We start from the raw sequence: 72,089 nt of genomic DNA on the forward strand, positions 1-72,089 counted from the left end.
TCAAGGCACTTCAATGAAAACTGTTCAGACATCACTTCCTTCCTGCATGAGATGAAGTAATAGTTAAAAGCACATGCCATTTTTGGTCTGGGACATTGATGGGGATTCCTGGACAGGCCCCCAGAGGAGCTCCCATCTGCTTTCAAAATTACATCATTAGCCTACCAAAACTAGTGCCAGTCCTAAACCCCACATTAGAATTTAAAATCCTTAAAACTCATAGTCTTGTTGTTATTGGGATAAGATGTTCTAGGTTCTGAGCTACTGTGTCTGAAACACCTCACAAGATTAGAAGCCACAGATTTAGGAAAGCCATTCCCCAACAGAACGTTGTCATCATTGTTCTTTGTTTCTGAATGAGAGAGTCTATTTCACATATACGAGAAGCCTGGTGCAACAAGGCCTAACCCAAGTAATTTTGGCAAGTCAACGTACTTGACTAGAAAACAAGACATTCTGTCCAGTGTTTGTGTGATTCCTATAAATGTCAATGGATGTTCTTTTCAGAGAAATGTCCAGGAAATGGATCAAGCCATCTTCAAATTTGTTGACTGTAAAACATGTCAGATTTATTTGGTTTGTCCATCAACAGCATATCTTCAAAATAACGTCCATAAAACTACTCATTTATAAGGCCACTGTCAAGCATTTTACGAACAATATCATTTTTGAGTTCTTTCATGATAAAAAAAAACAACAACAACGGCCTAATGAAGAACCCAACAAAATGCCATCAATTTGGTTGTCGAGTGCTCTCTTAATTAATTTGGTGTTAATCAATTTATTGTCATTAACTCCAAAGAAACCAATCTGAACAACTGTCAGGGCTTGCTGTCAGGGCTTGCAAACTCCAGTTCCTCTTAGAGTGAAAACAAGGTGTTTTCCTTCCACATCTACATGGGAGAGTATCATAACTTATGTGGGTGGTGGTGGTGTATCGAGTTGTGTTTGACAAACCCTTTTCATTTTTTTTGTTACTACATAGAGCAATATAAAGGAACTGTTTTTTAACTGTTTAATAGCAAACCACTTTATTTTTAAAAAGTGCCTGTTATTTTTAGTTAAAGTTAATTTGGCTAACAATTCCTTTCTATTTAAATGTATGTTGCTTGAAAACTGTGATCTGTAATCTGTAATCTGTGATCTGTAATCTGTAATTTTGGAAAGTCAAGCCCCACTGTTTGTTATTAATATTGTATCAAAAGGATAACACCATTCTTATCATGGTTATTCTATTGATTCCATTTCATCATTACTTAAGGTGGTTCTACAGTTATTGTGGGCACACTACCCCATGTCAAAGTTTGCAACATAAATTTTGGGGCTTTGAAGTGTTGGCTAAGAAATTTTGGGAAATATTTTGTGTTTCACTCGGTGATAATGTTACTTAATTCCATTTACTGGGGAAAATATTTTTATTCTTACTGGTGTTTGACTGGACCCCATTTTTTGGACAACAACACTACCAGTAAAAAAAATTTTGCTGGCATACTTTTACTCAATTTCTGGAACCAGCTTATTCTGACTTAATACAAACCATGCCCAAGTTTTGGGGAAATCATTTGAGCAGAAGTTCAGAAGTATTAACTTAAAGGTCAAAGACATGTAAACTCAACTCTAACATTCCAAAACAAGCCATGAACCCAAATTTTGTGAGAAGCTTGCCCCAAAGCTTGTTAAATAAAAGTGGCTAGTCAATTAGTGATCGTGCGAACCATAAAAAGTATTAATTCCTAGTTCTTAAAATACTATAAAATGCTTGATAACCTCATTGAATTTTCAAAGATGCATTTTGCAACAGTATTTGGAAATAACTTTTGTGTCAAAGTCTTTCCACACAAATTGTACGGTATGGCAACATTTTGGCTATAAGTTTTACTGTTGTGACTCAAAAAGAAATGGGGCACTGTTGTCAGGATTGTAAGCTACTCCCCGACTGATCTCTGGTGAGGAAGAGAAGCAGTTTTATTAATCTATGATTACAAATACAAAATAACCACTACAGGTACAGGCTGAGCCATCTTTTTGCCATTCCTTAATATATAGTTAAAAAGACAATTGAAGGGGTGAGTGCAAAACCATGCTAAGTGACGATTTGGGTGAAAAAAAAAAATTTTCGCGAAAGGGCTTGAATTTTTGCATGTGGTCTTCAATGTAATAGAAAAACGCGGCCCTGTATTTTTGTCGCTGGATTTTGCTTCGTTTTCGAGTTATAACGTATGCAAAAATACTTGGCTTTTCCCAGCCATGTCTTTAGGAGTTTATTTGTTGAACAGCAAACAGGCAGACTGTTTATAGTGTATGAAGTCAAAATCAAATCTCACAGCATATATAGAGCGGAAATCTGGGAACAGATTGTTTACATCGGCTATTGTGACGTGAGCACAACACGTGAATCGATCGAGCGGCAAACGAAATACCATCGAACTAAAAAGAGATGTGCCGCATTAGAGCTCTGTCAACTAATATCTTAAGCATTGTGTTAAAGTACCTTGTGTGCCTGCCTGGTGGTTGAGAGGCATCATAAAGCCTCGATAAACCCGTAAGTCATCAGCACGTTTTAAAGAATCAAAATGTGTTCTGAAACTTCGAAGGTAGCTGATATACCGTAATCGTGTTATCGGCGTTCGAAGTCAGATCGAGCCAGGCAGCAAAGTCCAAGAGCAGTTCTTGCCCAAGAAAAATACCCTCTCGTGAGTTGTGGCCCATTTGCCAAGCGTTGCTAGTGTCAAAGTTTGGAAAGCGAGAACTGGTTTTTGAGTGATAAAATTTGTCTTGTATCGACCGCCATGTTTTCCCGCGCACGAGGTGTAAAGACCCTTCCCGGCATGCATTGCGATCACGTTCTGCTCGCGTTTCTCGAACTGGTAACTAGACTGTTTCGGCTTTTTTCATTTAAAGATAATAATGGCCAACAAGTAGCGATCGATTGTAACATAGATCTGTGATCCAGGTTGCTTTGATTTTATTTCATATCGGCATGATTTGTAGTGTTTTGAACTTCTGGAATCAGCGGACATGCAGATGTATGGAGACCCGTACGTTGCGCAGAAGGGTTAATTTGTTAAACTGTTAGGCGGTGCGTGACATAAAGCTACGATCGCGTTTGTCGAAAAATATGTATTATCTCGTGATTTTTAGCCATTTAAGACGTTGCTGTATTTGGAAAAGTGCTTATTTGATGTTTATTTGTTCAGTGCAGATAGTCATTGTCCCAGATAACCAGAGTAAGTTCCAGATGTTAACACTATTTTCCGGCCGCCATATTTTACCTATTTAAACCTGAAATCAACATTTTTGAGCTTATACGTTGCGTGAAATTAACATTTTGCTGTTTTCTAAGTGAAATCAACATCCTTGCCGTCACGCGTTAACGTGAAATCAGCATTTTGACCTATTTAGAGCTGAAATCGACATTTTTGAGCTTATACGCTGCGTGAAATCAACATTTTGCTGTTTTCTAAGTGAAATCAACATCCTTGCCGTCAAGCGCTACCGTGAAATCAGCATTTTGACCTATTTAGAGCTGAAATCAACATTTTTGAGCTTATACGCTGCGTGAAATTAACATTTTGCTGTTTTCTAAGTGAAATCAACATCCTTGCCGTCACGCGTTAACGTGAAATCAGCATTTTGACCTATTTAGAGCTGAAATCGACATTTTTGAGCTTATACGCTGCGTGAAATCAACATTTTGCTGTTTTCTAAGTGAAATCAACATCCTTGCCGTCAAGCGCTACCGTGAAATCAGCATTTTGACCTATTTAGAGCTGAAATCAACATTTTTGAGCTTATACGCTGCGTGAAATTAACATTTTGCTGTTTTCTAAGTGAAATCAACATCCTTGCCGTCACGCGTTAACGTGAAATCAGCATTTTTACCTATTTAGACCTGAAATCGACATTTTTGAGCTTTTACGTTGCGTGAAATTGACATTTTGCTGCTCTCTAAGAGAAATCAACATCCTTGCCGTCGCGCGTTAACACGAGTCAACGTTTTAACCACTTTTGACCTGAAATCAATAAATTTGAGCTTATATAAGTTGCGTGAAATTGACATTTTGCTGGTTTCTAAGTAAAATCAAAGTCCTTGCGGTCGCGGCGGGCCGATCCTTTGTTATAATAAATCGAGGCGAGACTTCGACTTATAACAAAGGCTTGGCTTGGCTATTATAACAAAGGGTCGGCTCTGTTTATCATAACAAAGGTCCGGCTTCGTTTATTTGAAGACCTCGGCGGGAAAAGGGCGCTAGGTATCTTAATCAAAAGTGAACTTTGTCGAAAACGCTCCAAATTTCCCATACAGTTTTGTGTAGGTATGTTTAACAATGTCCCGTAGTTTTTCCGCTAAGCTTCGCTTCGTTTTCGAGATATTGCGTATGCAGAAAAACCACTCGGTTTTCCTAGCGGCGTCTTTATAAACGAAGCAAAAACCAGCGACAAAAATACAGGACCACGTTTTTCTATAACATTGAAGACCGCATGCAAAAATTCAAGCCCTTTCGCGAAATTTTTTTTTTCACCCAAATCGTCACTTAGCATGGTTTTGCACTCACCCCTTCAATTATTAATAATAACAATAATAATAAATAAAAATAGCAATAAAAACAACAACGATGACAACAAAAATAATAACAATAATATTAATGATAATGATGTGCTTCTGGGCATGAATTATGTTTTCATTCATGACAGTTGGTTCATTGTATTTGACCAGTAAAAGTGCTTCACTGGGTCTATTTGTTAGAAAAGTGGAGTCTCATCAAAATGTGTGGGCACAGTTCATGGATGTTTAAAATCTTGTGAGGGTTGTGCTCTATGACTGATTAATCACCCAATGAATCACTGTTGCAACACCAAAACAAGAAGGCAAGTTTATAAAAAAGCTGAGCATTTCTGCAAGTTGAAATTTTCTCGTGAGTGCTAATGGGCAACAAAAGTCTACCAGGTAGGCAACTAAAAAGACACACGGGGAACCAACAAAAACAGAACTACTTGCCCAAAGGGCAAATTAGCAAGAAAGTTAGTGTCGAACACTGCATTAATAGCCGTCAAGCTCATTCTAAGAGCTTTGCAGAATCCAAAAGTTTTCTTTACTCTGCCTCCTCGACTCCTCAACCTCTCTTAATTCATTTATGTTTGTTGTGCCCCAAACCATTGCAGGAAAGAAAGTGAGTGCTTTGCAGGTTGTAAGTATACATGTAGAATACAGTAGGGGCAATTGTACATGTATGGTTTACCAGTTTTGTCATTTAAGTTAAGGTTGTCATTTGCTAACACAGAAAGCTCAACTTCCTACAAGCTGTCTTGTTCACAGCTTCTGGGGTTTTAAATAAGAGTCACAACAAAGAATAGAAAAAATATGTGACAAATGCTTGAGTAACTACATATGATATGCAAATATCTTCTTTGTAACATGCAGCAAAGATTGCTTGTATCACTGCCATACATCTATACCTTAACCTATAATATACCACAGAACCTCCCAAACTACCGGTAAGTTGAGACTTTTATTTTATATCAATTTTAAAAACAAAATTATTTTGTTCTAGTGGGGATAATGGGTTGTTGACTAGTTTAATGGATACACAAGAATAATAAGCTGTGCATTAACGTGGTACTGTACAATCACTTCTTCCTTAAGATTTTGAAACTCCATCTACTAAACACCCCCTGCGCTAAATTTTAAGCCTTCATAGCAGGGATGAAAAGGAATTAAAAACTAGAAACTGGCTAATTTATCCAGGTGCGAAGAAGATGTGTTTTGAAAAATAGTTGGCCTTCTCTAACACATAATAGTTGGCTTTCTCTAATACATAAAAGTTGGCTTCCTCTAACACATTTGGTTTGCAATTTTCTTCTTAGTATTGCTGGAGTACTTAGTGTACAAGAAAAAACTCATAAGCTAACCAGATATTGAAGTATAATATGAGGACACAAGCCCTAAAATTCTTGAGAAAGTGCTGCCATTACAGTTAAGACCCAATTACGTACAGGTAACAAAAAAATGAATTATTTTGGCAAGACACAACTCTAAAAGAGTTATCAATGCATGGCAACTGATACATATCATGGTAAGGGCTGATGCTCACCATCCCTAGTTCCTTCTCTACTACGACTTTCTTCAGTTTGTGCATGTTTTCCCTCATCCAACCGATGATGATCATCCATTACTGCAAAAACAGAAATTCAAAGCATTATTGTTAAACACAAAATCACACAAATGCAATTATATTTTAAGTTACACTGACTGTTTTAAAATAACATACATGTACAGCCTTGTAGATTAAAAGCTGTTCCTCAGTAAAGGGAAATTTAAAAGAAAACAAAATTCAATCAGAAACAACTGCAAGAGTATGACTATCTTATCAAGACCTAGGTTTTTAAAGTCTATTTCAACTGACAATGAAACCAAAACAGAACAGACTGAATCTCTAGTGGCAAAGTTTAGCTGGTGAGAACTACATCTTATTATATGGCTAGCTCCGCAAGCGGGCAAGATGAATCAAATCCTGCGCTGTGATTGGCTACCTGAGTGGGCAAGATGGAGCTATCTTGCCCGCTCGGGACTACCTGCCGTGTCCCGCAAGAAAAATTTCCCCGAAAGCCATATAATAAATCCTTTATTGACCAAGCTTGTTCGTTCAAGATGGCTGGATATTGGCCTCATTCTTTTTTTGCGAGTTTATGGACCTCGACTCCGTCTCGGTCCATAAACTCACAAAAATGAACTTGGCCAATATCCAGCCATCTTGACCTCACACTTGGTCAATAACCCATATATATTTACTTTACAAATAAAGAAGCCCCGACTGTGCTCTGTTCTGTTGTAAAGCACGCAGGAAGCGGTAGAGCACGAAAGAAGTGTAGATAAACAAACCGTTTTCTCCTTCTTTAATTGTTTTTACATTAAAAGAACAAAAAAAAACCAAGTATCCAAAAACATGAATAAATTCTCCAGAAGATAACAAGAATGGCAATGTTCCTCACACAAGAGCTGGCACAAAGAGATAATGGCAATGCCACCTAATGAAGACATGACAAGGTATTGGCATGTATCCCTATTTAAACAATAGAGAGTTTCTGTCGAGGAACTATCGGTTGATAGTTGCCCCATGGAAATTTGATGTTCTTAAAACAAATATGCTAGTTTTAAGAACATCAAATTTCCAAGGGACAACTATCAACCGATAGTTCCCAGACATAAACACTCTATTGTCTTTATCGTTCACCACTAAATTTTCTTCCATGTGCCAGTTCAAAATTCATATTGAATTATTTTCAACTTTTTTAGATCAAAGCCATGGAAGGTCGTTGAAGCCAAATGTAAAATTTGAAAAAGAAAACAGACAAAAACCCACTTAATATATTTCAATTGTTTACTTTCTGTAAGCCCGCTTCTTTACAGAAACATTTACGCGGATGAGTACTATCCATCCAGGTATTTTCCTCAGACAGGCACTATGGGCTGATAGCGTCTCTCCACAGATGAACACTATTGCGTCACGTGATCCATTTAAACCAATAAGAATCGGAGAAAATTCAGTGGTGAACTATAATATGTATTAATTGGACCAGCCGAATAGAAAAGGAAACCTAGGCAAGCACTTCTTGAAGCAGCCTCACATGATGACTATACACACTGCGTGTCTACAAAACACTGCTTCGTAACAAACAGCTTAAAGGTAGCAAGTCAACAACAGAGGAAAAGAAGAACAGAAGGACAAACAACCCTGACCTTAACTGGTGATTCCTTAGCACTATATTGCGAATGCTTCAAGCGCAGAATTTTACACTTATTCAATAGCATCAAAAACAAAATCATTACTCATGGATTGTATGTTATTTGGATTATTTTCGATTCTTTTGCATAAGTTGTTTATTATGTTGTTCCTTATGCTCAAAAATTCATGTATGTCTATCAAAGTTCATCAAAAAACTGTACCTTCCAGCCACCGCAAAATGTAATGCGGAGTGATAAAATAAATGAATAGTACTATTTAAAAGACCTGGCAAAATAGGGTAAGACTGGTACATCATATCTCTTTTGCAAGCATGGTGACCTATTTTAATTTATTTTTAGAGACTGTGCTTGGTAGGAAACATTCAGGGAAATGTATTGTGCATTTGTTTTCATGATTGTGCCCAGGAGATTACTTTTAAGCTTACTTTAACATCGGTAGAAATCATTCCCAATACTGATAGAAGCAAAGAAATACCAGACAAAATAAAGGCTCGAAAGTTCAAACTGTCACAAGAATGGTAAACTCGATTTCTTGACATCCTGAACTAAACTCAAATTTCTTGAACTGTAACCAATTTTAATCCTTGCAATCCTGCACATTATTTCGAAACTACTGTTTTTGCTTTGCTCTATAGCATTTTTATCCAACTAAGCTGTATATTTGGTGGCATTTGGCGATACAAGGTGGTAATAAGCTGAGTGAAAATTTGCTCTGTCTGCACGACAGCGTTTCTTTATGCCCGTGACGGAGGCAGATCTTAATTGCAAAATTCAAAACACAACAGTGTGGACTATACAAACTAGTGCCAGCTTAGTTCGTGCCGCTTGAAAGCAACACGATCAACAAAACTTAGATTGCTGATGAACATGTCGAAATGGCTTCGTAGACTTGAGCCATATAAATTGCTCACTCCATTTCTACAAACAACATAATACAATACACTACACTTCACAAAGCTTCTTACCAACAATATTAGGCTTCAAAGGCAGCTGTAAATGTGTTTCGGAACATGCAGAAAGATCCGGCAAAACACCCTCACGGTAAAAGTCACAATCGATAGGTTTCGAGCTTTCAACTGGCAAACACCGTCCCGTCCCCCAGTAAAATAATCTCAGAGGACACGATCACAACGTATTTTCATTGGAAGAAACAACAACACATACAATTGGTCAAAAGGTGTTAGACACATGCCATTAGGGACAGCGCGTCTCCCAACCCCAAAATGCATCGGGAACGAAAGAATATCGAGATCGAAATGTATTGTGGGCCAAAATATAATCAGATAGTGGGAGCCTGGTCTCTAACACTTGAAACGCCTGGTTGATTTCAGCTTTAAAACGCAGTTAGCGACCACCAGCCCACGTTTTCTCGAAATATTTCTGAAAGGAAACACAAATTATCCCTCGAACGTCTCAGTCAGAGAAATTTTTGCTCATCAGATCGGTTGTGCACCACGGTATTTATTATCTTGCAATTCATTGACCTATTTGTTACTAGTAAACGAACCTTAGCTTGTGTTGTGTATGTAGAAATTATATGTAGTTTCTTTAATTTGATTAACAATAATCATAACGGCTTGTCGTGTATTTAATGCAGTAATACAGAATTTCATACCGTAATCCCATTATAATTCCACACACATACCAACATTGAAAGCCTGAAAATATATAATATAATATATAATAATATTTATCTGTTTTTTTTGTTTCTGCATGTAATGTTTGTTTCAGATTTGTTGCTTAAAAGCAGTAAAAACTCTAGAACAATATGAAATAACTATATGACAATATTGAAATGACAGTAGATGTCAGACATGTACTCAGAGTCCAATTTTCCTTAGAATGTTACTCGAGCCATGTATGGCAAAAAAATATTAAATTAATAGTAAACTTGTTGCAAAATCAATATAGTTCGCACTGTGCTGTTCAGTACTTACATGTACATGTACATACATATATCTGTGGTGGGGATCAAGTTGATAAAAATCCTACGGAAATGAGCTGATTGATCAAATATTTATGCAAAGCACGATGCCCAGTATTGTGATAGCTCACTGAAATTAAATGTGTGAAACGCAAGACTAGTTTCACCTCATGCCAATAATGATTTCACATGCTTATCCCTGTTCTATTTTACAGAACATCAAAAACATGGTCTAATATTATTATTAATACAAGCTGCTGGAATAGTCTTGAATGACTGCTCTGTCCTTTTTTTGCTAATAACAAAATGATTTCAGTTGAAAGAGACCTGGCATGTTCCATATGGGTCGTCCAGAAACAGTTAGAATCAGCTTTTAAAATTTCACTAGTCTGACCTGTAATGATTTCATATATTTTCTAGTGTGAAAATGTTTCCTGCACTAAATGCTCTAAATAATGACATCATCTTCTCTACTTAGCACAGTATCAAACAAACAATTTTGCCAAGGGACCTGCAGATCCAGGTTTTCATTATCCCTGGTGATCTTTTTCATTTTGATCAAAGTAAATTATGATGATGTTCTTCACAATGAGGAAGCTCAAGACCTGTGGATAACATAAGCCAATATCATAAGCCAATATGGCAGTAGCCTGCTAGAAGGCTAGTTTCAGGTTGCACAGTTATCTCTAGCTGTTCAAATCGTCATGAAAACATGTACAGCCTGCTACTGATCATATCACAAGGGCCATTTTAGAGATGAAAACTTAGGTCAAAAGGTTTCTAAAAGCACTCTTCTATCTTTGTACTACACTAACCACATGTCCTGCATTTTTCATGGGGCAGTGCATTTGGTTCATGTTAGAAGGAGTATTCCTTTCCAACATTGTTGTCTTTCTGTTGTTAAAGGATTTTGTGTTTGCAAACATGTGTTGTAAATATCAGAATAGTACTGGAAATGGGTCATGAAATAGGGTTTTACACATAATGCTCAAATTTGTTGTCATTATGCAAATGCTTGATGATCAAAAAATCTCACTATATATTATGCTCAAAAGACATTGGCCAGTTTTTGTCACTGTTATTCCCGCGTAATGCTAGATTCTTTTGCCTCGCTACTATGCTCAAAATAATGCCAGCACAATGTGTAAAACCATATAATGACCACTAATGGGGGTGAGGGAAAGATGGAGTGGTCATCAGTGGAAGTTGTGGCACTTCCACAATAAACAAACTAAAAATTTGTTTAACACTGACAAGAATATGGCTTCGTCTCTGCTCATGGGCGACACAAAATATAACCAGTATTGGGTCAGGTGTTGCAAGAAGATTGATTCTCTGATCACTGGACCCGTTAACCATCAGAAAAGAGGGCTGTGCAAGGCTACCACAGCTGCGTTCACCAGAGTAATAACACCACATGTATCAGTGCAACTTTGCAGGGAATAGTTACGGCATCGCCAGTCACATTCATGACCCTGCCAATTAGTTGCACTGGGAGAGTGGGCAAGCACCAAATGACTCTTTTTGTGCGCTCCAACTTGTGGAACGTACCGTGCAAAATCATTGACGACATCAATGATGTCTGGGGGAGGTTGCCAAGCCAGCATCTTACAGTATATGATCTTCATGAAAGGTCGCAGCTCAACATCTACCAGTACCCAATGATTACCACCATTTTGAGGGTTGCCAATGAACGTTTTGCCATATCTTTGTCCCACATTCAGAGTGAAAACCAGCCTTTTTAATGGTCCAGGGTTAAGTAACTTAGCTTTCCTCATCATCTCATTGTAGATATTAACAACGACATTGGGCATAGTAGCATGGTATTGTTTTGCATGTCATTAAGCTGTTTTAAAACCCATGTGACATGATCAGTATAGACCCAGCCTTGCATTCCCGATGCAGCAAGACAGGCAAGCTCATCTGCAGTCAATCCTGTTAATTAGTAACAACATGATATACTTTTCATCAGGCTTTATTAAATATTTTCTAAGGGAGTGGGGTAATAGACCTAAAAAAGTGGAGTTGGAGTAGGCTGCTAGCGGACAAAGATGTATATAAGATTATAAAGTTCTAAGCGTCACTGGTTTCTAATTCAACAAAACTGTGATACTGTATTGGAGATGGCATCCCCCAAACCCCCCCCCCCCCCAACCCCCTTTCCACCCTTCGACACCATGTCTAAAACCCTAATCGCATTTTTTCAGCTACAAAATAAGGATATCCCATTTTCTATTTTACATCATTTTACTTTTTCGGGCCCGTGCACACATTTTCGTTTTGTTTATCTTCAAAATTACATAAACTTTATTGCATATTTTAGCCGGTTCCAGTACTAGTTCAGGATATACCTGGAAAAATAAGCCTACACATCACGACATCACTCCACATGAAGTCATTTCTTAATTTTTCTTTTAAAAAAACTTACCATAACTTGGTAGCATATCGTCAGTAGGATTGTCCCAGATCATGGCTTTGAATTTGTCGATCGATTTCTCGCCGAGTTTTGGGCTGGCGAAAAGCTTTCGAAAACCACCTCATCTCAGTATTGTAAGCACTGGGTTTGCCCTGTCGACGGCTCAACTTTTCAAGGATCATTCTATACATAAATATTGAACAATGCTTGGAGCAATTCAAGTGAAAAATTTTATTCAGGATTTACCTTACCCGCTAAAAATGATAAAATTAACCAGGCCTACTAATGTTAGAGACCAGGTTCCCGCTGTCTTGTTATATTTTGGTCCATAATACATTTCGACCTCGATATTCTTTCATTTCCAAAGCATTTTGGGGTTGGGAGACGCGCTGTCCCTAATGGCATGTGTGTTAGACATTGTCTGCCACGCAGGACGAAAGTGCAACGCTACATCGATATTCTTTCGTTCCCGATGCATTCTGGGGTTGGGAGACGTGCCGTTATGGCAAGCCGTTTGTAGCAAAATTTAATCCTTGCAATATATGTTTAATCCTTTAAATAACGGTTTTATTTAAAGATAGAAAAAGGCATTCAATCCAATGGTAAATAAAATTTTTGGTTCAATTCAATCTTTTAATTTTCACGATTCAATCCAATACCTGGAATATTGATTCAATCCAATACCTAAAATATTGATTCAATCTAATACCTAAAATATTGATTCAATCCAATACCTGAAATATTGATTCAATCCAATACCTGGAATATTGATTCAATCCAATACGTAAAATATTGATTCAATCCAATACCTGGAATATTGATTCAATCCAATACCTCGAATATTGGTGTAATCCAATACCTGAAATATTGATTCAATCCAATACCTGAAATATTGATTCAATCCAATACCTCAAATATTGATGCAATCTTCCTGGGCCGAGCGCGGCCAACAGGAACGAGAGTAACTAAGCACTAGAGAGCACTGAAAACATGGCGGGCGAAGGAGAACTAGATTTAGAAGTTGAGTTTCCTAAGTTTCTTGCAGACATCTTGGATAAAACGGAAATAATTTTTGAGAATTTTGACTCAGAAGTTGCAGAAGCGCATGCCGAAGTTCTTGATCAAACCATTAGTCTGCTTAGGTAAATGAGACGTTGCTACAACCGAGACACAAGGGACACGGAAAATTTAGATTCTATTACTGCCGCTTTTGTAGATGTAAGTTAACCAATTTTTATGAGACAAACATATTTGTTTATTAAAAGCTGTGTGTGCTAGCTTTTTGTGGCAAATAACATAAACTGTGGCAAATTTTGCTACCACATTGGTCTTTGGTATTGTGCATATTTCTGCTGTCCAATCATTACTGGCACACTAAACTTTGAACTGTAAACAAAATTTTTGCTGTGCCGTGTGCACAGTCAAACATGTTTCTCACAAAAACTGCTTGTGTAAACCTGGCTTTAAGTTATTTTTGAAATAAGAACCTTTACATTTTACAAGACAGCAATCATTGAACATTGGGATGTGTTTTAAGTTTTTCAATGTTGTTGTCTCATGTTTTGCATTATTTAACCCACATGTGGTACTTCTTTCCTAAAAACGATGTTTTTCTTGATATTCTATTACAAACATGGCACCAATTTGTTGTGAATATTATCGGGTACCCAGGGCTCAAGGCTAACACTACTGCCAACTAGCCACACATTTCAGTTTTGAATAGTAGATTTTGCACTTTCACTAGCCATTGTGACAATCATGATGGAATGGAGTACTGGTCTACTGGATGAAGACAAAATTGAGAATTATCCTGACAAAGTAAAACTGAAGAGAATAGAAACTAATGAAAACAGGGAAACTATGAGTGAATTTCATGGAAATAATTGCCTTAATAAGCATATGATAAATATTTAACTATTAAAGGGAGATAAAAGAAAATGGCAACACTGATAAAAGTACATCAGAGATTGAACATAAGCATATTGAAGAAAAACAGGATTCGTGTTTGTGGGAGTGAAATTTTCTTAGTGATTATTATTAACATTTTAGATGCAACAAGAAATGTCCAAGATTGACCACTCTTATAAAAAAGTCAGTGAAGCTGTGTATGAAAAAGGCTGGCTGGTGCAAGGTTAGTTTTGGCTAGTGACATGAGTCCTGTTAGTAGCCATTATGCCAGTGCAACAAGAGGTTAGTCTTGTCTCCTGGGTACTTTTGAAAATAAGATAACAAATTAACCTTGCCACATTTTAACATCTGTTTTGATAAGCACCTGAAAAATCTACAAGGCAGAGTAGTGCACATGGCAGTTATCAAATGCCCTGATTTCTCTTCAGTTTAGTTGTGTTGCTAGAAGTTAGGCATTCTGTAATTCAAGCAGTTTCTGAGTTTTGTATATCAATGAAAAGGAAGATGAGAAAATAATTTACTTGATACAGGGTGAGGTTTTCTGTTGTGAATTGAGTTGCCAAAATACTTTAAGGGCCATAATCTCCTTTACCCAGCCCACACACATGTAGTATTATACAATTGTCAGTTGCCCAAGTTTAACTGTCACTAGTTCTAGAGCCTCTTGGAAGATGTCTACTCCCATTTGACTTGATTATCTTAAGGGATCTACCCTTTCCAATACAAATGACTGCAATGAATCATGTTGTCCCAGGTCAATTTCTTCAACTATAACATTGTTATCACTGTCCAATGGAGTTGGACCATCAGGATCATCACCATAGTATTCAAAATCATATGACTTTCCATTTGAAAGGGGGTTTTCAGGCTGCATCATATGATTAAGCCACATTTGGTATGGCAACCAGTTTTTTTTTCTGTTCTTACATTTTGGTGGTTGAAAGCTTCAGTGAACTGGCAAAGAGCAAGGTTTATCCTTGGTTGAAAAACTAAGTGTAAGGTGGAAAGATGCACTGAATTATCAGTGTCCAGGATGCCTGACAATTCCATACTACAAAAAGTGTAAAAGTACAAGTGGGAAGCACAACGGAAACATCCCTCCACAATCTTTCAATTCGTTGGTTGTGTTGATGGCCCTGCAGTGAAGCTGCCCCTCTTCTCTCTTCTAACCTGCTCCATTGTATCGCACACACCAACGTTTTCAGCACCATGATCTACTCGTACTCTCGAAGGCCAAAATTCTCCGTCTCTCTTAACGGCATCCAGAAAGAATTCAAGAACTGTTTCTGCTTTATTGCTGGCACTACATTTCAAAAACATTATTCTCCGTGAAAATCCGTCTATACAGCCGAATTAATATTTTCCATCGGATCAGAGAGTGATGTCCATCCAGATGCCAAAGCGAATTTACGCACCCCATCTCAAGACAGTATTTTGGGGATCTAATTTTGCTAACCTTTCTCTTATTCTTCTCCGTTGAACCCGTAACCCAATGGACTTAAAGAAACCTGCAATGAAATTATATCCATACTCTTGAATGATTTCGGTTCCTTATCAGGTAAGTTGTTGAAACCCCTCATATCTTCTCAGCCATACTCTGTCAATCTTCTGTGAATTGTCCATCTCCAAACTCCAATCATCTTTGTTATCGTTGTCCAGATGAATCCTAGTCCTCAAAGTTCCTCGAGCACCTCAACAGGAATTTTAAGAAATGGTCTTCCATGATTCCAACTTCTGAGTCAAAGTTCTCAAAAATTATTTCCGTTTTATCCAAGATGTCTGCAAGAAACTTAGGAAACTCAACTTCTAACTCTAGTTCTCCTTCGCCCGCCATGTTTTCAGTGCTCTCTAGTGCTTAGTTACTCTCGTTCCTGTTGGCCGCGCTCGGCCCAGGAAGATTGCATCAATATTTGAGGTATTGGATTGAATCAATATTTCAGGTATTGGATTGAATCAATATTTCAGGTATTGGATTGCACCAATATTCGAGGTATTGGACTGAATCAATATTCCAGGTATTGGATTGAATCAATATTTTACGTATTGGATAGAATCAATATTCCAGGTATTGGATTGAATCAATATTTTAGGTATTGGATTGAATCAATATTTTAGGTATTGGATTGAATCAATATTCCAGGTATTGGATTGAATCGTGAAAATTAAAAGATTGAATTGAACCAAAAATTTTATTTACCATTGGATTGAATGCCTTTTTCTATCTTTAAATAAAACCGTTATTTAAAGGATTAAACATATATTGCAAGGATTTAATTTTGCTACAAACGGCTTGCCATACGCCGTGCCTCGCTGTGCCTAATTAGGGACTTTCATACCGGGAAGCCTGGGTACTAGTCTCGCGGTTTGTAGGGACAACAACAAATATGGCGGCAGTGTGACAAGAAAGAATGGTGAAGTGGTTTTGTTGTTCAGCATTCTGTACCAACAATTTACTAACGCGAAATCCTTAAGGGGAATCGACCAAGTTTTATCGTTTGCCCTGTGACCCTGAGGTTCAAGCTGCCTACACCAGGATTCTTCAAACGACGGGTATAACCTGGCATTCTAGCCATATTTGTGCGGAACATTGGAGCCGTGGATATAGAGTGAACGCGAGTGCTGATTTTCCTGACATCCCTGCCCCAGCCTCTCAATTAGAGACACTGGGAAAAAACGCTTAAACAGGCGAAAGCTCAACTAGAGAGAAAAGCAACAAAGCCTGCCAAACGAAAAGTAAGTAGTCTCGAAAGGAAACTTTTTCTGGCCAAGCGGTGTTGTGTCGTTTCGGGATCTAAAAAAAGAGAAGCTCCGACAGAAAGAGATCAGCCAACTGCTAGAAGGTCAAGGAAGTTATCTAAACGACAGTTATCTACTCGTTTGGGTGCGTTGGAAGAAGATAAGCAGCTATTGACCGAGCAGCTGACTAATGCTCAAGACATGGTTAAAAAACTGAGGACTAAAAATCTCAGTTTAAAAATTAAATTGCGAAACATTGAACAAACCCAGCAAAATACTAATAAACAAAATGAGGAACTGAAGATTGCTGTAAAAAGGCTACAACAAGAGCAATTTAGCTACTCCAATCTCATTAAGAAGCCAAATACATTTAAGTACGTGTGGATTATCTGTTGAACAGTTCAAAATGATAAATTACTGAGTATTGCTAATCTGTGCACCCTGCGTAACAGACGGTTACATTGACCCGTAAGACTTTTTTATCATAACCTTCACGTAAACTACTCGCTTGTTGACAAGAGTTTTGACATTGACAATTTTTCTACTTGTAAACATTTGTAATGCTTTCTTCTGCTGACCAGCACTACCTTCCCGTTTCATGGAAACATACTGAGTAAACATTTTATTGTTGATTTTGGGCAAATCGTCGTTGGCTGCCCTCCACTTGGCTGTGGCAGGTGGAATATCCGCGGAATCAAGACTACAGGGAAATACATAAGCTTTTTCTGACTTTGCCTCAAGTTTCTGGATTAGTCCTGGATATCTTGATAATCGATTTATCTTCATTGTTAGTTCTTGTTTTGAACCAGATGTAGAGGCTCCGATATCTGCCAACCACTTCACGCAATTTTCCTTGTCAAACTCTGTACTTTTCTCCATATTTCTTGAATTTCTTTCTGCATGGCCAACAACTTGAAAGCGGGTATGTGTATTTTCTTAACCTTTACATAGGGTTTTCTACCTCCAAAGACGAATTTCTGATGAAAAGTTTTTAAAACTATGACAATTCATGAAGGACCGCCATATTTACAATTTTTCCCGCGAAAATTGTCCCTACAAGCCACGAAACTAGTACCCAGGCTTCCCGGTATGAAAGTCCCAAATGGGGTGTTATGCAGATGTGACAATCACCCTATCAAATTGAGGGGTTTAAGGGGACCGTTCACCATACAAAACTTCCGCCAAATATACACTTCTTTGATAATAGGGTAATATTTTGGCATTTTCTCTTTCAATACTTTGTTTTTTATCAGTGTTAATATTTAAGCATAAAAATCAAACAAACTGGAGTTTGGTAATCACACATTTGATTGAGTATGACTGTTGACTATTCGGTAATCAAACGTTCGATTTTGTTCGATTGTCAAATGTTTGGTAATCAAACATTCAATTTTGTTTGATTGACCAAATTTTGGTGCGAATTTTGATTATGTTCAACTACCAAACCCAATCAAACAATTGGTGTTTGATTACCGAGCAATTGATTAGATATGTCGGGAATACCATATAAATATTAGCAAAATGCATTATTCAAATTCTCCTCAATTCTCGTCTGTTGATCATCTAATAATTTTAAGCACGGCCTGAATCATTCAAAAATTCATACAGCTCATCAATTTTGTGATTTTCAATATCTTTTTCAGCAATCGAACACGGTTGAACCCGCATTAAGCAGACACCTTTGGGAAATGAGCTGTTCATATAATTAGCTTCACATAAAAATGTTCGTGCAAAAATCTATTTAATGTAGATCGTTTCTTCGGTAAGATATTGAGTACTTTTTTCAGAAATGTAAAGAAAAATGAGAAATATAGCTAATAAAAGTTAAAATTAATCATTCCTTAACGAAATTGTTTCACCTTCAGATCAGATGTGACTCAAAGTTTGCCACGACTGCAAAAGCTTTATACATTGACCAGCGGATTTGATCACAAAAAAAGTTTACAGGAATCGATGGATGGAAGGAAGGAAGGATGGAGTGAAGCTCGCATCCATACCTACAACTTGGATTTTCCAAGTTAAAAACCAGAATGCACAAGAAACTTCAACCCTTTGTCATGTATTTTCAACCGTCATTACCAAAATTTGAAAAGCATAATCATGAACAAATTGAATACAAAACCAGCCATTACTTAGAGAGATATTCAAGGAGCCACCCTTGATCTGTTATAGAAAAGGAAAGTTGCTTGAAGATGTGCTTGTAAAGGCAAAACTTTGAAGGCTCACAATGGCCACACAGCATGAGTCACACCAATGATCTGTCAACTCATTTTAATCAACCCCACCAGCACAATGATCGCCACCAGGCTTATTTCCAATCTTATTTGCATAACCTGTACACTACTTAAAGGCTTAACTGGGTTATTTCCTCTCGATTTATATCTAATTTTCTAATATTTTCAGACCATTATGTGATGTCAATTTCACAATAAACCTTGCACAAACAAGGGAGTTTATTGGTAGATTTTATCACCTATTTCATGGTTATTTAAACAAAAACTAACATTTTTTATGTATCAACATTGCCCAAATCCATTTGCAATAAAACGACAGCGAAAGAGCGTTGCTCTCTCTCCAAAGTCACTTTTTTGCTATAAATGTCCTTCTAGCGACTTGCAATGTTTGCCCCCTGACAATTCAGGTCCTTCTGCAAACATGGGTATACAATTACTGACAACTCCCACTAAAAGTTGACCAATGAGCTATTGACTGGCTGCTCATTTGCATAGCCTAAGTAACAAAATTAATAGATTCCATTGCTGTGTGTCTGTTCTACAATGGATCACAGATGGCATCAGAAAAAAGTTGCACACAAGGCAATAGCCAAGTGTGTCACTGAAGTTCGTACCACATTTTGACATCTGTGGTCTATTACTGAACAGACGCATTACAACATGGAATCTACCGGTATTTGTTTTATACAACAAAAAACATCTTTCAACATAACTTGAAAGAAGGGAAATTGTCCACTTCAACAACACAAAAATAGCAATATGACCTAATCTACTGTCTATACAAAACGAAGCAAACTTGTTGGTTTCTTTGCGTAGCAAAGAATTGTGATTGGTCGAGGGAAATCACGCCACTGTCAAACTTGAATTGAGCATCCCTTGTGGTGGAATAAAAATCTTACGGCAGAAGTAGACTTGAACTGTGAAATCTAGGAATACAAAATACTGGAAAAGTCCATAGCCAGTCAGTTTTTGTCATCAGATGAAAAACCTAGACATTGCAAGAGTTGAAAGAGACACTTGGAAAGCTTGCAGTTAGGATCAACATCGACACGTCATAGGCCATTCAATTCAAGCTTTGAATGAAAGGAGCATGACAGTGAACATCTGTGTCCTCTGTAGTTGGTGATTGTCAAGTGCATTCAAGATAGTGTCTAGGACACTTTCTAGCTTTGATACAGACAGCCGTGAGCTGTAGTGAGCCATATTTTTCTCACTGCACTGTGCCCTGAAACAAACTGGAACATTTATGTCGGAAAGCAAAGTTATGTGTTTATTTTAAGAAGTACTGTTCAGTTGTGTTTTTTTCCCAACACCAATCTGAGTAAACAATTCAAAATTACTCTCAAACATTTTATATATTGGGTTTGTTAAATTCAAGGCAAAACAATGGTTTCTTACATTCAAAGTTCTGTTTGACACTGACTGTACCAAAGTGTTAAAAAACGTTTATAGCTAGTTACACAGACATTTCAACCAAACAACTTATGTCTTTGTTGGTTTAAAAAGCCAATGGAAATGACTGGCTATCCAACGGCTCACAGTTCAACCCGTGCTACACCAGCAAAATGCAACAAGCAAACACTGTGCAACATAACAAATCACGCGAGTGACTCGTAAATATCTGGAATGTCAATATGTTCATTGCCCGCATTTTGGTGTCTGTGAGAATGACAGGCCTCAGGAAAAAGTCTCTTATGGTAATCACAAGCCTTGTCCACAACAGTGGTAAGACTAAGGTCCATGTCATGGCCAACTGACAACCTAGTGCAACCTTGTAGTTACTGTCTCCAACTCAAACCACCCCATTGCGTTCTTTTATTCGTGTTGCTAAGGCTCTATTTGTCCATAAAAGACAAACTCACAGTCAAGGCAAATGATTTTGAAAACTACACCTCTTGACTGTAACGTAGAGGGTTTGTTCTTGAGCTGTCCCTGGCTGCAATTTTAGTATTCTTGGTTCAATGGTTTCTTACCTTGAAATAATTTCAAGACCAATTTTGCATTTGATTTAGTCTCGCTGTACTGCCAATTGAGACTGCTTGAGTATTTATTCCACATCATTTTCTAAAAAAGAAACTTGTTTTTCTTTCTTCTTCCTGCTTCTCATACCTGTTGACAGCCTCAACTCAACAAGACTTTTTTTACCTAACCTTCCCCCAGTCTCGTAAAATATTATCAAATTCTCAAAACTTTGCCCCATTTTAAAAAACAGACGGAAAATAATTGTTAAATTGATGTCATCTGTGCATCTGACCTTAGCCTGGAAGCAGGCTCATCTTTGAGTCACACGTATGAGCGGTAGAGAGCAAAGCAATCCAGCGGGAAGGAGTCTGGTGAAGAGGTGCCAAGAAAGTGAGCCTGCCCTGATCTCTGTAATTTTTTCATTTCTGCTTTGTCTGAGCGAAGTGAAATACCATCAGTCGAAAAGCAGGAAAGGCGAGAAAACTGTCAATCTATTATGTTTGATGAGAAGCAATTCAATTTACTGCAGTAATTTACCGCACAATAAAAAAACAAGTCATCCACATCTGGAGGCAGAGGAAGAGTCAAGTGCACGTATTACTGATGTTTCAGCAAAGTTCTAGTCTATTTCTGGTTAAATTTCAACTAAAGAGGGAGCAGGAAATAGCAGTGGAAAGTCAAGACGTACTTGTCGTGTTGCCGACTGCATATGGGAAGAGTTAAATATTACAAACATATGTGATCGCAAGCGGGCAACAAAACAACATGAAGGCGTTTGCCCATTTACCAGCATCGTCAAAGACCAGATTGCCAAAGCAAGGTCAGTTGGAATTAAGTGTGTGTCCTTAGTAGACATAAACTTTGACAGTTTTTCTTTGGCAAAACTTTATCAACAACGGATATCGTGCCTACATGTTGTTATGAAAAAGATTTGCAATTTCCCCGAGAAATCTGAGCTGCCAAAGTTTATACTTCTGGTAAAAATGTAATTGACTTATTCTTTTCTGCGGTTTCCAGAGTGGAAATAAAAAATCTGCAGAGATGAGAGCAGGCTCACTTTCTCGTCTCGCAGCTTTGCCATTCTATTTCTTTTCTACAGTTTCCAGAGTGGAAATAAAAATTTGCAGAGATCAGAGCAGGCTCACTTTCTCATCTCGCGGCTTCACCACTCGATTTCATGCTTGTGCTCCAACGTGAGCCTGCTTGCATGCTAATCTGACCTCTAATAGATCATGGGTGAGAACCAATGAAAATGCGAGAATTAATTGAATTATTTTACTATCATTGCCTCTAGTACAACTCGTTAGCAATCTACAATGCACTTTTACCCTTGAGTGTGCAGTGCATTCCATTTTCTATTCTTTGTTTCTCGCCTCCGACCCCTGTCACAAAAAAAAAAATGCAAGCCCTGCAAACTAAAACCTTAATTAACGCTATACTAGTGTACTAAAAACAGCTGTAAAAGCTTAGCTTAATCCAGCCATTACCCCCTGAACTTGCTTCAGTTCACTAAGAAACACGCTCAATCTCTCTGAAGTCATCACAAATGATACTGGTAGACTTGTGCCGCAACTGGTATCTACTTCATTGAACCTTAGAAGAACTTCTGGCTCCGTTGTTTCACGTAACTCGCTGGATCCTAAAACGAAGTCCACCCTCCACTCTAGGCCGGCCAGCTGTTTCAACTTCAAACTTTGTTGTGAGAAAGAATCTTGCAACCTGATTAAATTCTCAGCATACGTTTTACACACTGAAACGGAATGTTCTTTTGGTAAGCCAAGTTGCTGAAGTTCGTTAGATAATGCATCACCATCCACGCTGTACTTGGCAGCACTAGAGAGTATCAACGATAGTGCCGCGACAGAAGCTTTCACGTCTGCTAATTCATACTTTGCATCAGATGTCAGCTTCTCCACTTTTGAATAGTCTATACTTTCTTCAAGCAAATCTTTAATAACCTGACCGCAAAGAAGCCTCATCTTCACAGAGGTTATTTTTGAAAGTGTGCTTATTTCTGCAAGTACCCAATCTGGGCAATCCAAATCGCCACAAAAACGAAATTTCATGTTTCCCCTATTGAGGTTCACACGGTTTTGGGCGGATCGAAGGGATACCTCGCCTGGTTCTTGTTTCTTTCTCAGGTGACAATCTCGTCCCCAGGGTCTTCTCCTCGATGATTTTCAAAATGGCGGCGGTGAATTTTGAAAAGTGGAGAAGGCCCTGGGGATGAGGTTGTGCTTAGAGCAGTGAAGTACGGAAAAATCGTATAGCAATGTACAATGGTCACTGAAAATTTATTGGCGACAGTTTTATCCGTGTTCAGTGCTATTGCAGCTGTCATCCTAGTGATTTTTTTTGGTAAGTTTGATCGCGGTTGTGACTTTGAGTTTGTTTATAGGTGTAGTCAACCGTCTTGGCAGTCTGAAAGTTTCCTACTTTCGAGTCAGGATGTTGTCCATGTTTTCAAGCCCATGCACAATCCCTAGTTGGGCATTTAGAAAACTTTTCCCGCCCTTGGGTAGGGTATTTGCTATAACAGGTCATCCCGGGTGGTGTGTACATTGTCAAAGGCAATTTTTGGGCCCAGATGTAATTTGTTATGAATTTTACGTGTCCAGTAAATAACAGGGCTTAAAATAATTTTCGAACCGTGGCCGGTCATGTTGACCGGCCAAAGTAATTTTAGCTCGGTCACGTCTCTTTTCTGACCGGCCAAGATATTTTTAAAAAAATTAAATAACTTGGGCCTAATTAAACCCACAAATATAATTTGTTTGTTCCAGTCGTTGCTACATATAGACCGATTAAAATTTGGCCTAATACAAAGAAGAGCTTAAAACTTAACGAAAGATAGCCTTGACAGGGCTCAGCAGCTCAATGAAGTGGCACGCTGTCACTGGAATTCAACATGATGTGACCGGTCAACATGACCGGCATTTGAAGTTTTTGGCTGGTCAAGTCACTATTCTGGCTGGACGTTGTCCGTTGACCGGCCGTTAATTTGAGCTCTGAGATAATCATGATTTCTGTATAATAATCATGTTTATTGTATGGCTGGACTGGTCCACAAGGAGAATTCTGATTGGTTCCCTCAGCGATCTGAATTTTGCAATATGGACTGCTAAGATAGACCACTCACAAAAGCAACACAAGTGAGCGGTTGTGAGTGTGCTAATGTGACATGTGAAGCCGCAAGAAGCTTGGGCGTCGGAAGATGAGCAAAAAGAAAGACTGCAATGGTTTCATACAGTATTTCTGAAGCTCAGCACTCTGGTGACAGAGTAATTCTATTTGTCGGTCTAATGAAGTTATGATGCACATCTCTCATGAACCTTTATAAGTGTCATGCAGTGCACACCAAACTCTGTTGTAAAGAGAGAGACATTTGCACATTTCCCATTCTCTTTTGATGTTAATCTCTTGACCTTTTTTTAAGTTTTATGCTACACATTTGTTTTTGAAGCACTGTGATATTAGGAGGACTTTAAAGTAGAACAGAGCTATTTGACCAAATAGGATGAAAATTTTTACTGGTCATAGGTCTGGTTTTAGCTGTTATCTGTCACACTTTGTAGAATATGACACCTCTGTAAGAACTTCATCTGTAATTTGCCATGTGCTCTAAGTGTAGCTTGCTATAGCTCATTTCTATTACTGTAACAACATGCTGAATGTTTTAAACTCTCCATTTGCCCTGTAATGATAAATTTTGGTTTCTGGCATTTTGGCGATACCAGGTCCAATTCAGAGATTTTGCAAGGTTCCTTAACGGTGCTTTTCAAATATATTGAAAATCGTAGACGCCTGGATAATGACAAGGACCAGATACTGACAGCTAGCTGGAATTTCAATTTTTCGCCCTGAGAAATACAAACTTCTTCATTGTTGAACCATACATGACATCTTACCAGATACAGCTCAGTTGATTCACAGAACAATTAGACAGAGTGTCTCTCATATTCAATCAAAGTGCTCTATGAGCAAACCAGTGGATTTCCTATAGCTAGTGAATGTGTAGTTCCATTTTTTAAACACAAAAATAGTCCCCCCACCCTCAAGAATTTCCTTAAGTATTTTGTACACCCTCCATACCCTCCAGAAAAATTCCTTTTTGCAAGAAAGTGAGTTAAAGTTAAAGAAAACACTCTAAACACAAGGCCTTCTACTTTGCACAACACTGCTGTTTATTCTCGATCGCTCGTGACATCTGAAGATACAGACTGAGAAAACATACAGCAATTTAATTAAATGTGCTTTAAAAGAAAATAGGCAAGATGGTAACTTGTCACATCACCTTCCCATATGACTAAGTCCTGTGGTACAATTTCCATTGAAGGAGTGATAAGTTGAGTGTGGATGAAACTGACACCATACTTTCTTTTATCGTGATCATTACACAATCGCTCACACACCCACGGGGAGATATATGAGATAAATGAGAACAAGAAATTCTCGAGCTTCTGAAATGTGTGGTTCCAGAAAATATCTATACCCACCCCACAGAGGGTCGCAGAAATCCCAAGGGGTCTGAAAGAGCTAAATCTTTGATTGGGACGGGGGTACACAAAGAGTTTTTTATATATCATACAATGTACTTTCCCAATTGATTCACATAATTTAACCAACAGTAATGTTCCATCTGTTGAAAGAAATGTAAGATTCTTTGCCATATATTTCCATTATTGTTCCGACTTTGAACAACAGAGATGCAAGTACTCCTGAGCAGCATGTTGGTGGAGCAAAGTACCGAAGAAGAGGTGCAGCAATACATCTATAATGAGGTTGACAATATGTTGTACATTTTATACTTAGAAGATTGTGCTGTATTTAGCTTAAACACAGCTGGTGCTTTTTCCAGCATTATTCATGCAATCAGGTGGGATTCTTACTCTGAATATTTAATTTGCTACTCATACAAAATTATTCCCGTTTCCGATTGGCCATAACTAGGTTATCACATATTTTCGTTGTTATCCATGTAGTTCATAGTTTGCTAAAGTTAGCAAAGTCGATTCAGTGCCATTTGTTTTGAATTATATGTAACCAAGGACAATGAGGAGCTGTGCATAAATTAAAACTTTGACTGGTTTATTTGAAAGAACATAAACTTTCAGTACTTTCTTGGATTCTTCAATGAAAACTTCTTTGAATGAAGAAAAGGTCAGCTGTTACGCCATTTGGATGTTGAGTACTTCTATTTATGTCAGTTAGTTCGAACATTTCAACATGACATGAAGGGACGGGTCTGCCTAATTTTATGTCTAGAATTTTCCAAGGTCATTTTAAGGAAAATTAAATCCCACCTGGTAATATTTCATAACCCAGCAGTTTTGATCCTGACTTAGTAAATATCCCCAAAAGTAATGTACAATAAATTAACAAACATTGTGTGGCAAATCAAGGTTTACCAATTGTTTGCCTCAGTTAAAGGGCCTTTGTCACCATAAAGCGCATGTGCATTCTTGATTGACACCAATTTCTTTAACGAAAAGAAATCGTAATACTAACACATGCGAGCCATGAATTTGCCCCAGGTGAGCTTGGAGTTTCACGTGCTTTTTGAAAATCTCTTTATCTGTCGGCTTTTGGAGGAATATTTATCATGTTTATGTTGTGTGAAGGCTGTGTCCGTTGAATACAAGCACATACACTTTAGTTTCTTTCAACTTGCATTCTCTTTTTTTTTCTTTTTTCTTTTTTCTTTGCAAACAAGACAGCTACGGGGCGAAAGTAGCTTTTGTCTCTAGCTACCTCGAAAACCCACTCTCGAGGACATCATATTTCTCAACGATGTTCAACTCAAAACACAAAATATGCTGTTTAAGTCTTTCTTGGATGACTAAACAGTTCTTCAATATTGGTATTACAATTTCCACACGCCTCACAAGGTCAATGAAGAAGGATTTTTCACGCAAATATCAACTTTAAAAACTGTTCCGTCGGATAAGAAATCAAATTGCTGTAAATGCGCAGAAGGGTGTCAAATGCCCTTTAACTGTGAAAAATATGCTGTCTTGAACCATAAATAGCTGCAGCCAAATTTTATTACTGTTTAAAACAGTACCTAGGAGATTAAAACTAAAAATTGACTAATCTTGCTATATGTGGCTATTGAAGTTCCGAGGGGTTGGGGGACCCAAGTAGAAAAATCATGCAAATTACAGGGGGGTGGGAGAGTGCCATGAAGCTCTTTGGAACAGAAAATCTTGGGGAATGGGGGTCAAACCGGAAAAAACCCTCTGTGGGGGGTATTGATATTTTCTGGAACCACACGATGTAATTTTTACCATTATAATGAAACTAATTTCCACGAAAGAAATCAACTGCCACTCAACAGCTTGGAAGGTCGAAGTGAAAAACAAACTAGGCTAGTCACCAGTGCTTTTCTGTCCATTAAGTGACTTCATGTAGACTGGCAACAGGTAATGGTGGCCATGTCCACGCAACAGCATATTCTTTGCACTTGTTAGCTTCCAAATATTATTTTGGATATAATGGGATTCAAACTCAAGTATTCAATCTACTATTTTTTCATGTGAAAGATCAACTCAGTAGGTAAGAAAGGACTTTTGAACAGCTGGATTGATACTTGAATCCGTATTGCATTGAATGTCCCCTCGAAACTAAATCAACCATCCAAACACCCTCCCCTCTGGAATTTCCTGGTTCTTTGACCCCTCCGGAATTTCCAATTTCCTCTTTGGTGGGGTATGGATGTTTTCTGGAACCACGCAATGATGATTGATGCAACTGGCGCCTGATTTATGAAGCTTGATTTGGCGTAGAAATTTTTGTAGAGCTTTACGACTCTACGCTTTCGTCACCAGTCTCCTCCTACGTGTTGGAAAGATACACTACCTCCTACTTCACAGCTTTTACCGTAGTTGTGTATTGTTACTATGGTTAACTGCCTATTTTGTAACATTTGATTTCAACTTGTAGCATGTTCCTCGCATTTATCTCATACATATTGAAGTGTCATTTAAGTGTTATTACAGTATACAGTGTTTTAATTGTTTTCAATTTGAAATTCTGTATTGAGTTTACCCTCTACCATCTACGCTCTACGGTTCTATGTACGGGCGTAGAGGCTTACAGTTATTGTGGCAAATATTAAAGTGCATGGAGAATAATTTCTTTTAATGTACAATTCTGTATTGAGTTTACCCTCTACACTCTACGCTCTACGCTATATGTTCTACCATTTGCATTCTACTCTCTATGTTCTACCAGCTACTCTCTTCAATCCACACTCTATGATCTACCATCTACCCTCTAAGTCCATCTATGCTCTATGTTCTACCAGGTACTTCTCTTTGATCTATACTCTACGATCAACCATCTACCCTCTAAGCCCATCTATGTTCTACTCTCTACATTCTACCAGCTACTCGCTCTATGCTCTACGATCTACCATCTACCCTCCAAGTCCATCTATGCTCTACTCTCTACGTTCTACCAGCTACTCTATTCAATCTACGCTCTACGATCTACCCTCAAAGCCCATCTGCTGGGAAGGTTATTAGAATTTTTTAATCTTTGTTTTAATTTTTTAAATTTTTTTAACCAAGACTAGTGAGCAGCATAAAGGAAGTCTTCTTGTAGTTGTAAGCTTTTTCGTTTATTTCCGACGCGCTTCGTCTGAGACTTCTTCAGGGAATGATTTAAGCATGCTTTACTTTAACTTCCCATGGAAGTGAACAACTGCTGAAACATGCTGTTAACGGACGTTGCTATATATGTTGTTATATTTTAGGGACCATACGATTAGCACTAACCGTGTGGCCCCCAAAATGTAAAAAAAGTTAAAAAATTTAAATAAAAAAGACATGTTTTCTGTTTGGAAGGGTCCCAAAGTAATCCTATTGGAGTTTCTTAGTTGTCTCTATAGCAAGAATGATCTTATCAAACTTAATACGTACTATGTTATTGTCGAAAGTAGTAGTTCGTTTCTCAGTTTATTTCTTTACAAAGATGCTTATTTTAGCACTCTGTACTTTTCTACCTATCAAAAGCCACTAAATAAGTATCTGTGTACAATCCCTTTGAGTTGTTTCATCCTGCGAGTGACAAGAGGGCCTATATTAGAGTCGAGTTTATGTGCTATACCAGAAATAGCTCCACGTTTAAAGCCTTTCTGGAAGTGCCTCTGGCTTCGCGGTTGCCCAGTTGGGTTTTTACTTCCTTTATTCAGGGAGTTTAAATACAGTAACAGAACTAAATAGCTTTCGCTAAAACGTAAATCGCAGAATGGTAGAATGGTAGTTTTTAAATCTACATTTAACTGTAGTGTGAAGTACATTTTGTTACAGTGTACTCAAAAAGTGCAAATACTTAGGTCACGTGACTTTGAACGCTTAGTGGATGTTTTGCGACCACATGGAGATGTTGTTTACTAGTTTTTAGGGTCCTAATTTGTCGTAGAGATTGCTGTTCATTTCAAGGTCGAATAAATGGTTTAACTCAGAACCACTAACATCAAGCTGATTATCCAGAGACATTTACCAGACTTAGACTGTATTGTCAGTTATAAATCTAGTACACTACTTTAGCACATCTATGTATATAGTATGTTTTTGGGGGGCCACATGATTAGTGATAATTGTATGGCCCCCAAAATATAACAACACGCAATGACATATGCACATGCATATGCATTTTTTTGTATCTCAATCACAATTGAATTTTCATGCATACTACATGATGTACAAGAACAGGGATGCCTCCACTACAAGAATTACATTGCTCCAATGGATTTAGTACACCTTCTCGATTGAGCCACTCTACCTTGGAAACTTCTCATGGCCTAATAGAAACCGATAGAGGTTGCCAAGCATGTTTTTCTTGTTGCCTGAAGACAAAAGCTAGTCTTCTTTACCCGACTCACAACCACTGGATCGAGTGCGCGGGTGTTTGGACAGCAAATCACAACAGAGTGCGAAAAAGATCAAAGCAACTCTCCCTGCGAGGTGGCTCTGAAAGATCTTCGGAGAAATTGAAGATTTTTATGAATTACAAACACACAACATGTAGCTATCAGATATGGGGCGCCAAATTTATTTTTATTATTTAGAGTGGTTATTTGTGTATAACCAAAACAAGTATGGTTATATGTAAATAACCACATTGCAGTTTGGTTATTTATAAATAACCAAAACGAGACATTGGTTATTTAACAAATAACGAAAACATGAATAGTGTTATTTGTAAATAACCAAAATTGCAAAGTGGTTATTTGTTAATTAACCAAAATTGTAAAGCGGTTATTAGCTAAATAGCCAAATTTGAAAATTAGTTATTTATAACTAACAGAAATTTAAAATTGGTTATTTATAAATGACCAAAATTGAAAAAAATGGTTATTTATATTGAACAACAACAACAAGCTTTATTACCAAATAGAAAAAAGTTAAACTTTACAATATAATATATTAATAGAAAAAAGAGGTAATGTTTACGCAGGATAACTATAAAGCTAATCGAGCTGAGTAAAACTAAGTAATGTTTAAGTACAGGAGGTAGGTTGGTACTAAAGCTTGATGAAAGCAATTAATTAGTCAATAAAAAAGAGATGAAAAGAAGAAATAAATAAATAAATAGATAAATAAAAATAAATAAATAAAATAAATAAACAAATACCAGTTGAAAACTCATGAACAGTAAGACTGTAAGATGTTTAGCTTGACTTTGTTTTTAAATGTTTTAAGGGGTAGGTGTTTAATGCTTTAATCAAGGCGATTCCAAACTTTTACGGCTGCAAAGTGAATGTTGAATTTACCATAGTTTGTTTTGATGGTATTGATGTAATAGGTTGATTTAGAAGCAAGCCTAGTATTGTATGAGTGTACAGATGCTACTGTTTGAAAGAAATTTTCAAAGGAAGATGGAAGAAGATTATAGTAATAGTGATATATGAGGAGTGCATTCTGAAGGGTAACAACATCAGTTAATTTAAGGATCTCTAATTCCTTCAAAAGAGGCTCAGAGTGTTCATCCTGTTTTGAAAAAGTTGTAGTACGTATAGCTCTCTTTGGAAGAGTTATTAAGGGTTTAAGAGTAGTACTATAACTATTGCCCCAAATTGATAAACCATAGGTGAGGAAGGGGTAGATAATTGAATAATGTGATTGATGTAATATGTTTCTATTTACATAATATCTAAATTTAGGTAGTACTACAATACCTCTTGAAACCCTCTTGCTCAATTCGTGTAAGTATGGTTTTCTGTTCAAATTGGAATCAAAAATGACTCCTAAATATTTAACTTGATTATCAGATTTCACAGACTTATTGGAGATACTAAGATTCAACTTATGAGCTATTCTTCTTTGTGGAGAGTGAAATACCACGAAGCTAGTTTTTTCAATGTTCAGAGATAATTTGTTAGCATATAACCACTGGCTTACCTTTTCTAGTTCTACATTTAAGTTGGTTTCTAAATTTAGAATGCTAGGATTATTAAGAAACAAGTTTGTATCATCAGCAAAAAGGTGAAATTCTAAGATATTGGAGCATTTAGGCATAGCATTTATATATAAAAGAAAAAGAAGTGGGCCAGGCACTGACCCCTGAGGTACTCCACATGTAACAGGTTGGTAATCAGAATTAGTACCAAACAAAGAAACAAACTGTCTTCTGTTACTTAAATAAGAAACAAACCAATCATTTGGAACACCTCGTAGGCTGTAATACTCCAACTTGGCTAATAAATTTTTATGGTCAACTGTATCAAATGCTTTACATAGATCTAAGAAGATTCCACAAGAGTAGGTGCCATTATCAATTGATCTTTGTATCTTATCGGTCAAGAGGAGAAGAGCATGGGTGGTTGAATGTTTTGATCTAAAGCCAAACTGACTATTGTGGTTATTGTTATAAATGGTTATGAAAACTGGTTGTTTATAAATAACCAAAACTTAATTTTTTTTCCAGCGACAGCAGATTACAAATTGGTTATTTATAAATAACCGAAATTGAAAATTGGTTAGTACTTCCGGGAACACCGGAACATGGAACACTGGAAAGAGGAAGCCACTTTAAAATCATGGGTTGATCCCAAGATGATTATACAAAAATGTATCCAAACTTATTAGTGTTTAAATGGAAAAGATGTCAGGCAAATAATTACAGCGTACAAGCGTTACATGAAAAGATTTGAAAGATATGTTGGAATTTATTTTTATTTTTAGTTAACTTATATTTTTCATTATTTTTTAACTTATTATCATGCAAAACATATCTAAAACAAAGAATAATAAAGCGGAAGCAGATATAAAATAGAACTTCAACAGCTATAAACCGGTCAAACAAAGCACAGAAACATGAAAAAAACTAATGACATGAATTAAATCTAACAGGCTCTCAGACCGAACTCTTCTGTAATGTAGTTTTTGTGGCACTCTGTGAGAGGCAATCTGTCGCGGATGACCAGCGAACACGGCACAAATGATGGCTCAGCTGCTTCAATGCACGCAACCCGAAGATGAAAATATACATCTGATTCCTGAGTGGGCGTGCATAACACGGCTGTATTTAATAAACTATGCATGTACACAGCTAAAACTCACTGTCAATCTGATTGGATTGTACAAGTATTTACAGTATGTTGTGTGCTTTGTTCACTGGATTTGGCATTTATTCCACATTTAATCTGCATTTCAAATATATGAAATTAATATAGTCCCAAACATTTATTCATCACTTATGGGCATATTATGTACCAGCAAAATGACCAGCTCCTAGTTGGCTTCCCAGCTCAGTAGGTAGAGCACTGTACCAGTGTCACAGGGGCTCGAGCATCTTGGATGATGCCATTGTATTGGCTCAGTGAGAAGAAGTGTAGAAGAGATGGCAGACACAACCCTGAGTGCCTTCTCGGTTTTATGAAGTTGTCAGATAATACACCTGTTAACTAATCTAAATGTTTATTACTATCCTTTTTATTGTACATTTCACAGTGTTAACGCATTTTAAAGCAAAATGGGTTTTCCATTTTCGTAATCCTTTAAGAACAGCTGGAAGATGACTGAATTTCTTATATCAATGAGTATCTTGCATTTTTCACGTTTCAAAGCAAAAGGAAAATATATCCATATTCTGCTTATACTTGGAATTAGTTTCTGCAAGAGAGGATAGACTGCGGGAAGCCGGTAAAAAATTTGTGACTGTGTGGCGCTTGTAAATGTTTTCAAGATTGTGATGGTGGAATCAAATTATTTTATGTGCAATCAGTGGATGTAGTAAATAGAAAAGCTCATGTGCGCATGATTTTTTTAACGGTAACATATTTGCGCTCTTGGTATTTTGGGAGGTGTTCTGGTTTTTTGGGGGGGTGTTCCGGTTTTTTTTTTGGCGGGGGGGGTGTTCTGGGTTTTTCTGGTGTTCCTGAATGTTCCATAATGTTTTGGGATGCTCCGGTGTTCTGGTGTTCCGGTGTTCCCTATTCCATTGTCCCTGGAAGTACTACATGCCCTACAATTTTGGTTATTCATTTTCCAATTATAGAATTTAGTCCTGACTACTATGGATATACTGGATCTCGTGGACATTCAAAGAGAACGACATCCAAAATTACGCAAGTATTCTTACGAATCTAAGGTTTTAAAAGTAAAATCCAGGATAGACTTTTTTTTGGTGGCCAAAAACTTGACACAATTCGTCAAAGAGAGTGAAATCTATCCTGCTATAGCGCCTGATCATAAAGCAATTTACATATCATTGTCTTTGTCTAATGAAACACCTAGAGGACGCGGACTCTGGAAATTTAATAATTCTCTGTTGAATAATGAAGATTATGTCAACAAAATACATAAAACACATTTTCAAACTTGCTCTTATTACTCCAAGTTAACCGACAAATGGCTTTTTTGGGAGATGCTCAAAATGGAAAATAGAGCAGCAACCATCTCTTTCAGCAAAAATTTAGCAAAATCAACAAACTGTAGGGAAATGGAAATAACACGTCGACTTCAGGTGTTAGATGAGTTCATTTGTAGTAATTTTCATTCCCCTGACATTGATCAGGTCTTAAACGAATTTGATGATCTCAAAACAGAACTTCAAACAATATACACCAAGAAGGGAAATGCAGCAATCTTTAGATCAAAGTGTAGATGGGTGGAAAAAGGTGAGCGCCCCACCAAATACTTTTTTAACTTAGAGAGAAGAAACTACAATAAAAAGACTATATCTCAACTAAAAAAACCAATTTCAATTTCTGTTAGTTATAAATGACCCATTTTTCAAGCATGGATGTTCTTCACCCAAATCAAAGTGGCTGTGAGCCACTGAACTTGGAAAATAAATTATGAAAGGGTGTTATGAGGCATTGCTTATTAAGGAACTACTTGTGATGTGGGGGCAGTCTAGCTTTCAAACAAGCCCATAAAGTCCTTTTCCATTTAGGGGTGTATTATGATATTTGCAAAATGAAAAAGCTCAACATTCAGAAACTGTTTGTTACTCATGTCTGCCTACACGTTTTACACTACATGTATCTGTACATGTCTTCCTTGTGCTGTAGCCAAAAATAGCAACTTATGTACAAGTAGCACAGTGTGATAAGCACTAGCCCGCCATGCGTGCTGTTGTGCCTACTTATGACATTTGATCATTTTTCCTTTTCTTCTTCATTGTTTTCTTTTTCTGTCAAGAAACCAGTTACCGAAAGGTAGCATTTGTCTTTCCGTTTCTTGTGTTCAAAGAATCGTCTGGAACCTTTAATCATTTGTTTATATCAATTGCTTTCGAACGCACAATATCACTTAGGTTTGTCAAGGAAAAACTACGAAGACTTTCCCTGAATCGAATCGCTAAGGAAGAACCATAAGTATTTCCCTTACAATGAAAAAATCGTTATACCTTCTACCTCTCGAAAATAACCAACTTGACACGCTGCAAGCGACTGTAAAACGGCCTTAGACGGCTGATGTTCGAAACCTGAGGGGGGGGGGGGGGGGACTCCTATATGAAAAGGTCAGGGATGCTTGTCCTCTCGGGTACAAATCAAGGATTCTTGTCTCACTTAGCGTGTTGTCAAAACGTCACCATTTTTAGCTGTCAAAGTATCCTTTACGGTGCACTTGGGGAAATAATAAAAGAAACACTCTCATTTAATTTGTGTTTTCAGGCTTGATTTCCACTGATCTCTGGAGTACGCGAGTCGGGTGAACAAGTGCGCGCGGGATCCTTTCTTGAACAGTGGCTAGTGATCAAACCTATTCCGTTTTGAGTAGTGTCTTTTAGGGGTCTAATGAAGCTCAAGCAACCTCCACAGTAGTCTCCCTTAGGAGTTAAATTCAAATTCTCCAAAGAGCATCCCTTGCCTTTTCATAAGGGAGTTTCCCCGGGTTTCCAAATGTCTAGCAGGAAGTGAAAGAGTGATGGAGTGAAATTGTTCCACACTGCAGCTTGGAAAATAATTATTATTTTCCAAGTTAAAAAGGGTTAAACAAGAGAAGAAAGAGACCAGTGGCATCAAAAAAGAAAGAAAAAGCCGACAGATTGTGGAACTGAACTCGCGTCCACTAGATTGGGACGTGAGTGCTAACCATTGTAACATGTAAGAAACCTTGCACCCTTGCTCTTAAATTGGCTGGCAAATATACAAATTAGCTAACAAATATGTGACATACGTTCTCATAAACTGCAAACTTACAGATAGTTGAAAAGAATGGTTCGCTCTGGCAGAGTTGTACTTGGTAATGGTTAGTTCGAAAAAGTCATTGAATTTAAGATTATTCAAGCCAAGCACTATCTTGTAGCACTCCAGAAGAGAGAGGTACAGTCTGCAAGATTCCAGTGTAGGCCAGTTCAGCCTCTTCAGGCACTCTTCGTATGTCATCTTACTCCGCCTCTGACCGAGGGCAAGACGGGAAGCTCTTCTTTGAGTTTTTTCTAATGGTGCAACATCCATGGACAGGTGGGGGTTTCAAACTGGAGATTTGTAAGGCCCCATTTATATGGTTTTAAGTACCCGAGACAACCCTCCCCCGAGTTACTTTGGGTGAGGTAACATTTCTTTGCAAAACTCAACCAACCGTTAAAGGAGTAGGTCACTCCAAAAACCGTGTATTTTTTTCCATCACCAATAGAAAGTTCACATTGAGTTGAGTTACTCACCATTGTTTTAGCTTCTGAAGTGGATGCGATCCCAATGAAAAAGAAGTGAAAAGTTCGACACCTGGAGCCGCCATTTTGAAAGGATCTTGAAGGCCAGGTCGCATATCCGTGACGTCATTCCGTCCGAATTGGCGCAAAGCTCAAAGGCTAAAGCTCTTCTTTTCTGTTCTAAATTCAGTTGTGAGCTAAAAAATTCAGCCCGGGCTGTAAAACCGGAACCGAAAAGGATAGGGAAAGAGGAGTGACTTTCCTTAACTTGCCTAAAAAGAGCAAAAAATTGCCAAAGAAGTGGTTTGAACAGCTACGTTGGGATTAGAGATTCATGCCAAAAAACTCGAAAATGTGTATGTGTGCAATGAGCATTTCACAGATGACTGTTTCAAAACTCAATTTTTTACCGATTTGAGCTTGTGGCTGGAAACACAAGAACGAGGTCATTGAAGAAAAATGTTTTCTGACAATTTTTCAACGGAAGGCCCTTGTAAAGGCATGTATTGCAAGCGAACGGTGCATCGCAAGGAACGAAAATAGGTAGCTATCAATTATACTTTTCATTTTTAAAAATACTTTTGCCCAGCAGAACTGTCATTGACTTGACGGGGTAAATATTATTTCTGCGCAAGAAATTGAAGCTCTTCGCAGGACTACAGGGCTGGAATTTCAAGAAAAAACCTTGGGGCCAGCTGGCCCCTAAGTTTTCAGGTTTAGTCGCCAAAAATTTTCGACCCTTCAGGCAATATATTTTCATGAAAATGACGCTGTAACAGCATGAATCACGGGTCAGTTTCATGTATAATCAGTTTGCTGCTTTTTTTTTTTCTATAATAACAGGGAAAATGGCTGAATGAAATTCTTTTCTTCATTTACCAGTCTTACCAGTATTTATAAAAAAAGCTTCCATGTTACAAGCTTTAATTCATTATATTTTGTAGACTGGTGCTAGGGTTTTCGTGTTTTCATGTTCATTGATGCACAGTGACTGCATGCGTTTTTTGGAAGTGAGTTATTAAATTTCTTAGGGTACCATGGGAACTTCAAATGCCCTGCAGATTTCTTTAAAATTACAATACATAGAATACATATATGGAATACATAGGAAGAAGTAGTTAAGGTGGCCGAACACAGTTTTCGCGCGCGCTTTTGCTGATGCAATTGAGCGCACGCACAAGGATTGCAAAAACAAACATGCCGTCAATGGAGCGATCATTTTATTTACTCAACACCCGCACTATCTGTGCTATTTTTCTCTATTATTGAACGCAGTGTATTGATGGCTTTAGTCTTTCATTACAAAGATATGTTAGAAAAGGTAACGACGCAAAGAACCCAGCAATTCTCAGCTTTTTCTTTGTTACCGAAAGAACCCAGTTAAATGCAGTGCATGCGCAGTTGCTCGAAAAATTGAGACCGATTGCTTTTGCAGAAACTTGCCGATTTATGACCATCCAGTCGTTAGAATTTCAAGAAATTTGGCAAAAAATAGTTCAGAAACCACGTGAATGATCTATCGCAAAAAATCTGAATTTTGACATAGGAAATTTTTAATAATACAGAACATGCAGTGAAAACGATTTACGGTGAATTACAAAAATTGCCTATGTCAAAATTTTATTAGAACAGTGTTGACAGAAGGGATTTAATGTCAATTCATAATGGGCAAAAGATGAAAAAAATCTAACGACTGGATTTTTTCCAGATAAACAAAAACCATTTTTTAAGTCTTGTTTTTAACCAACCCCGTTGCCATGGCAACAGCACACACCTTAACCAAAATGCGAGAATAAACTTTTCTGTGGTTAACCTCGACTCTTGCAAAAAACGGGCGCCAAAGCATAAATAGCTTAAAAGTAATGGTGAATCAAGTATAGGCTCTTGAAAACTGTGTTCGGCCACATTAACTGTACATCAGTCCTATCTACATATCGACAATTACCGATAACAAGTCCTGCTATAGCGAAATCCGATATCCGCATGTAAATAATATTTTGTCTGAAATGTGTTACAATTTGTTTTCAATTTAATCAACACGATTCATCATTAATTAAGGACAGTTTTTTTTTTTCATTCACATCATTTTTGGGAATTACAGTTGCTAATGAAAGCAAATCTACAGTAAAAAAATGAAGCTTTAATTTTACTGCATGCTTTGTCAAGTAACGAGGCGAGTCAACAAGACACTTGCGATACGGATAAACACACTAGCAGAGTGAATTTTCCTTCATCAGCTAATGTTTACGCATGTAAAAGTTGCATATACTTTTTTTCTTCTATCCAAAATATATTACATATGCTTAGCTATCCAACAATACATATTACAATTCTCACAAAAAATCTTATGTAATGATAAGAAATGTCGTCAATTTCACATTTCACGTCAAAGACGTCGATTTCACTTCGCATCTTACATGTAAAGTCACTGCGTATTCCACAAGAGTCCACGTAGTCCATAAGTGTAAAGAAACCTGGCAAACACGTACGAGCACGGGCAAAAAGTATCCAAATTTTATGAGTAAAAACACAGACTTGTGAGGTGAAAGCATTCGTCCGATTTAAACACACCATTGAAAACTCGTCAGTTTCTGTAATACCAGAACTCCCTCCGCATTGAACCGCCAGTAAAATAAAAATGGAGACAAATCAGATCAAAAGCATTATACTAGGGATTTATTTAAGCCACCAATTCAATTCTGAGCGCAATATGCAATTAAAAATAAACTTCCTCTTCCGCTAACTGCGTCCATTGTAATTGTACTGCAAAATGTACCTTCCCTCTTGGTGACCCACTCCAGCTGTTCTCGGCAACAAACACATTCTCTTTGCGTCGGCATGGTTGCACATCTCTCACAAGTACACCACAGAGCATTTTCCAACCAATCGTTCCATTCAACTTGATTATTGACATCCCCGGAATCACTAGCACGTTCTAGCTTCAAGCGCAGCCATACTAAACTGGAAGCTCACAGGAACAAACACATTCTCGGACGGAATGACGTCACGGATATGTGGCCTGGCCTTCAAGATCCTTTCAAAATGGCGGCTCCCGGTGTCGAACTTTTCGCTTCTTTTTCATTGGGAGCGTATCCACTTCAGAAGTTAAAACAACGGTGAGTAACTCAACTCAACGTGAACTTTTTATCGGTGATGGAAAAAAATACACGGTTTTTGGAGTGACCTCCTTTAACATGAGGACTACAAACCCGCCTCGGGGCTGAGACAACTTGGCTGGGTGGGACAACTTTTCTTCATATAAACACTTTGGCTTGCCTAACAATTCTCGGCATGGTGAGTGTCACGTAATGCCTAGATTTAGGTTTAAAAGCAGAAATTTGTATCAAAGAATAGAAAATTAACTTGGCAAAACCCACTGTGATCGAATGACCGAGGGAAACTCAAATGAAGAGGAATATTTGCACATTTGATTATTCAATAAGGGTTATGAATAATCGTGCAGGGTCAACTTTGACTTGGCTTACAGGGGCTACGTTTTCACATGTAAATGCTCGATAAAGTTGCCTTGGGGGGGGGGGGGGGGAGGGTTGTCCTGGGTACCCAAGACCATATAAATGGGGCCTAGAGTGTTGAGAAAGCCTCGGGATTTGATGGGCCCACTGTTCTATTAATTAAACCTAGTTTATTTTGTTGGCTTTGTTGACTAGCACATTTACATATTTGCTCCATGACACGTCCGAAGACAACCCTCCAAGTTAACTTTTTTCCTTAGTGGCCATTTGGCCACTGACTGTTCAGGTTTGGTCGCCAGTGAAAAAAATTAGTCGCCAAAATATATGCATAAATTAATAATTAATTATTAATAATCTTATTATTATCTAACTGTATTATTAATAACATTTTCCATGAACCACCAAGTAAATTCAAGTCCCGTTCAGTGAAAGAACTACCTAATGTTGATTCAAATATGCTTTTATTGGAATGATTGATGATCAAATGAAATAGTTTCTGATCACAATGAAAAAGTACTATATTATTGCAACAGTGTTGTGAGTTGATTGCAGTTCTCATTCAGTCATTTTAAATTGATTGGCTTTCACTTTCAATAAATCTTTTACAATGGTTATAATAATGCAAATGTACATGCCTTCAAATAGCTCCATCGATTTTACAAGTGACACCACAAATATCAAGAACCAAAGGTTCAGACTATCTTCATCATAAACTCTTGCGTGAGCATGTATGAATGAAACGTATGTTTACCGCCATTTTTCCCGCGAAAATATTTGATGAAAATTAAGAAAAAAAAGTCGCTTCACAAAACACAGAAATATTTGTGTATATCATTTATAATTCACACAACAGGAGCAGTGCAAACGACACAAATTATTCCAAGACAAAATAAGATAGCCTCATTCGCAGCTGAATGGCGGAAAGTTTTCCAATGTTTATCAAGGCGGCATCAAATTCTTGCTGACACCATAAAGTAAACACTATTTTTACCTTATCGCTTATGATCTTTTTTAAATGTTTTACCTCGTTTTCTGCTTGAATAAGCAAACGATATAAAACTTCATCTGAAAATTAAAGACTGTATTTAAATGGACAGAAAAGTTAATTCACGCTCAAATTGTTTGTCGTTTTGAATTTAATATGTGAACCGCGGAACGTGAATACTCAACGCGAAAATACTTTCACAAGTTTTAGGGCAATCACTAAGATGGATATTTTTTATTGATGAAATCTTTGACAATTTAAAAATAAACCCAGGTTCGTTCACACAAGTGAAATTTATTTACAACTGCGAGCCGCTTTTCATCACAGTTTTTTTTATTTATAGAATCCCCCGTGCTTGTGTTATCAAGTTTGCTGTAAGGTCAAGTATTTTCGTGTCCACTGAAACAAAATACGTTTCTCAAATATATCTGGATGTTTCTCAAATATATTGTGGATCCTGTCACCGTCGAGCTTTCCAAGCTTTTGCAATTCCTCTTCTTTTCGATGGCAAATGACCGGATTGCTTGCGTTGTCTCATGCTTCCAGGTAAAATTGTCACGTGCTTAAGTTCAGTCGAGTGGAACGAATTTCGTCGTGTCCCAAGCCCAACTGAATGCAATTCCTTGATCTTTGTTTACCGTGTAACATTTCATTTTATTCAGTCTCCATTTCTGTTGGTTAAAATCCCACAGCAACTAGCTTTGCAAAGTGAATTCTTAATGCTCAGAACGTTTTTCTTTTCTCTCCAGATGATAGTCCGTTCAAGCTCCTGACGCATAGGTCACGTTAATTTTAGTCGCCGAGCTGGCGACTTGCGTTCTAATTTAGTCGCCAACTCCAAAATTCTAGTCGCCATGGCGACTGAAATGGTTGCAACTTGGAGGGTTGGAAGAGATCACAATGCCTAGTTTTGTTTTATTGATTATCAGTTTTGAGACTTGAACTCGTCGCGGTTGCGTGGTGTATGCTGGGCAATGAATGATTGAGTTAGATCAAGGCGGGGCTCAACCTGAAATATGCCCCTTTTTTGCACAGTTGTCACAACCCTGATTTTCATCAAAACCTAACTAACTATATATCAATGAAAAGCCAATTGCTTGCAAATTACAAAAATGTATATTTCAATGCTGTGTCAATTATTGTAACTTGACACCGGGCTCTCAAAGTATCACATGCTGTGCATGACCCTATGCACTTGAGAAAAGATTTTTAGGTATCATTTAAAAAAAATGTCTTTTTATTTGTATTCTAAAGTAAACAAAAATGAACAGCTGAAGTGAATGAGGGATTTTGCAAAATTTGAAAATGCGGAGCTCTGACAACCATCTAAAGTTGTGCAATCTAAATTGTGAAACATTTATTTTGATAAGTTCTATCCTAAGAATTCTACAGCAAATTCCTTTTTTCATACCAATTAACCCAGTGAGATCTAGCAATCCTTAAAATTTGAGGTCAAAAGCTTAAATCAGTAACATCGGGTAGTTTGCAACCTCATGCTGTGAGATGACCATCTTGCGTAATAGTGGTCATGGCAAAATGTAAGAGTTCATATAGGAATATTTACGATCGCTCTTAGGAAGTACAAATACTGTCAAATTCTCAATTAAAATATGTTACCTTACTTCTGCAGTTTATTGCTTGTTGTTTGACTGTTTAGTTTGCTGAAACGAAGCCATTTTAGAGAGTTAACACTTTCTAGGTTTCCCACTCCTGGATGCTCTTGCAGGCTATGCAGGTGATTAAGTGTCTCAGATTGAACCCAATTTGATTGATTGTTGAATCAAAGAAGAAAAGCAAAACTAGAAAAGTCAAATTTAATGTGAACTGACTCAAGAAACAGGATAAACATCATTCAAGGATTTCTTTAGTGCTATAAATAAAGACGTTTGGATTAACTCAAGTCCTAAGGACACAAACATTGATATCAGAATAGCCCTCTTCTGGCAAGGGTAATTCTGAAGGCCAGGAGACCTGAAAGGAAACTGTCTAACTTGATAGAAATTAAGTTGATTAAAGGGATCATGTGTACTTAAGGCATCTGTCGGTCGAGTATCAGCTGATACTATTGCCCAATATATCAACCGACAGTCGGTCGACATATGAATGACAGCTATATTTACGTCTCAGTCTTAATAACTGAGCACAAGTGCTCTACTAATTGGGCCAATACGCGGTCGATATGTCGACCGAGAGTCGGCCGAGTGTTGGTCGACATGTTATTCAAGTTAATGGACTGTCGGTCGACACTATCGGTTAGTATGTCAGATGACACTCAGCCAGCACCTTGACCGACATGTTGTGATCAACAGTCGGTGATGTATTGGTTGACTGTTGGTGTTATCTGTGTATTGTTAACCATTTTGCTGAAATAGCAGCCATCTCCTTACCCACAGGAAATGCGAAAGAAGAGTACATATCTAATGCAACTTGAGGTCTCGACAAGCATAGCTGGAAAAAACAGTCTGAGATGGGAGAATGTTGCCAATATGAAAAGTCAAAAACGGACGAGGGCCACCGAAAGACCATCTCAAAGGGATAGAGAAGATTATTTGATATTTGAGTAAGGAAGATAGAGGTCAGCAACAAGAACCCACCAAATGAACGTAGTGTTGGCTGAGTGTCAGTGAAGTATCGCCCAAGTGTCAGCTGGGTGTCAGTGAAGTATTGGCCGAGTGTCGGCTGACATGTGTGTCTGTCGATGTTGGTCAATATGTCGGCCGAGTGTCAGTGAACATATCGACCGAGTATCGGCCGATGTGTCAGCTGAGTGTCAGTCAACATATCGGCCGATACTCAGCTGACAGATGCCTTAAGTACACATGATCCGATTAAAGTTAGTACCCCTGTAAAGTACTGTGTGCAATATAGAACTGGTTTAGTTTTTGTTGGAACTGAGGTCATGTTGCCAATTAATTTTAACAGGCCTAACCAGACTATCAAAACAGCTCAAGTGTTCCACCTAGATAAGTATTTGTAAATTAATGATTGCTGTAGAATTTATGTTGTGTCACGCAACATAAAAACTCCCCAAAATCTTTTTGAATGATAGTCTCCAGTAGCTTAGTAATTAGATCACTTAGGGTCGTGGGTTCAAATCCTATCTGGAACTCGGAATTTTTTTTGTTTTTAGTTGATGCTATTTCTATCATTTAATATGACTATGTACTTTTCAAATATCACGAGCTTTATTATGGCTGTTTTTGACAGATTTGTTACTTACATAAAATACAAAAACTAACAAAATTCTCCATTCTGGGAACCCACCAAAATTAGGTCATGTTGCCAATTTTGTCACACCTAACCAGACATGTCTTGCATAGCAGTGAGAGTGGGCAACAACACACTGCTTACAAGGGTCTTCATGATTCGCCATACGAAACAATAGGTATACAACACAAGCAATGTCCCTAGCCTGAAAACAAGAGGTGCAGATAAACAAGAACTAATCAAAATAGAAATTTTAAAGAGCTGCAGGTCATCTGGTGGGAGTCTGAGATTGAAACATCACTTGTTACACTACGAGACTCGGCTTCTAGCTTACTTAATGGCTCTTGCATGCTTTGCGTGCCTATGTTGTGAGGTGTTCATATTATTCTGAATGTTGTAGATTCATATAGAATGATCTCTAAAGATCTTTTGTAAATTTCTGTTTTAGAAATGCATGCAAAAAGTCAGTAATTCCTTAGTTAAATGAATAATTGGTCCAGACCTGGATAGTCAACATTGATTTGTTCTTTTCAACTTTGTTATTTTTTTACCATATTACAAAATTTGCTTTTCAGGATGGTTTGTTGTTTGGAAGATGTTCCTCATTAGATTTTCTTTCATTTGGGAGTTAGTATATGGAGGCAGTAATGGGAACGTTAGCAGCACAAGTGGAAATGTTCCGTGTACTTCACTGAGAAGGTCATTACGCATCAGGGATATGGGGTCAAGGAAATTTTGAACAAAGAGATTGTGACATTCTGCCGTCTTGGTACTTGCTTGAATCCCTCATCCATAGGAGCGCACTGTGTATTCTCGTTTAAAAACACCAATGACCTTTAGCTCTCATACAGAATATATAAACTCCACTTCGTGTGTTAATGGAACTAGAAACTAGTAACCACAAAATGTGGTTATGTACTCAAACAGGGACATTTGGGATGTTAGAAATGAAGGCCATCAAAGTTCTTTGTTATATTTTCTGTGCATTTTAGCTACTTCTGTCTGATGCAACACTAAAGACTGTACATGATCGTGGCTTCATAACCATTCTCATATCAATTATTGTTATTTTTTTATTTTTTATTTTTTTAAAATTAATTTACAAAAACAACAAAATAAAAAGAGGAAAATAGTAATATTACAGCACAATACTTACTTATGGTACAATATGATAGTTAATACTACTTACAGCGTTTAGTTTACATAGCTAAGACAAGGCAGTTTGGAAAATGTCACAGAAGAGAAATACCCCCCAAAACCATAAGTAGGTTTATGCATAATATTTGCTGTTATGTAGATCCTTATCATAAATTAGTTCCGCCCTTTACTTAGAATTGTAAACTTATCATAATCTACAGGAAATGTCATAAGATAACAATGTATGAATCTTGAGTGTAGAATAATCACAAACTCATAAAGTTGACATAGAAAGGAACTTCTCTTTAGGCCTTAAGATCACTTATTGTCCGGCATTTCATTTAATATTGATAATTTATTCATATTACCTGTTCTCAGATAATGAAGTAGCTTCTTATCAACTAACACCTTCATTTACCTATATCTTGAGCAATTTCCTCGAACCTATCTTGAATGGAAGATCTTAACATTTAACAATTTCCTGTACGGATGTAGGTGTTGATAAGACTTGACTTAGTTGTTTATTTTGCTGTAAACCTTAAAGTTCAACTGCCATTACTATCGCATCGTGAGTATATATAACCAAGCACGTACTGTACACTTTTTGATTTACTACGATTTACCTTGATTTACCCTGAGTTACCTTCGACCTATGTACTACAAGGTTTAATCTACAATAAAGAAGACAAGAGAGTTCCAGATCTGTGAGAGTCCTTGCTGATTTACTGTCCAGCTGACAAGAGGCCTTACCTTTGGCATTGAGTAACGCGTGCCGTGCAGTGAGCCTGTGCTCTTCCAAGCTTTCCCCAAGACAAGTCCATCTGCCATTATCCCTGTATTCCACAGCAACCAAGCCACGCAGTCCAGTTTCAGTTTTTGTTTTAAAGTTTCGAACAAAAGGCAGCTCTACTAATGCTGCACTTACTGCATATGTACAGTATGGTATAAAACCATTATATTACTGACCGAAAAAAGAAAAAAAAAACCCTATCTACATTGTTTACTTAGTTAACAAACATGTCATCGAAAGGATTTTTGGAAAGCAGTAATAGACTTGTTTTTAAATGCTAGTTCTTTCTGTATATTTAATTTTTCTTTTAGAAGTATGAGAAAACTGTCAAAGAGAACTTTTCTTCGTGCAGGCAGCTGCAGTATATACAGGGTTTGTACGGGTCTTGGAAAACCTGGAAAGTCCTGGAATTTTATTGTGGCATTTTCCAGGACTGGAAAGTCCTGGAAAAGGGCTACTGGTCTATGGTTGCCGAAAAGTAGCATAATTTGACGAAAAATATTTTCATTCGATAAATGACATTTTTATTCGCTAAAAATATTTTCATTCGATAAATGACATTTTTATTCGTTAAAATATTTTCATTCGATAAATGACATATTTTTATTCGTTAAAATATTTTCATTCGATAAATGACAATTTTTATTCGCTAAAAATATTTTCATTTGATAAATCACATTTTTATTCGTTAAAAATATTTTCATTCGAAATGACATTTTTTATTCATTAAAATATTTTCATTTGATAAAAATATATTTGTTCAATAAAACCGTTTCCATGCTCCTTTTTGCATTTGATAAAAACTATTTTTATTCGATGTTTTTCTCACTTGATAAAAATATACTTTCGATAAAGTCACGCGACCCAAGGAGGCATGGCCACAAAGCATTACGGCACGGTTACAAAGCTTCCCGCCATTATCCAAAATCTTTAGGATATATCTTAAAATGGCGACAAATCTAGACCTAGATGCAACAGCAGATGCAATTACTTGGAATGATTTTTTTATATTTGCTGAAAATATACTGGATAGATGTGAACACAGTGCCAGAATTATAAACTTAGAGTTCTCATTCCATGCAACTGGTCACCTGAGAGGCTGTGGGTGAATGGCATGCTTAATCGACAAATGAAGAATGAGGCAATTACCCAAGATATGATAGAATGGTATGGTACTGACCCAGAGGGCCCATCTCCTTTGGAGGAACATGGATCTGTTGGATTTGAAGACATCGAGAATCCTTTCCCAGAGGAATTGTTCGAAGAATTCAGACAGCTAATTAATCCAATGGCTGAATCTGGCAGCTTTGGTATAGACATATATTTGAGTGCCCTTGAGGCTTACCGTGAGTTGCTTGAGTAACTTTGAATTTTCCTTTGACAACCTGTAAGTCATACAACAGACCAGCAACATGCTGAAGTTCTTCAACTGTATAATGCAGGCTTCTAAAATTTGGAAAAGGCACGTTTTATGTGCTAAAAGCAATCTTGAAATGAAAAGAAACATCTAACTACGTGTTGAAGTTTAAAATAAATTCATTTTTGACTGACATAAATTTTTAACCAAACTGAATTAATTTTTTCTTGTTTGAAAATTGTTATGTAAATGAACAGGATTGAAGCAAAAAATAATACTTAGAACTGGTTACACAAAAATTAAACGACAACTAAAATTAAAACAGAACACATACATTTACATCTGTTTCTGAGTAATGTTAAGCGAAGTTGATAATTTTACTGTAGTTTTCCTTTCAAACTAGACTGAAAGCATTCATTTGCTAATTTTAATGAAACCCGTGGCTCTGCTTTTTTTCTTCCACAATAAAAGGCAGTTGTTGGGATTCAACTTATCTACTGTAAACATTGTTTTCATGCATTTTCTTGAATTCTCATAGACCACATTGGCAGATGAAAGGGGGATGGGAAAAACAATATATACAATAAGCTTTCAGCGGTGTCCAGACTGAATGTGCCTCACATTAAAACTCTTGTACCAGCCACAGCCAGCATGTACATGATACTTCCCATCAAAAAATATCAATGTTGGGTATGAAAAAAGGAGCAGAAAGTGTAAATTTATTTCAAGTATCACCTGTCAATGGCAACACTAATAGTAACTAACATTACAATAAAGAAACAGTTCTGCCTTGAGAAAGTCCACTGAACATGAGTGTTTCCAGTTCAAATGAAAACAGGAGCTTTTAATACAGGCTTTCTATGTAAACAGTTTCAACTGAGCATACTTTGTAACTAGAAGTATTATTTTCATTAATTTTATATTTTTAGTTTTCTATTGCCCACAAACTTATCAATGACAGGGAATATTGATTCAACGTTACAACTTTGATACAACTACACCCATAAACTAACCCGACGGGCATGCTGTTTAATTATAAAAGCACTTGGAACATGCATGCTTTATCAAGTGGTTATCAACATTTATGGAACACCAATAACAACTTATTCCTTCATAATTTCCATTTTTTAAATAACCAAAACCAAAACAGTTTGTGAATATTTTCCTTTGTTTTTACTTCACTTCACTTAGCTTCTTTGTGCCTCATGGCACATAAGGCCTTTGTTTTTAAGATGTCAATAAAAGTGTCTAGTTAAATTTTTAGACACTTGAAATTTGCCAAAGCCTTCACCACCATAAAGGAGACTTGTTAGGCAAGATTGCTTGAAATCCTCATAGCAACTGTGGGCTACTGGTAGAGAAATAGTAGAAAAACAGGTGCTGGCTTCAAGTAGTTTCTTGGAAGGATCACTGTTGTATGTCACTTCAAACTGATTGTGGGAGTGCAACTGGGGACTACCAGAAATAAACCTTACCAGGGTTTTCACGATAGCCTTGCCTGTGTTTTCATCTGAAATAAAATCATATTTCCATGGATGAGAGACCCTGGGAACAAGGTTGAATTTTTCCCTTTTCTTTTCCTTTGTCTGCCATGTTGAATTCTTAGGCGGTTTCCCGCTGTACACTCGTTCCCAGACTCCCATTCCCGGTTCCCCGTTCCCCGTTCCCCGTTCCCAGTTTTAGTAACATCGGCAAAAATGGCTCGCATGACTTGCATGGCTCGCATGGCTCGCACCGTGGCTCACACGGCTCTCTGGCTCGCAGATTTAGCAGACCCTAAAGTACACCAAGCAAGTAAAGTACACCAAGCAAGTGAAGTATACCAAGCAAGTGAAGTACACCAAGCAAGTAAAGTGCATCAAGCAAGTAAAGTACACCAAGCAAGCAAAGTGCATCAAGCAAGTAAAGTACATCAAGCAAGTAAAGCATACCAAGCAAGTAAAGTACACCAAGCAAGTAAAGTGCATCAAGCAAGTAAAGTACACCAAGCAAGTAAAGTACATCAAGCAAGTAAAGTATACCAAGCAAGTAAAGTACATCAAGCAAGTAAAGTATACCAAGCAAGTAAAGAACATCAAGCAAGTAAAGTACATCAAGCAAGTAAAGTACACCAAGCAAGTAAAGTACACCAAGCAAGTAAAGTACATCAAGCAAGTAAAGTATACCAAGCAAGTAAAGAACATCAAGCAAGTAAAGTACACCAAGCAAGTAAAGTACAGCAAGCAAGTAAAGTATACTAAGCAAGTAAACTACATCAAGCAAGTAAAGTGCATCAAGCAAGTAAAGTACACCAAGCAAGTAAAGTACGCCAAGCAAGTAAAGTACATCAAGCAAGTAAAGTATACCAAGCTAGTAAAGTACATCAAGCAAGTGAAGTAGACCAAGCAAGTGAAGTACATCAAGCAAGTAAAGTGCATCAAGCAAGTAAAGTACATCAAGGAAGTAAAGTATACCAAGCAAGTAAAGTATACTGAGGACATAATATGTTGTTTTACAGCAAGTACTAGCTATTAACTACACGTGGATGCATATATGGCATTCTCACATGAATTATATACCTTCTCAGCAACCACGCAATATTGGCCCTTCCCCTTGCTTACCTGCCATTACGGTTGAGTGCTTGGGTGGGGAATAAGTTGAAGACAGAGAGAAATAAGGCGTTTCAAGGCTGAGTGCTTAAGATTTGCATTGTTTCGTTCCCTCTGACATTGAAAATTGTGTTAGTGACTTTATTTTTAAAGAAGTTAAAGCTTTCGACAACATATCTTCCCCTTCTTCATTCTGGCATTTAGGGATGAACTTTTCAAGCCTTGTGAATGTTTAAAACTTCCTGCAGTTGTCAGAAACACTGCTAGTAACAGAAACCGCCCGATTGTTTACATCTGATGATCCTGGAAGCTGATTTACTCTTGCTTGTGTTCAAGCAAGGGAATCTATTTTATGAGAACTCTGACGGAGTTCAATATTTTGGTAATTGTTATGACTAAGATGATATTAACTTATAAGTTTCTTTGTGGTGTTCTGCTCAGGATGCATGACAGATCTGCCGATGGTGTTTTTCACTTAGCGATTTTAGCTTTACTTAAGACTCGGCAAACTTTGATTGGTTTTCACTTGTGCCCGCCAAGGTTATTGGCTGGTGAGTCAAAAACGACTTCTATATAAATTTTATTATGGAAAAATCTCTTAACTTTTGGCTACTCGAAATTTAATTTACTTTCTCTCCCTGTTTTTATTCGGTTTTCATCGTTTCAATGTGCTTGAATTTTCAGAGCCGGGCTCTTCCTAATTTGCATAATCCATAATTGGGCTGGGGGCATTACAGCTGCATAATGACCGCTCAGATCTTGCTCTTAGCCAATCAGAACGCGCGTTATATCGGTCAAAAGCCAAAGCCAAATAATAACACAGTGTAATACACGGCTTAGGCTTCCTCATTTGCTTTATGATATAGACGTAATGAGGCAAAAAACAATAAAACACCCTTTTCTGTTTTATACTCCCATAAAACATGGGTTTTTGACTAATCAGTGCGTGCGCAGGGTCCTATCTGTATTATAGTAACTGTTATTATATGGCTATCTCCGTGAGCTTGCAAGATGAATCAAATCCCTGCGCTGTGATTGGCCACCCGAGCCAACCTGTCTTGTCCGCTTGGGACTACCTGCTGTGTTGCGCAAGAAAAATTTCCCCGAAAGCCACATGATAAATCCTTTACTGACCATGCTTGTTTGGTCAAGATGGCTAGATGTTGACCTCTTTCTTCTTTTGCAAGTTTATGGATCTCAACTCCGTCTTGGTCCATAAACAGGCATAAAAAATTGGGCTAATATGCAGCCATCTTGACCTCACACTTGGTCAATAACCCATATTTATAACATAGTGTGCACGCTAGTCCTGCTTTTGGCTGTGCATATATCTAGTTATGGATGCACTTGGAAAGTTTGGAGAGCATCAAGAAGCTAGAGTTGCTCTCGGTTAATGTCTCAAGGAACTCTTATGCTTCTTTCATGATCTCCAAACTTCCCGTGTGCATCCATAATTTGATATAGACACGCTAAGCATGAACCAATACTTAATTAAGAAGAGTCAACTGGATGCTGCTACATCTAGGGGCTTTAATTCACATGCACAAAAAATAACTCATGCACGCCTTGCATGCCTATGTTTTCCAATGTCAAGTCTCCAGTTTTGCGGTGGCGTCCAGTTCTACAAGAAAATAAAGGGCTAGCTTTGGACAGTCTTCTGCCTCGTCCCCAGGGCCTTCTCCTCCACGTTTTTCAAAATGGCGGCTTGTCGGGGGAAGACCCCGGCAAAAGGCTGGTTCAAAATCTCGTTTTTAACACGTCACATTTTGAAAAGACCAAAACAAAATGGCAGCCAAACTTGAGACTCTTACAATTGCTTTTTTTGTGGCAACCAATTTAAGTCCAATGATTGCCTTATGATACAAAAGGATGCTTGCTTCTGAGGTTCTCACAAATTCATTCCTGAATGTTGGCAGCGTTGGAATGTCTATGATCCCCTTCCAAACCCAATAATTCATTAATTTGTTTGAAACAGAGGAAATCATAGCTATAGCAGTTGTCTGGATGTGGAATGTTAAATATATAGTACATCTTGTTACAATGTGTGGTTCCAGAAAATATCACTTCATTGTCAAGTTTTCCCAATTTTAAGAAAAAACTGCTGGAGTTTGTAGTAAAATAACTAGTTGTACCTGTTGGTAAGTGCCAACAAGTGAATTGAGTTAGTAAACAAGAGTCGGTTGAATTTTGTAATATTTATTTGGGATACTTCTAGTATAACAGGTGTTAAAATCAATTTCTTTTAGTTAATGTTGCAAGTTATTGCTGTAACTGAACACAACAATGTTTATTTTTCAACACAGTGAGTGAACAAAGCGCTAAACACTTTTTTGTATTTTTAAAAATCATACTTGTTACACTTCCAGTATAACAGGTGTTAAAATCAATTTCTTTTCCCTCGTTGGGCGATTATTTTGGTAAGTACTTAAGGATGGTGCCTACTAGATACAAAGGCTTTTGCGCCAGGTTAGGACGTACCACGCGGACAAAGTAGATCTTTGTAAGGGCTATTGGAATCCACAAAGAAAAAAGGGGGTAGCCACGCATATTTCGAGATACTTAGCCTTGAATCTCAACAAAAATGCTGACATCAGCATTTTCTGAAAAAAAGATGGAAAGGATATTTCTTCACAGATTTCCTTTGAATTCGCCTTTACAAACAGGAAAGCAAACACGTTTATCAAGACCTTAAAGCTGCATGGTAAATGGTAACATAAAAACCATTTTTGGTTTGTTTTTAATAACAAAATCGTTGCAACAGCGGTTTTAGCGTCTCTGACAGCCTTCCTCTCGTTCAGCCAAGATACAGTCTAAATACCTTTTGCTCACAACCAGAAACTAATCACGTGTTGAATAGGCTTCCCACTTCCATTTCATAACATAAAATGTGGGATAACCACGCGTTTGTCAAAGTTGTTGATCTTTTTTGAAAACTTTTACAGTGTCTGCTACATTTTGTCCTGTCACTTCCCCTGTGAGTAACACATTTGCGTATTTCGCACTTGTTTTGCGCACGCACTACGCCATCTGCAGGTACATGTTTACAGTTGGATTTCAGTGTAGTTTTCGACAGATAAAAGATAGGTTTTTAGCTGGAAGACGTTGACATTTACTGGTTAGCGATATGCTGCTATTTTGGTGTTCCTGGTTTAAGTACGGGTTCATTAAATTTGATTTGGTCGCAGTAGGAAAATTTTGCTTTCTTTTAGTCGTGTACTCGGTAGCGTAGTTGATTGCGTCAATGTCAACCCCAGCGCACGTATGGCGCTTAAACCTAATCTCGTTCCCAGAGTCTTCGTTCCCCTTGACCAGCGGTCGGAAAACGTTTTCCGACCGCTGGTCAAGGGGAACGAAGACTCTGGGAACGAGATTGCGCTTATACCATGCATGGCGTGATGCGCAGAAAGTATGCGCACTAACAAATGTAGGCACCGTCCTTAGGTAATTTGCCTACCATTCTGCTTTTTGAGGCGTATACATCTTGGATTTGTTGTGACTGAATCGTACAATTGTTAAAGCTAAACAAGACCCGAGTTGTTTTCTGGAATAAATTCGAGTGTTGTTTATTTGATTCAGGGTAACGCTCGGGAATTGTTCGCCATCCGTTCGATATATTGTTTCGGTTAGTAGTTTGTCTGACATTCTGCTTTTTGAAGGTGAATGTAACTTGGATTTCTTGCGATTGAATCGCACAATTGGAAAACCTCCTTCAAGTGTTTATTCGAGCGAAAGTGCTCTTTGAGAGTAAATTTCAACCAACGTGTTGACAGAGCTAAAGAAGCTCAAATCGCACGGAGTTCAGTTCTGACGACTGAGCAAAGTTCTTGAAATTAAAAGAAACTTCAAACCAAACAAATACCATTAATCACTTAAACACTTACCGCGAATCGCCGAATTGATTGCAAATTATCCTTCAAAAACACGTTCACCATACTCTGCTCAACACTTCTGTCTCCGTGAAAACGTGTTCAATCGAAGTCACATGCACCTCATTGATCCTTTATTAACTTATTTTACATTCACCTTCAGAAAGCAGAACGTCAGACAACCTACTAACCGAAATAATTCGTCGGAAGGATGGCGAACAAATCCTGAGCGTTACCCTAAATCAAATAAACAACACACGAGTTCATTCCAGAAAACAATTCGGGTCTTGTTCAGCTTTAACAATTGTACGATTCAATCACAACAAATCCAAGATGTGTACACGTCAAAAAGCATAATGGTAGGCAGATTACTTAAGTACTTACCAAAATAATGGGCTTTCAGACAACGGCTTAGTATGTTGTTATCACAGTATATATACTGTAACATTTTAAGCCACTAACCACGGTCGGTGCGTTATTTACTGGCCTAAAATGTTACAAATTTACCGACTAGCGAATTAAGCCATCAGTTATTGGCCTAAAATGTTACAGTATGTAACGAGAGTGGTTCCAAATTGAGCCGTTAGTTATTGGCCTAAAATGTTACAGTATGTAATGGGAGTGGTTCCAAATTAAGCCGTTAGTTATTAGCCTAAAATGTTACAGTATGTAATGAGATGTGGTTCCAAATTAAGCCGTTAGTTATTGGCCTAAAATGTTACAGTATGTAATAAGTGTGGTTCCAAAATTAACCGTTAGTTATTGGCCTAAAATGTTACAGTATGTAATGAGAGTGGTTTCAAATTAAGCCGTTGCTTATTGGCCTAAAATGTTACAGTAGGTACAAGGTGTGGTTCCAAATTAAGCCGTTAGTTATTGGCCTAAAATGTCACAGTATGTGTTAAGTGTGGTTTCAAATTAAGCCGTTAGTTATTGGCCTGCAATGTTACAGTATGTAATGAGAGTGGTTCCAAATTAAGCCGTTAATTATTGGCCTAAAATGTTACACTATGTAACAAGTGTGGTTCCAAATTAAGCCGTTAGTTATTGGCCTAAATTGTTACAGTATGTATTAAGTGTGGTTTCAAATTAAGCCGTTAGTTATTGGCCTACAATGTTACAGTATGTAATGAGAGTGGTTCCAAATTAAGCCGTTAATTATTGGCCTAAAATGTTACAGTATGTAATGAGAGTGGTTCCAAATTAAGCCGTTAGTTATTGGCCTAAATTGTTACAGTATGTAACGAGAGTGGTTCCAAATTGAGCCGTTAGTTATTGGCCTAAAATGTTACAGTATGTAATGGGAGTGGTTCCAAATTAAGCCGTTAGTTATTGGCCTAAAATGTTACAGTATGTAATGAGAGTGGTTCCAAATTAAGCCGTTAGTTATTGGCCTAAAATGTTACAGTATGTAATAAGTGTGGTTCCAAAATTAACCGTTAGTTATTGGCCTAAAATGTTACAGTATGTAATGAGAGTGGTTTCAAATTAAGCCGTTGGTTATTGGCCTAAAATGTTACAGTAGGTACAAGGCTTGGTTCCAAATTAAGCCGTTAGTTATAGGCCAAAAATGTCACAGTATGTGTTAAGTGTGGTTTCAAATTAAGCCGTTAGTTATTGGCCTACAATGTTACAGTATTTAATGAGAGTGGTTCCAAATTAAGCCGTTAATTATTGGCCTAAAATGTTACAGTATGTAATAAGCATGGTTCCAAATTAAGCCGTTAGTTATTGGCCTAAATTGTTATAGTATGTATTAAGTGTGGTTTCAAATTAAGCCGTTAGTTATTGGCCTACAATGTTACAGTATGTAATGAGAGTGGTTCCAAATTAAGCCGTTAATTATTGGCCTAAAATGTTACAGTATGTAATAAGCATGGTTCCAAATTAAGCCGTTAGTTATTGGCCTAAAATGTTACCGTATGTATTGAGAGTGGTTCCAAGTTAAGCCGTTAATTATTGGCCTAAAATGTTACAGTATGTTATGAGAATGGTTCCAAATTAAGCCGTTAGTTATTGAACTAAAATGTTACAGTATGTAATAAGCGTGGTTCCAAATTAAGTCGGTAGTTATTGGCCTAAAATGTTACAGTATGTTATGGGAGTGGTTTCAAATTAAGCCGTTAGTTATTGGCCTAAAATGTTACAGTATGTATTAAGTGTGGTTTCAAATTAAGCCGTTAGTTATTGGCCTAAAATGTTACAGTATGTAATGAGAGTGGTTCCAAATTAAGCCGTTAGTTATTGGCCTAAAATGTTACAGTATGTAATGAGAGTGGTTCCAAATTAAGCCGTTAGTTATTGGCCTAAAATGTTACTGTATGTATTAAGTGTGGTTCCAAATTGAGCCGTTAGTTATTGGCCTAAAATGTTACAGTATGTATTAAGTGTGGTTTCAAATTAAGCCGTTGATTATTGGCCTAAAATGTTACAGTATGTAATGAGAGTGGTTCCAAATTAGGCCGTTAATTATTGGCCTAAAATGTTACAGTATGTAATGAGTGGTTCCAAATTAAGCCGTTAGTTATTGGCCTAAAATGCTACAGTATGTATTAAGTGTGGTTCCAAATTAAGCCGTTAGTTATTGCCTAAAATGCTACAGTATGTATTAAGTGTGGTTCCAAATTAAGCCGTTAGTTATTGGCCTAAAATGTTACAGTATGTAATAAGTGTGGTTCCAAAATTAACCGTTAGTTATTGGCCTAAAATGTTACAGTATGTAATGAGAGTGGTTTCAAATTAAGCCGTTGGTTATTGGCCTAAAATGTTACAGTAGGTACAAAGTGTGGTTCCAAATTAAGCCGTTAGTTATTGACCTAAAATGTCACAGTATGTGTTAAGTGTGGTTTCAAATTAAGCCGTTAGTTATTGGCCTACAATGTTACAGTATGTAATGAGAGTGGTTTCAAATTAAGCCGTTGGTTATTGGCCTAAAATGTTACAGTAGGTACAAAGTGTGGTTCCAAATTAAGCCGTTAGTTATTGGCCTAAAATGTCACAGTATGTGTTAAGTATGGTTTCAAATTAAGCCGTTAGTTATTGGCCTACAATGTTACAGTATGTAATGAGAGTGGTTTCGAATTAAGCCGTTAGTTATTGGCCTAAAATGTTACAGTATGTAATGAGAGTTGTTGTATCGATCCATACTTTTTATTTTGATCCTTTGATAGATTCCGAGATATGACAATGTTATTCTAAGAGTTAATTCCGTGTTCCGATAGATATTTTCCGTAATACAGAGATAGATCAATGTCCACGCTAGACTCCTTTCCGTTCTCTTCGATTCCTTTCTTCCACACGTTTTTCAAGTGTCAATCACGAGACTCGACTGAGACCTCGCAGGTCAAACCAGCCCCAGTCCCTAACTTATTTACAACAAGAGTCTGTCACAATGATTTGGGTATCCCCGTGTTTTGGGTACCCCCGTACCCAAATCCCTGTATCCCCAGTAGGGATACCCAAAACACTGAAAGCGTTAAATACCACAGACTGGGGCAAGCGAAATCATCCATAATTCTGCTCAAAAACCATTTATATTCTTACGAAACTTTGTCTCAATAAATAAAAGCTTTCTTAATCTTGATATAAACACATAACGTCGCTGAAAATAGTCGCAATTTATAACAGACTGTCTGATCCGAGTCCGCATTTATAACGACATACAAATTCACGCGCCAAAGTTCGTTGTATGAACATGCGCTTGGTGCCTATCGATAACTCTTGTAATGCACGTCATTTTAGACAAGAAAGGCGCATTCTAAACCTCGGATAGTTCGGCGATTGAATAAAATCAATATGCGAGCGGGCACACTGAGATACGGCCGTCACGCAATATGCTGGTCTCAAGCTGTGACTGACCTCTGTGTATGTTGCCTGTCTGAAATAAACTTTGTCTCAGACTTGTTTATTTATCGCTCTTTCCTTGATTATCTCTCCTATTACTTCCCTTTCCAATGTGCCTGCTTGTTATTGTTTCTTTAATTCAGGGTAACCAAATCTAAAACGCAAAGCAAACTTACAAAGACGAAATTAATTCCACTGAGGAAAGGACTAGATCGAAATGCTGAACTGTAAGGGATACCCAAATCCCTAGTGATATGGGTATCCCCTTCCAGAGTGTTTGTTTGTTATCGTTTCTTTAATTCAGGGTAGCCAAATCGATCGAAGATAAAAAAGCAACGCAGACTTACAAAGACGAAAGTCATTCCAATGAGGAAAGGACTAGAAATGCTAAAACGTTAGGGGTACCCAAATCCCTAGTGATATGGGTATCCCCTTCCAAAATGTTTATTTGTTATCGTTTCTTTAATTCGGGGTAGCCAAATCGACCAAAGATAAAAAAAAAAAAGCAAAATTGCAAAGACGAAAGTTGCAATGAAGAACGAGTACTAGATTGAAATGCTGAAATGTAAGGGATACCCAAATCCCTAGTGATATGGGTATCCCCTTCTCGAGTGTTTGTTCGTTCTCTTGTTGTTTTTTTAATTCAGGGTAGGCAAATCCACCGAAGATTAAAAGGAAAAGAAAACTTACAACAACGAAAGTCATTCCAACGAGGAAAGGACTAGATCGAAATGCTAAACTGTAAGGGATACCCAAATCCCTAGTGATATGTGTATTCCCCTCCAGAGTGTTTGTTTGTTATCGTTTCTTTAATCCATGGTATAGCCAAATGAACCGAACATTAAAAGGCAAAGTAAACTTACAAAGACAAAGGTCATTTGAGTAAGGAAAGGACTAGAAATGCTAAAATATAGAGGATACCCAAATCCCTAGTGATATGGGTATCCCCTTACAATATGTTTGTTTGTTATCGTTTTTTGAATTCAGGGTAGCCAAATCGACCGAAGATAAAAAGGCAAAGAAAATTTACAAAGACTTCACCATTCAACGAGGAAATGATTGAAAATGTTAAAATGTAAGGGAGAGCTGAATATTTGGTATATGTAAATCTTTAGTGATACTGGTATCCCCATCCAATAGATGGCTGTGTACCGAGAACATTCCAAACGAGAATACAGCTTTTTAAACCGATGCAGTATTTCACCAGTTACGTATGTCATACGGTGGGCGGTCATTTTCACCGTTGGGCCAGCAACTGTCTTTCTGTCCCATCTCAAGTGCTTCGGGAAGCGACGAGCTAATTGTTCTTCCAAGTTTTAAATTAAAGTTTTAAGTTTTTTCTTCTTCTCTTTTTACAATAATATTCGAAGTTTTTGCAAAATTTTCGCAAGACTAGCTTTTCGTTTTTGGAAGACCCTGCCGGATATTTCTGGCTTTTGACATATTCTAAAATATTTCTATATTTTTCAGAATCCATCCTTCCAACATTTTCCGTATTTCCCGCGAAAATCCACGCAAATCCCGACTCGCATCTATGATTTAGACACGTGGAAAAACCTCAAGGGAATAGAGGCCTTATAGAGGGAGTGGGGAGAAGGGAGGTTGGGGTAGAGGCTAAATAACTCATATCCCGTTAATGTTTGGACTAAATATTTTGTATCCCGTAAATTTTTCTTCAGTCGAAAATCAACAATTTTAATACAAAGATCTCCGCGGACACTCTCGGTCTACTTTAAGGCATAAATTTCTTTTTGCTACTTTTATTTCGACAGGAGGCCATCTCAGTCTTTTCCAAGTTGAATGGTGAATGGTATATTCGGTCGATTTCGCTACCCTTAATTCGAACTAAAGAAACGATAACACCTAGTCATATTAGAAGGAGATACCCACATCACTAGAGATTTGGGTATCCCCTACATTTAGGCATTTATAGTTCTTTCCACCCTTGAATGAATTTCGTCTTTGTAATTAGTTTTGTTTTCCTCTTCGTCTTCGGTTCATTTGGCTACCCTGAATTAAAGAAGCAATCACAAATAAACACTCTGCGAGGGGATACCCATATCACTAGGGATTTGGGTATCCCTTACATTTCAGCATTTCTAGTCCTTTCCTCATCGGAATGACTTTCGTCTTTGCAAGTTTGCTTTGTCTTTTTTCTTTTTTTTTTTTTTATCTTCGGTCGATTTGGCTACCGTGAAGTAAAGAAACAATAACAAATAAACATATTGGAAGGGGATACCCATATCACTAGGGATTTGGGTATCCCTTACATTTCAGCATTTCTAGTCCTTTCCCCACTGGAATGACTTTCGTTTTTGTAAGTTGCTTTGTTTTTTTATCTTCCCTCGATTTGGCTACCCTGAATTAAAGAAACAAGGACAAAGAAACACTCCAGAGGGGGATACCCATATCACTAGGGATTTGGGTATCCCTTAATTTTTCGCATATCTTTTTTCTTTTCCCCCCTCCAACGCCTTTTGTCTTTGTAGGTTTGCTTTGCCCTTTAAATCTTCGGTGGATTTGGCTACCTAAATTAAAGCAACGATAACAAACAAACACTCCAGGAAGGGATACCAATATCACTAGGGATTTGGGTACCCCTTACAATTTAGCATTTCCAGTCTTTTTCTCCCTTGAATGAATTTCGTCTTGGTAAGTTTTCTTTTCCTTTTAATCTTTGGTTCATTTGGCTACCCTGAATTAAAGTAACGAGGACAAATAAACACCCCAGAAGGGGATACCCATATCACTAGGGATTTGGGTATCCCTTACAATTTAGCATTTCTAGTCCGTTTCTCTCTTGATTGACTTTCGACTTTGCAAGTTTGCTTTGCCTCTCTATCTTCGGTCGATTTGGCTACCCTGAATTAAATGATTGCAAACCAACACTTCAGAAGGGGATACCCAAATCACTAGGGATTTGGGTATCCTACGTTTACTTGTTTCCCCCTGCCCAAAAATTTAAGCCTTGTCTACTTCATTTATATTTATTTTGGATTTCTTCCCAAAACAAAAAAAACCCTCGTTAAATGGCATAGAGAAATGTTCGCCGGCAAAATCTAATAGTAGGGATGGTCAAACAAACTTTATTTCAGACAGGCAAGATACACAGAGGTTAGTCACAGCTTGAGACCAGTGTGCATATTGCGTGACGGCCGCATCTCAGTGTGTTCGTTCGCATATTGATTAAATTTAATTGCCGAACTATACCAGGTTTAGAATGTGCCTTTCTTGTTTAAAATAACGGCATTTCAAGGGTTATCGATAGGCACCAAGCGCATGTTCATACAACGAACTTTGGCGCGTGAATTCGGTTCTGTATGTCGTTATACTGCGGACTCGGATCAGACAGTCTGTTCTAAATTGCGACTATTTTCAGCCACGTATTGTCTTTATATCAAGTAAAATAACGCTTTCATTTACCGGGACAAAAGCTTAGTAAGAAGATAATTGGGTTTTGAGCAGACTTGTGGATGATTGCACTTGCCCCAGTTTTAAGCTTTCAGTGTTTTGGGTATCCCTAGTGGGGATAGCCAAAACACTAGGGATTTGGGTACGGGGGTACCCAAAACTCAGGGATACCCAAATCACTGTGACACCGCCATTTTGAAAAGTGGAGAAGGCCCTTGGACGACATTGAGTTTACCGCCGGCTAAGTGGGAGCTCTGCCGTTGACCAGTGGTTTTGAAAAGAGAGCGATATGAAATCATACACGTTCTGGACATTCTTGTGCTTGAGCATTTATTTTAACAAAGCAGTGGATCTAAGCGCGAAGAATTCTCTTATTTGGGGTCCAGGACTACACAGAAAGATTGTTCTACCTGCGAGATACTTCTTTATCCAAGCAGTAGATAAAGAAAACAACAAGTAAGCTTGAAGGTTTTAAAAGTCGATATCTTAAATATTATTCACCACAAGGGAGACACTTAAAATGCAAGTGGGGAGAGTCGTTCCGAAAGATCTATTCTAGCCGCAGAAGTTATTTATAGTGCAGGTCCACATCAGGACTTAACGTCTTGCCAATTGATCTGTAACCTGCTTTATCAAATAAATCATGTATGTATGTATGTATGTATGTATGTATGTATGTATGTATGTATGTATGTATGTATGTATGTATGTATGTATGTATGTATGTATGTATGTATGTATGTATGTATGTATGTATGTATGTATGTATGTATGTATGTATGTATGTATGTATGTATGTATGTATGTATGTATGTATGTATGTATGTATGTATGTATGTATGTATGTATGTATGTATGTATGTATGTATGTATGTATGTATGTATGTATGTATGTATGTATGTATGTATGTATGTATGTATGTATGTATGTATGTATGTATGTATGTATGTATGTATGTATGTATGTATGTATGTATGTATGTATGTATGTATGTATGTATGTATGTATGTATGTATGTATGTATGTATGTATGTATGTATGTATGTATGTATGTATGTATGTATGTATGTATGTATGTATGTATGTATGTATGTATGTATGTATGTATGTATGTATGTATGTATGTATGTATGTATGTATGTATGTATGTATGTATGTATGTATGTATGTATGTATGTATGTATGTATGTATGTATGTATGTATGTATGTATGTATGTATGTATGTATGTATGTATGTATGTATGTATGTATGTATGTATGTATGTATGTATGTATGTATGTATGTATGTATGTATGTATGTATGTATGTATGTATGTATGTATGTATGTATGTATGTATGTATGTATGTATGTATGTATGTATGTATGTATGTATGTATGTATGTATGTATGTATGTATGTATGTATGTATGTATGTATGTATGTATGTATGTATGTATGTATGTATGTATGTATGTATGTATGTATGTATGTATGTATGTATGTATGTATGTATGTATGTATGTATGTATGTATGTATGTATGTATGTATGTATGTATGTATGTATGTATGTATGTATGTATGTATGTATGTATGTATGTATGTATGTATGTATGTATGTATGTATGTATGTATGTATGTATGTATGTATGTATGTATGTATGTATGTATGTATGTATGTATGTATGTATGTATGTATGTATGTATGTATGTATGTATGTATGTATGTATGTATGTATGTATGTATGTATGTATGTATGTATGTATGTATGTATGTATGTATGTATGTATGTATGTATGTATGTATGTATGTATGTATGTATGTATGTATGTATGTATGTATGTATGTATGTATGTATGTATGTATGTATGTATGTATGTATGTATGTATGTATGTATGTATGTATGTATGTATGTATGTATGTATGTATGTATGTATGTATGTATGTATGTATGTATGTATGTATGTATGTATGTATGTATGTATGTATGTATGTATGTATGTATGTATGTATGTATGTATGTATGTATGTATGTATGTATGTATGTATGTATGTATGTATGTATGTATGTATGTATGTATGTATGTATGTATGTATGTATGTATGTATGTATGTATGTATGTATGTATGTATGTATGTATGTATGTATGTATGTATGTATGTATGTATGTATGTATGTATGTATGTATGTATGTATGTATGTATGTATGTATGTATGTATGTATGTATGTATGTATGTATGTATGTATGTATGTATGTATGTATGTATGTATGTATGTATGTATGTATGTATGTATGTATGTATGTATGTATGTATGTATGTATGTATGTATGTATGTATGTATGTATGTATGTATGTATGTATGTATGTATGTATGTATGTATGTATGTATGTATGTATGTATGTATGTATTGTTTTGAAGAACTGGTTAATTGCTGGAGATCACACTGGATCCCAGACTGTGATAAATAGCAAACGAGGCCCAGAGAGTTTGTCATAATAGTCGCGCATTTTTTGCTGTGAATTGAATGAAACATGTTTTAGAAAGCAGGAAAGACAATTTCTTCCCCTGTATATTTTCTGAAGTGGCTTGTTCTATATTTTTTTTGCAAAAAAAAAAAAAACTTCTTAGGGCCTGTTCACATGGAAGTGGGGGACCTCAGGCAGGTGAAGTCTCCCACCTTGGTGGGGTAACCAGTCTATCCATACAATCTCTCTTTTTCCTTGATCATGTTCACATATTAGGTGGGGTACCCCACCAAGGGGGGTTACCTGGCCAGCCAGTCCTGGTAGCCCTCTTTGGTGGGGTGAGTTTTCTCCATGTGAAAGTTGCGGAGTGGGGTAACCCGCCTAACCGGGGTAATCAAATCACTGTGCCAAAGCCCGCCAAAACACACCGGAGAACAACATGGCTGCCAATCACTACGAGCCAGTTGTTGTAAAACAAGTAGAAGATACAGCTAACATGCGCTAGTAACAGATGTACTAACACGAAAGTAACTTTAGATAAGTGCATGCTAGCAAGCACAGCCTGAGCGTGAAAAATTACAACTCTGTGCTAAACATGCTTTTGAGCTCTTGTTCGATATTGAGTAAAGAAGAAATTGCTTTCATTCAGACCATCAGGCCTCAAACACCAAAGCCTGTGGGCCCATTGGCCCTCTTTATCGCTTAATGCAGACTCACTTGCTACTCTATCAGTGAGTCAAATACTGACATCCTCAAGGCAAATATGACCTGGACCATTGAAATGTCTAGCATGAGCCCTGAGGCGACTCTTATGATTATTAAATCTTAATCTAAACTTTGTTAAGGTAGATTCAGCATATTGAACACTGCAGACTTTACAACACATACATCCACAGCACACCTACTTTTGTCAGACTTAAAACAACCACCCTCTTCAACCGTCTGATTTGCAGCAAAGCTTGGTCGAAATTGAGATGGTGGTAGATGGGGTAGCCTTGAGAATTAAGTGCAGCTGTTCCACCAATGATTTCTTGCAAAATGTGAAGAATACAAAGGGTATCTGAAGTCGCAAAATTACCTAGAATTTAGTTGACAAACAGTTTTATAGGGGTCGTAAAATTCAAAGATCTGAACTTTTAAGCAAAACGGTGAAAGCTAACAAAAATGTTTTTCCTCTGGTTCTTGATTAAATCAAATATGTTCAACAACAGAAGAACATGAAGATATAACTGATCATCGCAGTTAGATATATACACAACTTAAGCAGCTGTGAAATTAAAGCCTGAAAAAAATCCAAGCTTGAAGGGGATTTGAACCCATGACCTCTGCGAGACCACTGCAGTGCTCTACCAACTGAGCTATCGAGCCAACTGGGGCTTGATAGCTCTAATAGCTCAGCTTGTAGATCACTGCACTGATATCGCAGAGGTCATGGGCTCAAATCCCATTCAGGCCTGAATTTTTTGGGGGCTTTGATTTCACAACTGCTGAAGTTGTGTGCATAATTGTGATGATCAATCATATCTTTATATCTTTCTCCGCAGTTCAAATATATAGTTTTTCATATATTCACTTGCCACAGAAGAACATGTGAATTGGCGGTACATTGCAATAGTTCCCAACATGACGTTTCTTAAATGAGTTTTATCATCATTCAACAAATTAAATCTTTCCAAACCCCATTACATTTAGACCAGGTACTGCTTACCAGAGTAGTTTATTGGATGACACAATTATTCACACTTAATCTGCATGGCCTTAACAAAAGGCATGGATTCTGCTCCAAAAATTGTATTAATATTTTATTGCGACAACTGATTAGACCTTTTCACATGTTCTTGCTCGATAAATGAATTGTTACTTGTCCAGTTCCTATTTTATTATTAGCATGTTGTAAATAGTTAATTGTTGTTAATAGTCAATTGTTATGTAAGTACTCTTGCATTCATGGACTCCATAGAAGGATCCTGTTATTTATGGTTAAAGTGTCAGGGTTGTCAGTTGGGTTTTGAGTAGCAGGTTCCATACAAAAAGTAGGCAGCTAAGATTTGTGTGAAAAACTTGCCTTGGAGTGGCTGGGCACAATGTGCACTTTGCATTGGTTGGGGAGAGTATTGGGGGGGGGGGGTAGCCCTCTCAAATTTTTGAAAAATGATTCCCTGAGATACGGTGTGGGGCTATTTTCAACAAACATTGGGTATATTTGTAGATGGTTTTCCCACTCTTCATATAAATGACACGGCAAAAAGGTAGAGAGGATTGACGCACTCGAGCAAGTAGCTCCAGAAAACAAACAACTGGGAGATTTCAATGATAAGTGGAAATATTTCTTTTAAGTTTCGCTTCCCTTATTACTGAGACCCTGTTAGGGGTAACTTCCGACAAGCAACGTGGCCTTGAAATGGTGTCACGAGAGCTATGAGTTGGCGACGAACGACAGACTACTCCAGTGAAATAGAGAAAGTGACACCTATGGCAAGATAGACTGACAATGAATTTCAGAACTGAGAATGCAGTGATTGTTTTAAACATCTGAGTCGAAGTGAAGACGCATTTCCAGAGTTTTAAATGTGTTTTCCTCTCTCACGCGTGATGTCGATGGGTCGTGAAACACAGGCTTTCTTATATATGCTAAAACGTCCATGTCCAATAAATCGAGTCCGTCATTGCTGAGTATTTTTTCTCACTCTCAACTGAGTGAGCAGTGCCCTAAAACGCCTAAAAACATGCATAAGGAAAAAAGAAAGTATTTATTTGTGTTTTATATACTTTATCTTTTGTATTTTGTGCAATAAAGCAAGAGTTGTGTTAAAAAAGGTTAAGGAGGCAATACAAAAATAACTTTTCGTTCTTTTTCTTTTTTAACTTTTTCCATAAAATTTACTATTGTGAAATTTCCTTTTAAAAACTTAAAAACCCTGTATGAATAAAATCTCATCAAGAGTGTCCCCCCTCAAAAAATTTTTTTATCATTCTTTAATTTAACATTTTGTCTAATGTACAGATAAATTTGGCAATAATGCCACATGCAGAATCCATGGCTTTGAATTTTTTGATATTTTGGTGCTTTTGAATGCATTTCTTGGTTTTATCTTAAATGAAATCGTAATTTGATAAAAGTTTCTTTCAAGTTTCTTTCATATTTTTATCTAAGTTCGGAATTTGAAGTGTTTTTTAAAAGCGAACTTAATTTGACATGCATGCGTTATCTGATAAGCATTTCGTCGGGACTTTGCTTCTAAATTTAAAAATATTCTGTGTTTATCCCGATGTTTGTATTGTATTATGCTAAGCCCTTTTTGTGGGTTTGTTAATTCAGAAAATTACTACCTCGCTTTGGAAAATGTAAAGGAGTATATTTCCATTAAAGTAAGGGAAAGTGTAGAGTGAAGTAATTCTGCAGTTTTGTGGCAGATATATGTTGCTTCTCTCATTATTAGCACTTAGCTAAAGAGAAAAAACACTATAGTCCTAATGTTGTAGTGCCATTTGTACAGAATGAAAACTCACCTTTTACCAGACTATTTAAAGATACTTTATTCTGCATTTTGTTGGCTTCAAAAATGATGTGCTGAGGTGTAGAACATTTTATGGTTCTTTAAATCAAGTTTCGATTTGTGTCACACGTTTTGAGCAACTACTTTATCCCTCCAATCCACTTTGGGTTCAAACAAATTATAAACTGAACAATTTTATTTCCATTTTAGTTTTCCAATATCAGGCTCAGGACTAACCAACTAGCATTTGGAGTAGCCTGGGTAGTTTTCAAAATAGCCAGTTAAATTCGCAGGTTTCTGGTTTATTTTGAGAACCCTGAGTGTGCTGTCCATGGGCTCTCTGCGGGGAATTAATTACAGTATTGTTTAAGGGCCCTGCTTGGGACTATGTTATAGCCTTAATTATGATCATTCAGAGGCCTTTATATTAGTGGCTGGGGAATTTGTCATGTTTGACTCATTACATAACTTTTGCCACGCTTTTTCTTATACAATTGTTACTTTATTTTGCTTGTAATTTAATTTGAATTTCTTAATTAAGCTCCTTATGAAAGCCAGTACCTCAGATATGCACAACCATTGTAAATAGATTTTAGTTTTTAGTTTTTAATGTATATCTGAAGTGGGCTGAACAGCTGAAACGTCATTAAATCAAGTCAGACTAGTGAAAATTCCGGAGGGGTGGGGGGTCAAAGACGCAGGAAATCCAGAGCGGAGGAGGGTGTGATGTTTGAACTTACTTTCCAGATGTCCTTCGATTCAGTAGACTAAAGTATCGTTCTGGCTGTTCAAAAAAATCTTTTCTTACCGAGTAAGTAGATCTTTCACATGAAAAAGTAGTAGCTTTAACACTTGTATTTCAATCACATTACAAATGAAAAAAAATTATGTCTTCAAAAAGTACTTTGGAAGCCAACAAGTGCAAAGAACATGCTGCTCGTGGACATGGCCAGCATTAGGGAAAAATTAGCATCCGGGCGGTGTATGGGGGCATTCACTGGACACGATTTTATCTAAAAATATGGTTTTTAAGTGTCACAGAATATTTAAGGACGTCTCACATGGACAAAACATTGAGGTGATGTTACACTGCCCAATTTTTGATTTTAACCCATCAATTTTGCCTTAAAAATCAATAGTGTAGCATGGTGCAGGGGGAACCTTTTAATGCAACATTTCTTTGGGAAAACATGTTGCAGGGGTGTTAAAGCAATTCAAGAACCTGCAACACTATTGCCCGAATTAAGAATGTTGCATTAAATATTGACTTGTATAACATTACCATTTTTTTATGTTTTTTCTTCTATTTACTAACTATTCATTCATATCATTTTGCCATGTACTTATTTATGTGTATCTATTTACTAGACCGTCTAAATAATAGCGAAATACGTTGTTCGAATTCCCCTCAATTCTCTTGTCTGTTGATCGTCTAAAAGTTAAATTTTTAATAACCATTATCTTATTTATTCACTGAAAAAAGGTAACATACAACGCAATTTCAAAAAAAAAATACAGAAAAAAAATACAAAAAATTAAAATGTAACAACTTACGAAAAGAAATTCCAACTAGTGAAAACAGCTAACTGAAAAGATCTACGAATTACGGTCTTATAAAATATTCACAGGAATATAACATTACCTTTCCTTGTAATTAAAGCCTGAAAAAAATTCAGGCCTGAATGGGCCTGAATATATTCACTTGCATTCTTCACCATCTACAGGTATATTACAAACTCACAATGTGACCAGCTCCCAGTTGGCTAGATAGCTCAGTTGGTAGAGCACTGCAGTGGTATCGTAGGGGTCATGGGTTTGAATCCCATTCAGGCCTGAATTTTTTTCAGGCTTTAATTTCACAGCTGCTTAAGTTGTGTGTATAACTGCGATGATCAATCATATCTTCATGAACAATATTTTGTTGTTAAGTTAATGGAACATACCAGAAGGGTCCAGTGTACCTCTTTTGATTGCTGAACTTTTCCGTTCTGCTATTAATTTTTTGGATTTCAAATTCTGTGTGCCACCATGTTTGTTTTTACAAAGCTTGATGGGAAATTATGAGGTCACTGTGCAGTTGGATGTTTTTAAAATACAGCGTTGCATGAGTCTAGCGATATAAAAAATGCTTCTGTATAATTTGTTCAAAACAATGTCATAAATTACCACAGCGATTCCCCAGTGATTTAAACTGAGAAACAAACACTTTCATGGTTTGAACCCAGGGGTATCAGAAGTATAATAATCATAATCATAATCCTTTAATCAATCAGAATCATAATAAAAATTATTATTTGTGCAGTGTGATCATCTGGGTGAGAGTAGTTGTGAAAAGAACTGTTGTTGGTATGTGTCTCGGGGTCTGTTGGCATCACTATTTCTCTCAGCGCACTCGCATTCAGTCAGTCTCATGTTAAGGGTTCCACCAGTCTAGCCGACATTAGAGAATTTCTTTGCATATGATCCCTTGGACTCCATCAATCATTGGTCAGTCCTTGGGGTTCTTAAGTATCTGAACTTATGTTCTTATTGGTCTACAAGCTGGCTGAATGTGAAATTTTTGAAAGACATGACCACCCAAGGAGATGCACCCTTCTGAATCTGTAGGATTATTACTTAGAGATTATATTGTATCATGAAAGAGAATGTCTTACCAGCCAATATTTAGTCAGCATAATTTTCACATGAAACCTTCCATGAGAGGAAAGGTGTCCATGAAGTAGTCTACTAGATTGACGATAGGTTGTTAATTTTTTTTGCAGCCTTACTGAATCCCCAGGTGATGATGCATTTGATGTTAAAATTACTAGTTCAAGCGGACGAGTTAGAACATGGGTACAGAAGTTGGATAGGCAGGATGGTTCATTCATTGTACGCTATCGACTATTTGCATCATATCCAGATCTTACAATTCATGTTACCTACAAAGGCAAGAGTGTTGATAGTTCACCATACAGATTACACGGTAAGGGTACCGAATGATCTTTACTTATTATTATTTTTGAGAGGCTGTTGTGATGGTTTACTGGGTTGTCTTGGCTAAGCTGCTTTATGCAAGCTAAGTTGTACTCATGTGGAGCGTTTGAAAACAATTTTTCCAATGATAACTAAATGGTAGAAAGGAGCAAAAACTGGAAAGGCTATGTTTTTGATAGGGAGTCCTCAAAAATAAGACAAGCTCAATGACATACACTGTAACAAGATTTATTGTAATTACTGATTATAAATCTAGAACTTATGGCAGTAAATTGTAACTAGGAACAGAAACAGAACCAAACTGGAAACAGAAAATGCACATCGTGAGGGATGGTTTTATAATCACAAGCTAGTTGCATGGGTCATACATGTATTGGGAAAGTTTTAAAGGGACAGTGTCACAATCTGCACATCATGGTGCAGGATTGCTTTTACCATATGGGCTTAAAAGTCTTTTCTACAGGAAATATTTAACTGTACTGTGTTCTTGTAGAGCTAGGAGAAAATAGAATGAAACTAAAGTATTTTTAGGTCACTTTGCATTGAATTATCTTTAAATCATCCCGTGTTTCCAGACCTGTCAGGTACAGTACCGCCTGAAAGTAATCACCCATTTCCTGCGTTCTCGCTGCGGGGCCTCCACGCGTCATTGACACGGTATTCCCACAGTCAACCTCGTCTTTACCTAGGTAAACCCGAGGATGGTATTCGTCCTGCTGCTGCAATGTTTGGACGAGGTATTACCTCGGTACAGAAGACATGTAACGTTTGGATAGCATTTTGTTTTCTGTTGCTTCGCAACAAAGCGTGCTTGAATGCTCAGTCTTGAATCTCTGCATTTTCATCGCAAAGAAGCATTTGATAAAGCCAATCATTCATGTCAGTTACAAGATTGATAGCGCAAAAAAAAAATTGTTAGTTGCATTGTATGAACTTCACCAAAAATATCTGTAACTTGGTAAAATATACATGTAGTGTGTCAGTTCTTAAACCCTGTATTTTAAAAGCATTCCATTTTGCCAAGAAGAATGCGACAGAGCATGTGATTTCATGTCCACGCATCATGCAAACGACCGGGAAACAACTAAATGCTAAAGGCCGGAATGGCTCTGAAATTCACTTTGAAAGAAAAGAAACTGGGGCAATACATTTAACTTCAATTCCGATTTATTTTGTTGCCATAACATCATCCGTACTTCTCTGTTTATATGCGCTGCGCTTTGTAGTGGGCAGTTACAAAACCGGGTCAACTCCGATCGCTGATTTAAATAAAACAGCAATTGCTGTTTATGCTGCGTTCTTGTATACATGTAGCTGTCATCGTATCAGTGATCCAAGTTTTACTGGTCCAAGTTTTGTCTCTGGTTCCTTGCACCCGATCGAGATGTTAGCTTATGAAATGTAATATTCGTGGAACCTGCTTCAAGTTCAAATATTTTCTCAGGAGACCAAACCGTGAATAAGAGAAACCTTCATTGGCTTTTTTACATCTACCTAATTAATAACAGCACTCCAAACGTAACATAACTTAGCACAAAATGAAAGCAAGAACGTATCACCAAACCAAACTGCCATTTATCGCACAGCTCGTTTTGCTTGAGTGCGTTGGTGACATGTTGCTGACATGTGATCAAAACATAGGTGAAACTACATCGTCAAACAAAGTCTCCTGCTTTGAACATGGTTTGCTCTTTGGAGTAGGTAAAATTGAGAATCTTAGCTAATTTTTACACTAAATTTCAAAGTGTGCCAGTTTGTGCGTGAACCGAGTTGCAGAGGGATTAAAATCACGCGGAAAACTGTCAGGAAGTTCTTCAAAAAGTTCAGAGATGAATTAAGACTTTTTGCGTTGTGTGATTTACCACGTTGTGGCCACCACTACTGGTAATTACTACACGCTCCAGTTTTTAACCCTTGAGTTTGTGTAGACCACTCGAATGTGGTTAGATCAATTTATAAACTCGTGAGTGTTTTGCAAATCGAAAACCTGTTAGTCGATCAAGTATTATTAGCCGCTTTGTAATTCGTCAAATTACTTTGTGGCAACCATGAAATTTGCCTGGTCCTACGGTTTACTTACCGCTAAATTTGGGGGATGGGTAATGGACTGAATCGCAAACGAGATGCTTGTTAAACAATGGTCATAATAGCTTTTGGCATGCGATATCTTATAAGATGTATCTCGGCCACTGTCTTCATTGAGGGCTCAGTGAGAAAGTAGCAACCTCCATAGGTGGTCGCGATAAGGCTTGTTATTTGGCTTGTTAGGGCCGATTTACACAATACGACTTTGTCGCATGCGACAAGTTTACGACAGGGCTATGACATGATATTGTTTTGTGTAAATCAAACCTACAACTCACTTACGACTGTTGTGTACGTCAAAAAAATTGTCGTAGGATTTTGAAACATGTTTTAAAACCCCGTGACAATCGTAGCCGAAATCAATAGAAAATGACGTCTTTTGTGACAA

The 72,089-nt window shown here is 37.3% G+C and overlaps 2 protein-coding genes and 1 long non-coding RNA gene across 5 annotated transcripts in view; 1 reads left to right on the forward strand and 2 right to left on the reverse strand.

Moving 5' to 3' along the window:
- Nucleotides 1-1,651: 1,651 nt before the first annotated feature.
- LOC145464967 (uncharacterized) lies at nucleotides 1,652-12,513 on the reverse strand. The gene is made up of 2 exons (XR_014041476.1): nucleotides 12,097-12,513; nucleotides 1,652-11,603 (listed from the first exon to the last, which is right to left on the reverse strand). It is a non-coding gene; the product is annotated as an uncharacterized LOC145464967 (long non-coding RNA).
- A 7,700-nt stretch (nucleotides 12,514-20,213) lies between these two features.
- Nucleotides 20,214-39,573, reverse strand: LOC145466189 (COMM domain-containing protein 4-like). The gene has a single exon (XM_081449939.1). The coding sequence runs from the start codon at nucleotides 22,988-22,990 to the stop codon at nucleotides 22,391-22,393; it is 600 nt and encodes a 199-aa protein (XP_081306065.1). The 5' UTR covers nucleotides 22,991-39,573; the 3' UTR covers nucleotides 20,214-22,390.
- Nucleotides 39,574-60,402: 20,829 nt separating this feature from the next.
- Nucleotides 60,403-72,089, forward strand: part of LOC145464958 (protein O-glucosyltransferase 2-like) — a 176,052-nt gene continuing 164,365 nt past the window's right edge. For 2 of the 3 annotated variants that reach the window (XM_081448771.1, XM_081448772.1), the window contains exons 1-2: nucleotides 60,404-61,145; nucleotides 69,403-69,605. In XM_081448771.1, coding sequence (XP_081304897.1) covers nucleotides 60,979-61,145; nucleotides 69,403-69,605 — 370 coding nt within the window. In that variant the 5' untranslated portion in view covers nucleotides 60,404-60,978. Of the gene's footprint in view, nucleotides 61,146-69,402; nucleotides 69,606-72,089 lie in introns of all 3 variants that reach the window. The other variant, XM_081448770.1, reaches the window with a different exon arrangement.

Source organism: Orbicella franksi, chromosome 13, assembly GCF_964199315.1.
Source record: "Orbicella franksi chromosome 13, jaOrbFran1.1, whole genome shotgun sequence".
NCBI lineage: Eukaryota > Metazoa > Cnidaria > Anthozoa > Scleractinia > Merulinidae > Orbicella > Orbicella franksi.

Coding starts and splice junctions, on each gene's coding strand:
- LOC145466189 (XM_081449939.1), bottom strand. CDS start 22,990: ATGAAATTTCGTTTTTGTGGCGATTTGGATTGCCCAGATTGGGTACTT.